At 28.4% G+C, this 72089-nt stretch overlaps 1 protein-coding gene and 1 long non-coding RNA gene across 4 annotated transcripts; one reads left to right on the top strand and one right to left on the bottom strand.

The window, feature by feature from the left end:
• Window positions 1-7383: 7383 nt before the first annotated feature.
• LOC129971948 (uncharacterized) lies at window positions 7384-45176 on the bottom strand. Its single transcript, XR_008784826.1, has 2 exons — window positions 44921-45176; window positions 7384-7941 (listed from the first exon to the last, which is right to left on the bottom strand). It is a non-coding gene; the product is annotated as an uncharacterized LOC129971948 (long non-coding RNA).
• Window positions 45177-45282: 106 nt separating this feature from the next.
• On the top strand, window positions 45283-57545 carry LOC129971946 (uncharacterized). Of its 3 annotated transcripts, none has more exons than XM_056085926.1 (3): window positions 45283-45636; window positions 53335-53436; window positions 54686-57545. In XM_056085926.1, the coding sequence occupies exons 1-3, from the start codon at window positions 45421-45423 to the stop codon at window positions 55262-55264; spliced, it is 897 nt and encodes a 298-aa protein (XP_055941901.1). In that variant the 5' UTR covers window positions 45283-45420; the 3' UTR covers window positions 55265-57545. The 3 variants fall into 3 exon arrangements, with proteins under 3 accessions (XP_055941901.1, XP_055941899.1, XP_055941900.1); XM_056085924.1 differs by lacking the exon at window positions 45283-45636 and adding an exon at window positions 45888-46252; XM_056085925.1 differs by lacking the exons at window positions 45283-45636; window positions 53335-53436 and adding an exon at window positions 45891-46252.
• Window positions 57546-72089: the final 14544 nt, after the last annotated feature.

The following is a 72089-nucleotide window of genomic DNA, read 5'->3' on the forward strand; positions in this document are numbered from 1 at the left end:
TTTCAAGACTATTTCTCCGAAATTGGTTGGCTATTGAGCCTTAATATTTTCATGAACGAACATTTTAAATGTATACTACCATTACACAAAATCTCATCCTGAACTCAATTTTAAACCTCGTGCCTTCTCCTTGTTAGTATCAGTTTTAAATTTTTCACTTCTGGTTTATAATTTTGCCGGTAACTTTGCTTCTAACTACCGCAGAAACAAAAGTAAATCATTTTTGGAATCTTAAATGTGTTGACTTTAATACAAAATAATAAAGAAATTCAAAATCTTTACAAAAATGGTGATTTTAGGGTATGTACACACCGCAAGTTATTAATATGTTTATATTCTGACAAAATTTTTATCTGTAAAGATAGCATTTCTTTCTTTAATAGTTTAGTTTAGTTTCTTATTTTTAATAGTTTCTTATCTTGTCCACTAGTTTCTTTTTAGATCTTAATTAAAATTTATAAAAACATGCAATTATTACTAGCATATTTATGAAATTCTACTATATAACATCTTCAATAAAACATACGTTTTAGTTTCACTGTTTCATTCACAATGATGATTTAACATCGTTCACGGTATAATACAATTCGAATATTTATGGTAAAAAAGGAACAACATATTGGAAATAATAAGGAACTTTATTTGCATTAAAATAAATACGCAATTATTAGTCGGTCAATAATGTTTATATATACACTTGTATTGGCGAGAAAAAAAATCATGCCAAGTTTGCAGCCAAGCGCTTGCAACACATTCGAGATTAAAATAAAGCGAGTAGCAAAATATAATGCAGTTATATCAGTTTAAATGAGGCTTAATAACAAGTTAACTAAATTAAATACAATAATTAAACCAAACTATAAAATATTATTCAGTTATAACATCAAAATCACTGAGTGATCCAAGTTACGAAATTTTAAACTGACTTAAAATGGATATAAATAGAATGTGTTTATTGTATATAGCTGTGAAATGATACAGGACTATCCTTAGAAGATTTTTCTTTGCATCCTATTTCACAGCAAGAGTTAATCATGGCTTAAATAAGCTTTAAAATTTAACAGTTAAAAGTGAGAAGTAATCTGCCATTGAAATATGATGGAGAATGCGGTTACAGCGAATACAAATTCTTTCCCGAAGTCACGTGATTTTATTTTGTTCTACACCAAAACAGGGTTGCAGTTCCTCTACACTATTTCAACTTTATGGTTTGAATTATTATTAAGTATGGAAAAATTCTTTTTAAATTTACTTAATCTAGAATTTTTACCACATTTTTTTTGCTGCCAAATATGGAAAATCTTTGAATAGCATTCTTAAGAATTTTGGAGAAGAGTACAAAAGTGATTATATTCACATGGGTTTTTTTAAAAATATGTTTGATAACAGAAAATTTTGGTATCATCACCAAATTGAGAAAGTTAAAAACCTTTTAGCGTTAAAATAAATTAAAAGATAAAATAATAAGGATAAAATAAATTATTTAAATAGATAGCACAAAAAAAATCCAAATCAGCTGAAATGAATTTCAAATTAATATTACAGAAAAATTCATATTTTTGCATATTAATTAAATGATAAATATGATTATGAGATTTTTTAATCATTTTGTGTACATCCATACAGAAACAAAAAAAATCACTATAGTATTATATAACTAAACAAAAAGTGATCAGCAAAATGACATTTACATACTGAAATTTTCAGTCTGTTGACAGATATCATTATATGATGATACATCATGAAATTTATAAATTATCAAAAGCTTCTTTTTTTTTGGACAATTACAAAGTGTTTCCGTTTTGAAAACTATAAATACCGTGAAATTGAATTTGGTAAATCAAATCTCCAAAACAAGAAGTATTTAAATAATGTTAATTTAATATATTTAATACATTATTTAATATATTTTAAAGAAAGAAATCGACAAAAAGTAGAAGATACAGTGCTTGATTAAAAAAAAAAGAAATTGGTTTTCGTAAGGTTCCATTCTTTAATAAATAAATCCCTCTTTAATGCACCATTCAAGAAACGATGTACCAACTGTCAAGATTTAACGCCGATACTGATTTTAAACATGATAAAAAAAAACTTAAGCATATAAATGATAAATAAAAAGTTATTCGCAGTATTAAAATCCAGACTTACTAACTGAATAATTTACAGAACTAAAACAGCGTTGGAATCATAACAAAAAATACGAAAAAAAAAAAAAAAGATTCTGTCGGAATATGATGGCAACAAGGATTATTTATTTTTACAAATATGGATATGAATATCATCAATTTCATTTTTAAAACATTATCGTGCTTGGACTTTATAAAGATTTTCTATTGTTTAAAATTAATTTCGTAAATATATAAAAGCTGTGCTTTTTTCATGATCGTGGAACAAATAGCGAAGATTCAACAATTTATATTTGCATATTTAGCCATATATAAAGTCACGCTTCTAGGACAGAAGATGACGAATTTTTATCACGATTAACAAACAACACGCAGTTTTTTTAGACTTAGCATATCTTTTGCCATCTGGTGGTTACGATCAAAACAGAAACGAATTACAATTCTTTTTATCCCAAAGAATGTGTAGACACATTATTTATGATGATAGCTGAAAAGCCATTAGATAGAATCACAAAAGGAATGTCATCATGTTATTTTTTTGCTTTATAAAAATAGCATATTAGAAGACCACTAATGATTGGTTCGATATATAAATACCATCTTCTGTCATTCCAGTCTTGCCACAAAGAAAAAATATTCTCCCTCTCTTTCTAAAGAATATTTCTTCATTATCCATTACGAATAAAAAGAACAACGATTTCGCTTACGGTTAAAGCTTTTGTCGATTTGTTCTTCGAATTTTGATCTCTGTTTTCCTTTTTTTTTTGGTGCTATTTATTTATTATTAGATGTTTTTGATATTCCAGTTGGAGAAATATCGTTTGCAGCTTTCGGTGAGAGAAATTATTTGTACTATTTCTTTCTTAGTACATTATCATTAGAAACGATAAAACTCTATTTGCATAAAATATGAAACACAAATAATTTACTGTTAATGTTTTGTAAAAATGTTAATAGAAATTCGGGTTTAAACTCCACAATTAATTAGCATTTAATTGGAAAATGTACTCAATTTATATTAATTCGTAGGTTTATTTTGTATTGTATTTCTAAAAATATCGAAATTTTGTATTCAGTTATGTAAGATGATTAGATTGAAAATAACATAATGGAAGCGATATATGAACATATAATATTTACCAAAAGATTTTCAGCAATTGAATTTTAAAATCTTTTGGGATTTTTTTTATTTGTTGACAGAAATATTACGTAACAAAAAATGCACAGTTAAATGTTGGATTCTACAGATTAATTTTTGATTTGACTACATTGTTACAGGACAAAGACATGAGTTGACATACATATTTAGTTCAAAGAAATGAAACCACTGCTTCATAAATTTAAAAAATACAATAGATAAATAAAACACATTTTATAAATAAATAAAACAAATTTTTTTAAAAATCATTTTTACTTTTTTATTTTTGACATTAAGTATTATATTTTCTAAAATTAACCTCTAAAATTAGATTTAAGAGCGACTTTAAAGGAATCTGTTTTTAGATAAAGAGTACTTCGATTTTGAATAATATTTTGAAATACACCAAAAAAATAAAAAGCAAGCTTTTCTTATAGCATATCTTAATTTCTGTTGATGTAAGTTTTGTTTTCATTTTACTTCACTTATAAAGATAAAAGGAATCCCCCTCCATTATATTTTTTATCCATATCTTTATCTTTATTAAATTTTATTGTTACATTAATTCATTGTAATCATTAATAATGTAATTGTTTTCTACAGGTAATTAAAAAACGAGAATGCCTCCTAAAATTGCATTAATTAATAAACTTGACATGGAAGTAACAAAAGAAAAATATATTCTGTTTATTTCAGAAGTTGGATCAAATATTTCTTCCGCTGACTCATGAAGAATATTCTTTCTTGAAAAATCTGTGGCATCAGCAAATTCCAGAGCCTTCGATATTTTTCCTGAAAAGTCTTACATAGCGAAATATATATATTCAGCTGGAATATTTTGCTGCATGTTTTAGAAAGCTTTAGAAAAACCACTCACTGCTACGAACGAACATTGCCTTCACCTTGGCTAAAATTCGAATCACGCGACGGACATTCCAAGGTGCATAAAGAAGCTCTTCCGCAAAAAAAATAAATCAAAGTGAACACCATTTTGATAATGGCAAGAAGGGCGAAAAAATGTGACTAAAATTCATGTGATACTACGAAAAAAAGGAAAAAACGATCTGCAGTATCAAATGGGCGTGTGACATGTTTAGAAACCCGAGCACGTGTTCTCGAACCTGCAATTCATTATTAAGAACTTTTTGAAAAACGTCAAATGAGAAACTTCAACGTCACGAACGTTCTTGTGCCTGAAATGCCATTTTTCTTTCTTTTTTCTTTTTATTCGTACGAATGGCAACAGACGTATCGGAACAATCGCAAAGTTCAAAAATAAGGTCTGTTGCCATATTTGGTCGGAAAACTTTCACATTGCGTTATGCACCAGGTTACAACTACAACTTCGATCGTTTACTTGCTTAGCCTATATTTCATTCGTTTCCGACGCAGAGAGTGAAAAAAAGAATTCCGATTCTTGACCTCAAAGTTCGGCACTTCATTATTTTCCAAACCTCGAAGCGAAATGGTGTTTTATTGACAAGACTTGCCTGTTCGAAAAAGATTTACACGAGCAGGAAATGTCTTCGCTGTAAAATAAAAAGCGTTTGATATCTTGATTGTTTTTACGTTTATGGTCTATTACGTTGTTGACAGTGAAAAACTGGCGTGGATTTTTAAGGCTTGGTCTTAAAACCAAAACAGAACCTCTTGAGTATTTATTCTCCGTTAAAGACTAATGGAAAGATAAGGCTTCCCACTCGCTGTGTTTGAATTGATATGGTGATGTCTTTAGCAATGATATTGATGCTATTTGAATAGGTAATTTAAATACAGTTGGATATGTTTATTCTATAAAGGTTATTTAGCGATAAACGACTTCATTACTTATGGAAATAAACAATTTTAGAATAAATATTTCAGTCGCATGTATATATATATATATGTGTGTCATCTTCTCGATTTTTGAAAACGATTTTAGTAATTCTTCGTCAGAATTCAAACTAAGATGACATTCTTAATGAGAAAAAAATATATTAAACAAGTTTGAAATGAAAATTAATCTGTTTTGTTACCGTAGGAATTCAAATATTGTTATTCAAGGCGTTTTTTCTTCTTCTTTTCGTTATATATTCTGGATTCATTTTTCTTTAGGTAAATAATAATAAAAAAAATGATACATTTAAATTTTGTTTGGGATTTATAAAATAAACATCAGCGCTTGTTTTTAATTTATTTCTACTATCCACAGATAGATATGCTTATTGGCCTATGTCTGCTAATTTGTCCTTAACTGGAGCAACGGTCAAAAGTTAAAAATCCGATTGCAGCTATGCAGAGTTTTAAAAAATAGATATAAAAGCAGGATTAAAAACCAGGAAAAAGTAGGTAACGTTATTATCAAAAATATTTGTATTTCATATAGAATTCTTTAAAGTAGAGTGTACATTAAAAAAAAAGAATTTTTTTTCCCCTCCGAAATTAGATAATAATTGTTTTATTCAACATTCTTAATTTCTAAATAATTTTCTTCATAAAACATTTGTTTCTAAATTCATTCTTAGGAAAATTATATTGATTTTTAAAATTACATAATACATGTTTTGATACTATTTTCCATGCTGTTATCTCTAATTCTAAATTTTGATAGAATTTTCTTACAAAAAAAATCTCTCATAAACTTGTAATCTAATGCAGATTTTTGTGTTATAATAATTTCTCAATATGTTCTGCCGCTGTTTATTTAGAAATATTCTGTAGTTGTTTTAATGCTTCACAATGTGAAAAACATAGAAAATTTCATGTTATTTATAGTTTGAAATTCAATATTTTAAAACTTGATAGAAATAAAGTTTATTTTTTTAATTCAGAAATTGGGTAATATATTTTTATAGCTATTTGAAAAGTTTTTATCAAATGATTTGATAAATTTTTGACCTAGAAGGTTTTTGCTTTCTTTTTAGCCAAAAAATACTCACATACATAATATTTTTCATTTCTTAAAAAAAAAATTGTATGTTTAGATGTCATAGATGTTTTTTTGATATATTTTATGCGAAAATTCGAAAATGTAACCATTTTACCGCGTTTTTCAATATACTCACTTGTCTTAAAGCCAAAATTTCTACGGAAAATACATATAAAAGAAAAAGAAAGGCGAGTATATAAAATATACAAGTTTCGAAGCATCCAGTTTTTTTAAAAAAATTTACTTTAGAAAAAAATGCAACTAACTTTTAAATGTATTTTAGCTGAAACAATTTAAATTTTTATTTCTAATTTTCTTTGCAACACAGTTTTCAAAAGATGAATTGCAATTAATCAGAATAATTAAGAATTTTTGATTTAATTTTACCCTTTTGGCGAGACTTTCAGATATAACCGAATTAATAATTCCATTTGTTAACATAGATTTTCTAGCAATCTTTAGTCATAAATAACCCAGCCAACAGTTTAAAGAAGCTTTATGAAAGAGTTCAAAATCTTTTGTATCGGATATCATTTGGCGATTCTAGAAATTTCTAGAAATGGACCCTTTAAATGATATTTGCTATGATTATAGAAACCCTGTGCACTTTTTCTATAATTTTTTATATGAATCTATCTTTTCTCTTAGTTCTAGTCTCTCTAGTTAAATTTAGTATATTTTGTACATGGGGAAGATCGATGACAAAGAGCAAAGTGGAAGTAATTTTTCTCTCAGTGATTTTATTAAGATATTCTTATAGGGATTTCTTTGGCACGTGTCGACTTTGGAAAGGGAATTTTTGTAATCTTTGAAAGGAATGCGTGGTTGTAGGGGTTTTTTATTCCTTCATTCGGAGCGTGAGAACCTGCAATAGTCATAATTTTTCTAGAATTTGTGTTAGAAATAATTAAATAAAAAAAGTGAGTTCAGATCAGGAAATAAGAGAACATTTTACAATAAAGCAATATGAGCTAATTTAAGATAAAAATTAAGAAATCAATTAAGATTTAAATTAGATTAAGAAATATCATTACATGTATATATATATATATATAATCATTTTCTTCTGTTTTGTAAAGTAACGGCAGTGTGAATTTCCTTCTCTTTTTGTAATGTAGAATAACTTCAATTGCATCAGAGGTCGGAACATTTAGAAAAGTTTTCAATTTACGTAATTTATATAAATGTTGTTCAAATGAAAACTGGACAAGTTGAATGGAAAGAGTATTTTTATTGAAAATCAAAAGAAATCGCCGTGGGTGTTATAACACAGGCCCCATTGTTTAGATAGCAGGTCTATGCCTTTGCTGTAGAAAAATGGTGGTTAATTCTTGAGGAAGTCCGTCCGAATGGAAAGGTGTCGCTAGTAATGTTCTCTTAAGTGGCCCAAAGATGTGGAAGTCACGAGGTGACAAATCCGGACTATACGCCTGGTGTTCCAACACTTCGTGGAGACGTTTGGCTGGGCATTGTCATGGAAAAGGATCACTTGTTGTGTGAGAAGGCCTGACCGTTTGTTTTTGATTGCTTTCCGTAGTTTCATCAGAGTATTGCAGTGTTGTGTTGAATTGATAGTACTCCCTTGGGGCAGGAAATCAGTCAAGAGTGGTCCACAGCAATCAAAGAATCATAAAACCGCACTGGACACATACGTCCAGACGTTCCGATCTAGATGCATCCATGTATGGCATGACTTTACTTCAGATCAATTTCCTCTATTACGAACAGCTTTCAGTTTTAAACGCCGCATATAGTGAACACCTCCTACGCTAAGAAAAATAGATAATAATAGGCAAACACATAGTACTGAATAGGGGCATTGAGAATGATGGATAAAATGTAATGAGGGGGTCTTCTTAAGATAAATAAGTAAAATAAAAAAAATGAAGATATACAAACCAATCCCGTGTTCTCCCGCTGAAAAAGAAATAGTCAATGACAGTCCATAATATAAATAATTACAATAACAGATAAAAAAAATGAACTAGTGTTACGCGATAACCGAACGGGCCTGCCTCCATCTCCACGGCCCAACCTTTTGTTTTTCATTTGAAATTTTATTTGACTGTCAGTTCTGCTTTATCACTTATTTTAGTTCTGCTATCCCCTGACGGGGCAGTAGTAATTTAACCCTCCCCATTGAAGTAGGTTGAACCATGCAACAATACCAAATACTGTATTCAAGCATTTATGTAAATAAATACTGTCCATGCAGGGCAATGTTTGTAAATTGATTTCTTTGAGGCATAATAAATCTGTCCGTTGGGCTGGTTTGGTCAGTGGAATCTTTGGCGTGCTGGGGTGGTTCTGCTTCCCAGTGTCCCATTTGTTGATTCTACACTCTCTCTGGGATGACTGGAGGATTCGAGGGTATCCGCGCATGAGAGTTGATTTGACCACCTCCTACCACCCTGTTCGGTGGCGCTGCTGTCATTCTGACGCAATCGCAAGTGTCCACTTTTCATTTGGGTAACCCTTATACCTGCCTCATGTATATTATGTATTTTTGTGGTTTCAATGCCATATTTTTATGAAACCACATTTTAATAAACTTCTTGATTAAAGTTTTTAAATAATTATATAGTAGAATGCTGTGTTCCATTACAGAATTAAATTGGCGTCACACTCTTCAAGTGTCTTCAACAAGCATGAACAGACCTTATATACATATTTAATTTTTATAATTCTTTGGGAAAGATAAGACAAAGGAATTCAGAACTTCCTTTCTGCGACTGCGATGGTCTGCGGAACGCCGCCCCTTATCACCTCACATACCCCTCCAGCGAATCGAAACCTCATTGGTTTCTTAGCGTACTCAGGAACGAGTCTTCGCTAAGGATGGTGGGGTTGTGAAGTCTCTAGGGATATTTGTGAGAAAATTCAGAGGAGGCTAGGATGACGGATCTGTGTCTTAGGCTGTTTGCAGTCTTGTTTTAATTGATTCTTTATTTATGTAATTATTCTGGCACAACTTCTAGTTTGTTTGTTCTTTTATGTAGGATTATAGCTATTAAAAACTACTCTTCTGCTCATATTCTTGATTTCCCTTCTAGTAATGCTTTTTTTTATGTGTTTTTCATTCTGGATCTGCTTTGTTGTTGTTGTTACTTATGGCACTTTACAAGCCAGCTGAAAGATCAGCGATTTAAGCCAAGTGAGCGTCTCTTGTTTTCTCAGTAGCGTCAAATAGGGCCAAGAGTACGACTTAACTACTTCATGCGTCACATTCGCTTGCACCACCCCTTTTTTACAGGGGCACATTCACACACCTCACAAATAGAACATAGAAGAACAACCATGCCCGAACTGGGACTCGAACCCGGGACGCCCAGATCACGGGGAAGGGATCTGATAATCTGCTTTATATTTTTACCTTGTATTTGTGTCATTCACCTATTCTTCATTTCATGTAATGGGATAGATATATGATTTTTGATATTGGTACATTGCTTGATATTGCTATATGTCTACATCTACTATACTACTATGTCTTCCATCCTTTGGACATTGTGATATTTTTTTTTATGCTTATGTGTGTTACTGCTTTCTATATGTACTTTTCAACTTAATTTCGTGAACTCAGAACTGTCTTGCTAATTATTTAATTTAAATATTTTATTTTAGTCAAATGAGCTATAATGTATAATTTATTTACCGCCCACATTCTAGCGATAACTGTAAGCCTTTCAATAAATAAATAATGGTTCTCTCTCTGGCGACTTTCAAGGTCTTACACCCTTTCGGGTCGTCGTGGGTAGATCAAGACCAAGAAATTCAGTGAAATCTAAGAACATTATATGCGCATGTCAAGTGAAGAGTGTTGATTTAATTTTGGAATTCTTTAAAAAGATTCTTCCATATGCTGTTCATAGCTCGTAGCAACACAGCATAACGCGATGAACAAGTGTGTTGTCTTTAACCACGATTTTGACGTCACATGAAAAGACACCATTTGAAGTCCGCTACACACTCTCGCAAGATTTTCACCACATGAATATAAATACAAATTACAAACAATCTATGATGACTGTCTCCAGATCGTTTCGTTATGCTTTATGCGCATATAATATCCAGAAATCACATTCGTGTATGAATAAAAGAGTCTTGTTAATGATAATGTATTCCAATGACTGTCATAAAAAACTCATAAAACCAGTATCTGTTGCAGCGCTTTGAATAATTTTTATTTTTATTTTACCTGATTAAATGAACAATAGCATTCATGATAACAATCTTTTATAAGAATTTTCCGGGCTTTTTTAAGAATTATTTGCATCGGTGCTGTTATATAATACATATTGCAACCTGTTTGAGAGTTGATACTGTTGCGAAGGTCAAGGCTTCTTCAACTTTTCTTGCGCAGTTACTTTTTATATTTACAGGCGTTTTGAAATTAATAATTGGAGAATTATTTCAAACTAACAATGGTGTTTATTGTAATACGTTAAAAAATAATATTCATTTATCTGTTACATAAAAAGCATGAGTTTAACACGATTTATGTATTTGAGTTAACCCTCCTTTTATTTTATTACTAGCCATCAAAGGCGGCTCACTGGTTTGCCAGGATTAATGTTGCTAAAAATTACAATTAGATAGTTTCTATAACTATGTCTTGATGGCTTTTCCAGGAAAACATTTTGAAACTTAATTAATTTTTTAAAAATTTTGCTAGAATACTATTTTAGAAGCCTTACACCGTCCTATTCATCGAGGTTTTACGCTTTTTTTCTTTTTTGTCAATATCTTTAGGCATCCAAATAAAGGGCATCCCAAAATTAATGCCAAGATTTGAATTTGCCACCATTCGTGCAGTAAAGTGTTGGCAACCCTATTAAAAAACCACTTGACAGCTGATAGTTTAGGGTTAGTAAAAATGGAGCGTTACACGATAGAACAACGTGTTAACGAAAGATTTGAAGTAAATAAAAAAACACAATTTTTTTCTTTAAATTGTTATATTTTTATTGAATTGTAAAGTACACAGGATAGGGTTAAGTATGGAATAGCACATAGAGCAAATAGCTTTGCTGGTACATACGCACTCTTTGTGAGAAATTTTCCATGACCATTTTGCATAAATGTGGCTGAATTTCATTGATGCAGCGTTGAATTTCCTTCTTCAATGTACGCTTGCTTGTTGGCGTAGACCTCTCACTTCAAATAACTCTATAAAAAGAAATCCAATGGTGTTAAATCACACGATCTAGAGGGCCAAATCGCAAATTTTCGAACTGTGGCCGCCAGACTCTCATTATTTTTTAAGTATTTGCTCAACAATTAAAATACATTGTTCTGTCGTGTAACGTTGCATTTTTACTAACTTAAACTATCAGTTGTCAAATGGCTTTTTTATAGGGTTGCCAACATTTTACTGTACGAATGGTGGCAAATTAAAATCTTGTATTAATTTTGGGATGCCCTTTAGTTCCCTAAGCGGCATCTAGATATTATTCAGTAATTGTTGTTCTCCAAGTTCCGGTTTTCTTTATTATAAAAGGAAATTCCACCGGGCCGGGGCACCTCAGATTTCGGAATGAGAAGCTTCCGGAATGGTGGTTGATTCTCGCCGCCCTGTGGGATACAGAAATGGTGTGGGGTCAATTACCTCCTGCCGATGACGGGACATGGCAACTACGGGAGGGATTATATTGTGCCAGGTGATGGTTCTTAGAACTCAGCCATAGTTCTCACTTGCGATATCGCAGAGTTCCAATTATTCAATACTTTCGGGTGAGTCGGAGCACCTGTTTATGATTATGCATCCAATTATATCATAGGAAAGAGCAGCAATATATGAAAAATGGAAGAACTTATAAAAACAACACGAATGCTTTATTCTAAAGTTAAACTTTAATTATAAAAATAACAAAATTTCTCAAAAATAAATTAATAAAATAAAATGAAAATAAAAATATACTTTATGTTGAAAACTTCTCAATATATATATATATATATATATATATATATATATAAACACCCCAAATATTCATATGTTAAGTATAAACGATGGAAAGAAAGCCAGAATGAAATACTAGTAGAAACAATAAAAACAATTGGAGCTTCACTTCAATGAGATGTATTGGTGCGAAACTGGAATAAATATTTTTTAAAAAATTGAATAAAAATAAGAAGAAAAAATAATATGCCATAAATAATTGGTATCATTGAAAAGAAATCGCTTTAAATTTTAAAATGATGTAAAAATCATTATTGCTCTGTTATTTTCTTGGAATTTATGGTGAGAAAACATCAAAATTTCACTCAATTTTTAATTAATTAAATTCTAATTCAAATTTCTAAAAAAGGATTCAAAACACTTATTCCTACCCTCGATAGTATATAGTATTTTCGAAATCTGATTGCTCTAGGTCTAACGGCATGTCCAGTAAAGCGTAAACATGCACACATAGATACATGCATTCATCTTTATTATTAATAAAGATTCAGAAACTTAATATAAATTAATCTATTAATTTAATTACAGTTTGTTTCCACACAAATAGTTGTACCTGGAAGGAAATTTGAGAAGAAATAGGTTCCCATAACCTTTATTATAAGGCATTACAAATTTAAGACCAAAATGTAGAAAATGAAATAATAATTTAAACCAGCGAGAGTGGTTTCTACAAAACTCTCTCACATACTCTATACTAAACTTGTCATGCCACAGAACGCCTTGCATGGCACTGGCGTACAACAGTTACGAAATATTAATTTTTGGGGTCAATTTAGCATTTTTACTGAATCTATCATGTCGTCCTTGGCGAGTTATTTGGCGATGAATTCCTGGCAGGCTTTGATAGTATCTAATAATCAAATGTGTGTTTTAGACACGTTTTTTCTTGACCGAGTGAAAGAAAAATTTGACACCAAACTGCACTTGTAGTCACAAAATCTTATATCTAATTTTATATATTCAAATCACTGCTTTTTTGAATCATCACGTTTACATGTTTCAGAAAGTACAGACCGACAGACAATCATAACTGGATATGGCACAAAATTTGATAAGTGTCTACATTACAGCTGTTCAATTTCTGTACCAAATTTCAATTATCTAGCTCTCTTCTTTTTGTAATTATCGTGTTAACTTTTGTTCGAACAGACGAATAAGTGGACTTCTTTTGAACAGATTTTATTAAAAATGTGATAGAAATGTGCAAATTTGTTGTAAAGACCGTATACTAAATTTCAACCGTCCAGTTAACATCATTTTTGAGTTATCTTTGTCACAGACAGACAGACGTACATTTTTTCGAATACGGATAAACATCAAAATTTCGAGATCAAATTTTTTGACGATTACTATACTTTATCTGTACTACGTAAACGGGGAAGTAAAAATCCACTTTTTTAGAACTCTAATAACAATATTTTTTTAAAAAGCAGGTCTAAAAAAATATCGATTATTTTAGAAGCTATTTTCTTGCTTTTTTAGATGTTATTGACTTTTTTTTCGTTCAGGTATATTACAAACATATTAAATGAGTGATAACTTTTATAACCTCTTATTTTAATAAACCTCTTATTTTTTTCAAAAGTTGTTTATTTCTGATTTTTCAGTTCTAGTTCCTGAAAATTCTGTTTCAACAAGAATGGTTATCTCAGCGATGCGTTCCATTTCTTGGAGCTAATAATGAGGAAATGAATGTAATTATTTCATTTTTAAACTTATTTTTTAAATTACATTACTCTTTTTTTCCTGAAAGGTGTATTTTTCGAATAGGTGACTTAAAAGTTATTAATGTATGTTGTATTTTTAGACGCTTTAATATAGACTATGTTTTCACACAATAAAAACAGTAAATGTTTTTTTTTTTTTTTTTTCATTCCTAGTCCTCAAATATATTTAAGATTCTAATTAAGACAGAAAATAATTTCAATTTTAGTGCATCTATAAAAATGTTGTTTTAAAAATTTATAAAAAAATTATCTTAAATATAACCAGCAAGAACTAAGCAAATTTGAAGATAATAATGAAAATTTAAATTTTAGACTTATTATTATTTTATTGAACAATTAGTCACCTTTTGCAACTAGCTACTTAACCGAAATTATTGGCTATTATTAATTTCAATTAAATCGCTTAGACGTAATATCATGTCCATGATTCCGTTAAATTATCAGATATTAAAACCATATTACTTTAATAGTTTTGTATGCATATTTTGATGGAGACCAGTCCAATGTCATCATGGCGCAGTTAAAAAGGTAAATGCCCGCCTTGTCTGTCTTCAAATTTCGCGGTTTGTGACCTGTTTATTCGTCTTGTAAACTACACAAGTATTAAACAAAATCCTTCATCTTCAGCTTTCAACAAGGGAAAAAAATCATGCGATTAAATATTCGATGAAACAATAGAAATGGTTTAAATTTTTGTTCAACGATAAAATCAGTCGAAAAAAATATTTAAAAAAATTGTCGAAATTCGGGAAAAATTAAAAAGACAATAAATTAGTATAATTAGAAAGAAGAATTTTTAAAAATGTTTTCTAAAGGTGTAAAATTAATTTTTGTGCAGTAATATTCTCGGAAGTTATTGCGGAAAAACATCAAAATTCAATTTGATTTTAAATCAATTAAAATACTAATTAAGATTTTAAAAAATTGTTTCGGGGGGCACCTTTCTTTCTTCAAGGACCCCCCGGGGGCACCTCGTAATGAGGATGAGATGCTTCCGGCATGGTGGTTGGATCTCGCCACCCTGGTGGGTACACTAATAGGTGGGGGATCTGACTCCTCCCATCGATGATGGGACGTAATTCCTTCGGGGAGGGTTGTTCCGTGGCCGATGATGGCCCTTAGGACTCAACCACAGTTCCCGCCAGTGTTGCTGTTGCGGCGGTCCGGTCATTCAGTTTTTATGGTTTAAATCCGTGTGCCTTCGTGGCGGGTCGGAGAGTTAGATGGCTGACTTCTTTCTTCAAGGTGCCAAAATTGGTAGCTCTAGGTCAAATATCTTGCTTGAAGAGCGCCAACATACACACACACACAGACACGCATACATACGCATGTACTTATGCACACACACACATCTTTATTATTAGTGCAGATATATATTGTGCGTTTTTAGGTCGCGAGCCTAGCACTTTCGACGATTATACTTCGGTAAGGAGTGAAACGCAGTTATTACACTTCCAGTTCTACCATAATCTGAGTTCTCTTCATCGCTAAATCTAAACATCTTCTCTTTTTATCTTTCCTCTCTCCCCTATTTTGACTAAATAAACACATCCTGATGCGTGCACAAAAGCACGGAAGGTTTTCGAATCCAAGAACAAACAGTATGTGTTCATTTGGTTGTAGTCACGTGGTTTTTGGACTAATCTGAGGCAAACTCAGGTGCTTGAATGTCATTATCACTGCAATGCTGTTTATTAGTTCTAGTCATAATCACAATTTCCTTTGAAAAATATGTGAAATTTATCTCGAACTTTGATGTCGAATTTTTTAAAAATATAATTCGAATAATATTCACAATGAAGATAATATTTTCAAATATTGCAAGGATTTAAGTACGACATTCTAAAATAATATTGATTGCCTTGATTTCTTTCACGAAATCAAAATTTGTCGTCCACGTTTTTTTCCCTTGGATCGCAGTGTTACTAATATTACAATATTTGTTTAAGAATAACTTGTTTGAATTTTATTTAAAATTTATTATTACTCTGAAAAATTAAATTGGGCTTAATAATTACCATCACATCTACTAAAGATCTTTTTCAAGCTTGAAAATAATTATAACAAAAAGTTAATTGAGATCAGTATTAGTCAAGAAAGATTACCGCTTCGACATTTTATCTATCGAGTCATAATTAGATATTTAAATTATGGTGACATTATTAATAAATTTGTAATAAAACATGTAACAAAATGAGAAAAAAAATCACATATTTTAATAATTCATATATCAAGTTTGTATTTTATATTAATACAACTTTATAATTAATTATTTAAAAATTATTTTATTTATTAACATTTTTTTGAATGTTAATAAATAAAAACTTGTAAAAACAATTTAATAATTTATAATTGTCGTGTATTCCTAAGTTCTCTTTATACTTATTTGTAAAGTGTAATAAATATCGCAACGCAGTAAATTATTATTTTATTGCGTGACATTTAATTCCGTACACCACATAAATTTGTAATAAAACATGTAACAAAATGAGAAAAAAAATCACATATTTTAATAATTCATATATCAAGTTTGTGTTTTATATTAATACAACTTTATAATTAATTATTTAAAAATTATTTTATTTATTAACATTTTTTGAATGTTAATAAATAAAAACTTGTAAAAACAATTTAATAATTTATAATTGTCGTGTATTCCTAAGTTCTCTTCATACTTATTTGTAAAGTGTAATAAATATCGCAACGCAGTAAATTATTATTTTATTGCGTGACATTTAATTCCGTACACCACATAAATTTGTAATAAAACATGTAACAAAATGAGAAAAAAAATCACATATTTTAATAATTCATATATCAAGTTTGTGTTTTATATTAATACAACTTTATAATTAATTATTTAAAAATTATTTTATTTATTAACATTTATTTGAATGTTAATAAATAAAAACTTGTAAAAACAATTTAATAATTTATAATTGTCGTGTATTCCTAAGTTCTCTTCATACTTATTTGTAAAGTGTAATAAATATCGCAACGCAGTAAATTATTATTTTATTGCGTGACATTTAATTCCGTACACCACATAAATTTGTAATAAAACATGTAACAAAATGAGAAAAAAATCACATATTTTAATAATTCATATATCAAGTTTGTGTTTTATATTAATACAACTTTATAATTAATTATTTAAAAATTATTTTATTTATTAACATTTTTTTGAATGTTAATAAATAAAAACTTGTAAAAACAATTTATAATTGTCGTATATTCCTAAGTTCTCTTTATACTTATTTGTAAAGTGTAATAAATATCGCAATGCAGTAAATTATTATTTTATTGCGTGACATTTAATTCCGTACACCACATAAATTTGCAATAAAACATGTAACAAAATGAGAAAAAAATCACATATTTTAATAATTCATATATCAAGTTTGTGTTTTATATTAATACAAATTTATAATTAATTATTTAAAAATTATTTTATTTATTAACATTTTTTTGAATGTTAATAAATAAAAACTTGTAAAAACAATTTAATAATTTATAATTGTCGTGTATTCCTAAGTTCTCTTCATACTTATTTGTAAAGTGTAATAAATATCGCAACGCAGTAAATTATTATTTTATTGCGTGACATTTAATTCCGTACACCACGAATCAAATTTGCATCAGGCTTAGCTTTTATTTAGGTCAGTTCTATACATACCAACTAATATAATACAAAATCTGTAATAATGTAAGTTTTTGCTGAAACAAATTTCCCAAATATAAACTGTTAAAAAGAAAGATTTCAGTTTTCTTAAAAAACATTCATAATTCTAGTAATTCGAATATCAAATTGTATTTTACAATTTATGAAAAATTGGTTTATTTATTAACGTTTTTTAATGTTAATCTTGTAAAAAAACAATCCCATAATTTATAATTTTTGTGCAAATTTGTACGTTTAAATTGTTATTATACCTATTTGTGTAATGCAATAAATAGTGCAATGTAATAAATTATTATTTTATTGCATGGAATTTAATTCAATGTTCTGCAAATCAAATCTGCATCAGACTTAACTTTTATTTGGGTCATCTCTGTATATATATCAACTAATATAATACAAAATCTGTAATAATGCAAGTTTTAGCTGAAACAAATTTCCCAAATAAAAACTGTTAAAAAGAAAGATTTCAGTTTTCTTAAAAAAAAACATTCATAATTCTAGTAATTCGAATATCAAATTGTATTTTACAATTTATGAAAAATTGCTTTATTTATTAACGTTTTTTAATGTTAATCTTGTAAAAAAACAATCCCATAATTTATAATTTTTGTGCAAATTCGTACGTTTAAATTGTTATTATACCTATTTGTGTAATGCAATAAATAGTGCAATGTAATAAATTATTATTTTATTGCATGGAATTTAATTCAATGTTCTGCAAATCAAATCTGCATCAGACTTAACTTTTATTTGGGTCATCTCTGTATATATATCAACTAATATAATACAAATCTGTAATAATGCAAGTTTTAGCTGAAACAAATTTCCCAAATAAAAACTGTTAAAAAGAAAGATTTCAGTTCTCTTAAAAAAAAACATTCATAATTCTAGTAATTCGAATATCAAATTGTATTTTACAATTTATGAAAAATTGCTTTATTTATTAACGTTTTTTAATGTTAATCTTGTAAAAAAACAATCCCATAATTTATAATTTTTGTGCAAATTCGTACGTTTAAATTGTTATTATACCTATTTGAGTAATGCAATAAATAGTGCAATGTAATAAATTATTATTTTATTGCATGGAATTTAATTCAATGTTCTGCAAATCAAATCTGCATCAGACTTAACTTTTATTTGGGTCATCTCTGTATATATATCAACTAATATAATACAAAATCTGTAATAATGCAAGTTTTAGCTGAAACAAATTTCCCAAATAAAAACTGTTAAAAAGAAAGATTTCAGTTTTCTTAAAAAAAAACATTCATAATTCTAGTAATTCGAATATCAAATTGTATTTTACAATTTATGAAAAATTGCTTTATTTATTAACGTTTTTTAATGTTAATCTTGTAAAAAAACAATCCCATAATTTATAATTTTTGTGCAAATTCGTACGTTTAAATTGTTATTATACCTATTTGTGTAATGCAATAAATAGTGCAATGTAATAAATTATTATTTTATTGCATGGAATTTAATTCAATGTTCTGCAAATCAAATCTGCATCAGACTTAACTTTTATTTGGGTCATCTCTGTATATATATCAACTAATATAATACAAAATCTGTAATAATGCAAGTTTTAGCTGAAACAAATTTCCCAAATAAAAACTGTTAAAAAGAAAGATTTCAGTTTTCTTAAAAAAAAAACATTCATAATTCTAGTAATTCGAATATCAAATTGTATTTTACAATTTATGAAAAATTGTTTCATTTATTAACGTTTTAAAGTGTTATTCTTGTCATAATGTATAATTTTTGTGCAAGTTCGTGTGTTTAAGTTCTTATTACACCTGTTTGTGTATTGTAATAAATTATTATTTTACCATATGAAATTTAATTCAATGTTCCGCAAATCAAATCTGCATCAGACTTAGCTTTTATTTGGGTCATCTCTGTATATATATCAACTAATATAATACAAAATCTGTAATAATGCAAGTTTTAGCTGAAACAAATTTACCAAATAAAAACTGTTAAAAAGAAAGATTTCAGTTTTCTTAAAAAAAAAACATTCAGAATTCTAGTAATTCGAATATCAAATTGTATTTTACAATTTATGAAAAATTGTTTCATTTATTAACGTTTTAAAGTGTTATTCTTGTCATAATGTATAATTTTTGTGCAAGTTCGTGTGTTTAAGTTCTTATTACACCTGTTTGTGTATTGTAATAAATTATTATTTTACCATATGAAATTTAATTCAATGTTCCGCAAATCAAATCTGCATCAGACTTAGCTTTTATTTGGGTCATCTCTGTATATATATCAACTAATATAATACAAAATCTGTAATAATGCAAGTTTTAGCTGAAACAAATTTACCAAATAAAAACTGTTAAAAAGAAAGATTTCAGTTTTCTTAAAAAAAAAACATTCAGAATTCTAGTAATTCGAATATCAAATTGTATTTTACAATTTATGAAAAATTGTTTCATTTATTAACGTTTTAAAGTGTTATTCTTGTCATAATGTATAATTTTTGTGCAAGTTCGTGTGTTTAAGTTCTTATTACACCTGTTTGTGTATTGTAATAAATTATTATTTTACCATATGAAATTTAATTCAATGTTCCGCAAATCAAATCTGCATCAGACTTAGCTTTTATTTGGGTCATCTCTGTATATATATCAACTAATATAATACAAAATCTGTAATAATGCAAGTTTTAGCTGAAACAAATTTACCAAATAAAAACTGTTAAAAAGAAAGATTTCAGTTTTCTTAAAAAAAAAACATTCATAATTCTAGTAATTCGAATATCAAATTGTATTTTACAATTTATGAAAAATTGTTTCATTTATTAACGTTTTAAAGTGTTATTCTTGTCATAATGTATAATTTTTGTGTAAGTTCGTGTGTTTAAGTTCTTATTACACCTGTTTGTGTATTGTAATAAATTATTATTTTACCATATGAAATTTAATTCAATGTTCCGCAAATCAAATCTGCATCAGACTTAGCTTTTATTTGGGTCATCTCTGTATATATATCAACTAATATAATACAAAATCTGTAATAATGCAAGTTTTAGCTGAAACAAATTTCCCAAATAAAAACTGTTAAAAAGAAAGATTTCAGTTTTCTTAAAAAAAAAAACATTCATAATTCTAGTAATTCGAATATCAAATTGTATTTTACAATTTATGAAAAATTGTTTCATTTATTAACGTTTTAAAGTGTTATTCTTGTCATAATGTATAATTTTTGTGCAAGTTCGTGTGTTTAAGTTCTTATTACACCTGTTTGTGTATTGTAATAAATTATTATTTTACCATATGAAATTTAATTCAATGTTCCGCAAATCAAATCTGCATCAGACTTAGCTTTTATTTGGGTCATCTCTGTATATATATCAACTAATACAATACAAAATCTGTAATAATGCAAGTTTTAGCTGAAACAAATTTCCCAAATAAAAACTGTTAAAAAGAAAGATTTCAGTTTTCTTAAAAAAAAAAAAACATTCATAATTCTAGTAATTCGAATATCAAATTGTATTTTACAATTTATGAAAAATTGTTTCATTTATTAACGTTTTAAAGTGTTATTCTTGTCATAATGTATAATTTTTGTGCAAGTTCGTGTGTTTAAGTTCTTATTACACCTGTTTGTGTATTGTAATAAATTATTATTTTACCATATGAAATTTAATTCAATGTTCCGCAAATCAAATCTGCATCAGACTTAGCTTTTATTTGGGTCATCTCTGTATATATATCAACTAATATAATACAAAATCTGTAATAATGCAAGTTTTAGCTGAAACAAATTTCCCAAATAAAAACTGTTAAAAAGAAAGATTTCAGTTTTCTTAAAAAAAAAACATTCATAATTCTAGTAATTCGAATATCAAATTGTATTTTACAATTTATGAAAAATTGTTTCATTTATTAACGTTTTAAAGTGTTATTCTTGTCATAATGTATAATTTTTGTGCAAGTTCGTGTGTTTAAGTTCTTATTACACCTGTTTGTGTATTGTAATAAATTATTATTTTACCATATGAAATTTAATTCAATGTTCCGCAAATCAAATCTGCATCAGACTTAGCTTTTATTTGGGTCATCTCTGTATATATATCAACTAATATAATACAAAATCTGTAATAATGCAAGTTTTAGCTGAAACAAATTTACCAAATAAAAACTGTTAAAAAGAAAGATTTCAGTTTTCTTAAAAAAAAAACATTCATAATTCTAGTAATTCGAATATCAAATTGTATTTTACAATTTATGAAAAATTGTTTCATTTATTAACGTTTTAAAGTGTTATTCTTGTCATAATGTATAATTTTTGTGCAAGTTCGTGTGTTTAAGTTCTTATTACACCTGTTTGTGTATTGTAATAAATTATTATTTTACCATATGAAATTTAATTCAATGTTCCGCAAATCAAATCTGCATCAGACTTAGCTTTTATTTGGGTCATCTCTGTATATATATCAACTAATATAATACAAAATCTGTAATAATGCAAGTTTTAGCTGAAACAAATTTCCCAAATAAAAACTGTTAAAAAGAAAGATTTCAGTTTTCTTAGAAAAAAAACATTCATAATTCTAGTAATTCGAATATCAAATTGTATTTTACAATTTATGAAAAATTGTTTCATTTATTAACGTTTTAAAGTGTTATTCTTGTCATAATGTATAATTTTTGTGCAAGTTCGTGTGTTTAAGTTCTTATTACACCTGTTTGTGTATTGTAATAAATTATTATTTTACCATATGAAATTTAATTCAATGTTCCGCAAATCAAATCTGCATCAGACTTAGCTTTTATTTGGGTCATCTCTGTATATATATCAACTAATACAATACAAAATCTGTAATAATGCAAGTTTTAGCTGAAACAAATTTCCCAAATAAAAACTGTTAAAAAGAAAGATTTCAGTTTTCTTAAAAAAAAAAAACATTCATAATTCTAGTAATTCGAATATCAAATTGTATTTTACAATTTATGAAAAATTGTTTCATTTATTAACGTTTTAAAGTGTTATTCTTGTCATAATGTATAATTTTTGTGCAAGTTCGTGTGTTTAAGTTCTTATTACACCTGTTTGTGTATTGTAATAAATTATTATTTTACCATATGAAATTTAATTCAATGTTCCGCAAATCAAATCTGCATCAGACTTAGCTTTTATTTGGGTCATCTCTGTATATATATCAACTAATATAATACAAAATCTGTAATAATGCAAGTTTTAGCTGAAACAAATTTCCCAAATAAAAACTGTTAAAAAGAAAGATTTCAGTTTTCTTAAAAAAAAAACATTCATAATTCTAGTAATTCGAATATCAAATTGTATTTTACAATTTATGAAAAATTGTTTCATTTATTAACGTTTTAAAGTGTTATTCTTGTCATAATGTATAATTTTTGTGCAAGTTCGTGTGTTTAAGTTCTTATTACACCTGTTTGTGTATTGTAATAAATTATTATTTTACCATATGAAATTTAATTCAATGTTCCGCAAATCAAATCTGCATCAGACTTAGCTTTTATTTGGGTCATCTCTGTATATATATCAACTAATATAATACAAAATCTGTAATAATGCAAGTTTTAGCTGAAACAAATTTCCCAAATAAAAACTGTTAAAAAGAAAGATTTCAGTTTTCTTAAAAAAAAAACATTCATAATTCTAGTAATTCGAATATCAAATTGTATTTTACAATTTATGAAAAATTGTTTCATTTATTAACGTTTTAAAGTGTTATTCTTGTCATAATGTATAATTTTTGTGCAAGTTCGTGTGTTTAAGTTCTTATTACACCTGTTTGTGTATTGTAATAAATTATTATTTTACCATATGAAATTTAATTCAATGTTCCGCAAATCAAATCTGCATCAGACTTAGCTTTTATTTGGGTCATCTCTGTATATATATCAACTAATACAATACAAAATCTGTAATAATGCAAGTTTTAGCTGAAACAAATTTCCCAAATAAAAACTGTTAAAAAGAAAGATTTCAGTTTTCTTAAAAAAAAAAAAACATTCATAATTCTAGTAATTCGAATATCAAATTGTATTTTACAATTTATGAAAAATTGTTTCATTTATTAACGTTTTAAAGTGTTATTCTTGTCATAATGTATAATTTTTGTGCAAGTTCGTGTGTTTAAGTTCTTATTACACCTGTTTGTGTATTGTAATAAATTATTATTTTACCATATGAAATTTAATTCAATGTTCCGCAAATCAAATCTGCATCAGACTTAGCTTTTATTTGGGTCATCTCTCTATATATATCAACTAATATAATACAAAATCTGTAATAATGCAAGTTTTAGCTGAAACAAATTTCCCAAATAAAAACTGTTAAAAAGAAAGATTTCAGTTTTCTTAAAAAAAAAACATTCATAATTCTAGTAATTCGAATATCAAATTGTATTTTACAATTTATGAAAAATTGCTTTATTTATTAACGTTTTTTAATGTTAATCTTGTAAAAAAACAATCCCATAATTTATAATTTTTGTGCGAATTCGTACGTTTAAATTGTTATTATACCTATTTGTGTAATGCAATAAATAGTGCAATGTAATAAATTATTATTTTATTGCATGGAATTTAATTCAATGTTCTGCAAATCAAATCTGCATCAGACTTAACTTTTATTTGGGTCATCTCTGTATATATATCAACTAATATAATACAAAATCTGTAATAATGCAAGTTTTAGCTGAAACAAATTTCCCAAATAAAAACTGTTAAAAAGAAAGATTTCAGTTTTCTTAAAAAAAAACATTCATAATTCTAGTAATTCGAATATCAAATTGTATTTTACAATTTATGAAAAATTGCTTTATTTATTAACGTTTTTTAATGTTAATCTTGTAAAAAAACAATCCCATAATTTATAATTTTTGTGCAAATTCGTACGTTTAAATTGTTATTATACCTATTTGTGTAATGCAATAAATAGTGCAATGTAATAAATTATTATTTTATTGCATGGAATTTAATTCAATGTTCTGCAAATCAAATCTGCATCAGACTTAACTTTTATTTGGGTCATCTCTGTATATATATCAACTAATATAATACAAAATCTGTAATAATGCAAGTTTTAGCTGAAACAAATTTCCCAAATAAAAACTGTTAAAAAGAAAGATTTCAGTTTTCTTAAAAAAAAAACATTCATAATTCTAGTAATTCGAATATCAAATTGTATTTTACAATTTATGAAAAATTGGTTTATTTATTAACGTTTTTTAATGTTAATCTTGTAAAAAAACAATCCCATAATTTATAATTTTTGTGCAAATTCGTACGTTTAAATTGTTATTATACCTATTTGTGTAATGCAATAAATAGTGCAATGTAATAAATTATTATTTTATTGCATGGAATTTAATTCAATGTTCTGCAAATCAAATCTGCATCAGACTTAACTTTTATTTGGGTCATCTCTGTATATATATCAACTAATATAATACAAAATCTGTAATAATGCAAGTTTTAGCTGAAACAAATTTCCCAAATAAAAACTGTTAAAAAGAAAGATTTCAGTTTTCTTAAAAAAAACATTCATAATTCTAGTAATTCGAATATCAAATTGTATTTTACAATTTATGAAAAATTGTTTCATTTATTAACGTTTTAAAGTGTTATTCTTGTCATAATGTATAATTTTTGTGCAAGTTCGTGTGTTTAAGTTCTTATTACACCTGTTTGTGTATTGTAATAAATTATTATTTTACCATATGAAATTTAATTCAATGTTCCGCAAATCAAATCTGCATCAGACTTAGCTTTTATTTGGGTCATCTCTTTATATATATCAACTAATATAATACAAAATCTGTAATAATGCAAGTTTTAGCTGAAACAAATTTCCCAAATAAAAACTGTTAAAAAGAAAGATTTCAGTTTTCTTAAAAAAAAAACATTCATAATTCTAGTAATTCGAATATCAAATTGTATTTTACAATTTATGAAAAATTGTTTCATTTATTAACGTTTTAAAGTGTTATTCTTGTCATAATGTATAATTTTTGTGCAAGTTCGTGTGTTTAAGTTCTTATTACACCTGTTTGTGTATTGTAATAAATTATTATTTTACCATATGAAATTTAATTCAATGTTCCGCAAATCAAATCTGCATCAGACTTAGCTTTTATTTGGGTCATCTCTGTATATATATCAACTAATATAATACAAAATCTGTAATAATGCAAGTTTTAGCTGAAACAAATTTCCCAAATAAAAACTGTTAAAAAGAAAGATTTCAGTTTTCTTAAAAAAAACAACATTCATAATTCTAGTAATTCGAATATCAAATTGTATTTTACAATTTATGAAAAATTGTTTCATTTATTAACGTTTTAAAGTGTTATTCTTGTCATAATGTATAATTTTTGTGCAAGTTCGTGTGTTTAAGTTCTTATTACACCTATTTGTGTATTGTAATAAATTATTATTTTACCATATGAAATTTAATTCAATGTTCCGCAAATCAAATCTGCATCAGACTTAGCTTTTATTTGGGTCATCTCTGTAAATGTAGCGTTCTCTATGTTTTCCTCTTCATGTTATTTTTAATTTTTGTAAGATGGCAACATTGGTTGCCCAGCAACAATGGAGATTATTGTTTTGATAAAAAAAATAAAACAGTTGTGTTCTTTTCCTTAAGTCATCATGTCATCTAATTTTGTTCATTTAAAGAGTTAAAACTTTATTACGGGAAAAAAAATTAACATAAAATATCCCCTTCATATATACCAACTAATATAATACAAAATCTGTAATAATGTAAGTTTTAGTTGAAACAAATTTCCCAAATAAAAACTGCTAAAAAAAGATTCCAGTTTCGTTAAGAAACATTCGTATTTCCACTAATTAAATATCCATTCTAGATTAAGCAAAAAACCAACAAAAAAAATCGTTTGGCGTTTCTTTTCCGCGGGAAAAATAAAAGCTCAAAGCTCACGAAACATTAACGAAAATCGGAACTAATTATCATATCGCCAATTTTATCAGCTGCCCTTCAACTTTAATTATTTTTGTTCGAGCTTAGGCAGTGCATGTTTTGCTTTCGGAGCGGAAAGAATAAGAATAGGGTTTTTAAGTCTCATTAAACAAAAAAAAAAAAAAAAAAAAAAAAGGAAAATAAATAAATAAAAAGTCGAACCTCGAGGTGGTAAGGCAAATCCGCTAAGATGATAAGAGGATAATAATAGGCTGTAGCAAAGTAATTGCTTGCGTCGTATCTTATCAGATCTTGTAGCTTTTTCCATTTAAATATCAGATGAGTTATTTATGTGAGATAGTTCTATTCAGTGTGCTAATGGTGAATTGTCATCGTATTGTTACAAATATAAGCAATATATTCACCGTGAAACATACAGGATGGAACCAGAAAATAGCCTTGGGATTCTCAAGATTTTTGACTATCGCTTTTTAAAATCAGTGCAAAACTTTTCGTATAAATCGTCTTAACGGCAGAATTTCTGCGAATATAAAATCATTAAAAACCTCCTTTTATAGAATATTAAATTTTACAAACAGAAGGCAGTATCTTTCATGCAGCGGTGGGTTATTGACTAGGCAGCAGCCTAGGACTGCAGAGCTAAAGGACACCGCAAGCACGTCGATTAAAAAACATTAGTAGCCGTGTTGTCAAATAAATAAATATGTAAAAAATACAAGTTCTTTAAATTATAAAATATTAAGATAATATTAAATCTTTTTCAATTATAATTGGTCAGGCTCTTAACTTTTCTTAACGTCGACTTTGTTGTCACAATATTTATAAACATAGCATATTTTCTTAAATAACATTATATATAAACATGAATACGAACCAATCATGAGTTACAATAGGTAATTAATAATAAAACATTTTGAAAAAATCAAAATAGGAAATTAATCTAAAATAAATGATTAATATGTTTATTAAGTTATTGACCTCTATATATATTAGTTCAAAAATGTCCTGATATAGCTATTCAAATTTAATTTCTATGGAGGCGCTACTTTGATATTTGCCTTGGGCGCTAATTTATATAGGTGCGTCTCTGATCAAACTGAATTTCGTTTTTCTCTCTCACTCTCTTCATATAGAGACCAGAAAATCTAATTTTATCATATTCTACTCGCAAAATACGTTTATATTATGGCGAAATATCTAATTTTGCTTTTAATAATCAAAAAAGTTTCTTCGAACGGTCATGACTCGATTGTCGATGGCAAAGACGGGGTTTTACCCAATAAATTGAATTTCGGAAATTTCCATATTTAATAAATATTTAGAAACATTAAAATGAGAGAAAACATACTTCATTTTAAATTTTGAAAATTTAGGAAATAAGAATTAAGTAAAAAATATATTTAGTAAATTATATTATATATATTAAGTAAAAAAATATTTTCTTATCGGTGAAATGTATTTATTCCTCAATTTTGTGGTAATTCCCTAATAAAGGCACCAGGGTTCTTGCCCTGTTTGTTCTTCCTTAGTTTCGTTCGGGTTTGATATAAACTCAAAAGTGCATATTTTTGTTAATGAAAGGTTATTTTTCAGCAAAAAAGCTATTAATGTTTTTTGGGTATAAATAGATTCTTTAGAATTTCTGTAAACTAAATTAAATATGTAGAAGAGGGTTTAAATTTCTTTAAAAATAAGCATAAGCATTTCTTTAAAATAAACATGGAAGTAATAAGCAATGAAAACTTTGCCGGGAAGAAAGAGTGCGCGTATAGAACGATTAAGCATTTATTAATTGGTTATTTTGACATTTTCTTGAAATTTGATTGTTTTTTGTTTTTTTTAAGTGACAGGATATCGAAGATATAAACTTTGAATTACAGAACAAAGAAATAAACTTTGATAGTTTTTTTAAATTTTTTATTTTAAAAAATATTAGTGAAAGCTGCTTTTAAAAAACAAATTCTTTGCTAGAGTGCACAGAACTGTCATATTAAATGGTCCATTTGGATAAATTCTCGTACCCCAAAATGATAAATTCATTTAATATGTTGTACAATTGCTGAACAGTATTTAACACTGAATAATCAATATAAGAAATTTTTTTACAGTGGCATCAGTTAAATAGAATTCCAGAAGAGAAATAAAAAGTATAAGTTTCATTGAAATTCAAAATAGTTTCATATATTGAAATTTAATGCCGAATTTTTACTTTTATTTTTAAATATGGTACATTCTAATCTCGTCTTTTTTATTTAATTTCAATATATTATTTTTGCATTCTTAAAAAAAATTGATTTTAATTACAGCAAATTTAAAAAAAAGAAAAGAAAAAACAGGCGATTTAAAGATACGATGAAATAATGAAATAAATTCGTCATAAATTTCAGCAACGAGAACTATTGTATAGCCAGTCATATTTAGAAATAATTTTTAAAGTTTCTTAAAATTGGAGAAAAATTACAAAGCAACCGAATATTTCACTATATAATACTTTTAAAAGGATGTAAAATTTATTTTTGAATGGCAAAAGTTCCAGTAATTATCACTACAGCGATTGACTTCACTTCATTTTTTATTAATAAAATTTATTATAGTTGCGAAAAAAAATTTCCGAACTGCATATTTCCATCGTCCAAAAATAAATTCACATGAAATATGATAACATTAAATCAGATGGTTTGGTCCATAATGCACAAACTAAGAGACAGACAACAATATATTTTCATTTTTAGTTTAGAAAGGATATTTGCACAATAAACTTTAAAAACAGACAGTTTTAATGGTATCACAAGGGCATATCATAAAATTTTTTGTTAAATCGTTTCCAAAGATTTTAGAGAAGTTTTTTTGCTAAACTTGTTCAAGAAGTTTTTGATAAATTAATATTTAAACCTATTAAAAAGAGTTTGAATAAAATTTAAACTCTTAAATTTTAAAAAATGTAATAGACATATATGTGAAAATACAACCTAGCATATAACATAATTGACAACAACATAATATATATATACTATATCTATCTATATCTTTACTTATAAATAAAGCTCAATGTGTGTGTGTGTTGGCGCTCCACAGGCCAGGTCATTTGACATACAGCTACCAAATTTGGTACAAGTATACCTTAGAGGTCGGGAATGTGCAACTGGGGTCCCTTTTTTTGAATTTTTAATTAGAATTTTAATTATTAATTAAAAACTAACTTTCCGGCCAAAAAAATCGTCCATTTTCCCACACCGCCAAATGAGTAAGACTTCAGTTTTTTTTTCTCCCAACAGTAATGAGGCTAGGGTTAAAATTTTTCGGCCGATTATTTCAAACGATTCTGTTTATTTTCCTAATGTTTTATGCATTTAAAATTAAACATTGTTAATTAATCCATGTTTCAGATTCATTCTGAAGTACTTTTGAATTAAAATAACACAGAATAAAGGAAATTAAAAATGTCTAATCTGCATAGCGTTACCCCAACTGACGTAGAAAAATTCACGTATTTGCGTTACCATAACTGGCGTTGAAAACTCACGCATGCGCATTGTGTTCTGATTGTTGACAACTATTTTCAACTTATGCGGACTTAATTAAAATTATTTTTAGGTTAGTTGTATACTTTTGTAATTAAATTGTATTTATGTTAGTTATATACTTTTTGTATATGCTTATAGTTTTAAGTACATCGTTTTTTAAGTAGTTTTTGTTTAAACCTGTTTTCGACCGATTATTTTAAACGATTCATTTTATTTTCTTAGTGTTTGATGCATTTAAAATTAAACATTGTTAATTAATCGATCTGTTCATGATGAATCTGAGAAAATTTTTTTGACAAATTCTTGAGATATGACATAAATTAAGAAAGATATTCTTTAGTGCCCATAAAGTTTAAACGCTCAGTGACTCTATTATCAGTAATCATATTATTAAAAAAATGCTTTGTTTCAGTAAAAAATATTATTATATTAATTGCAGATTAATCATTTACACTTTAATTTAAAGCATAAATTCTACGAGAGGTAACAGAAAATAAGAGAGATACATATTACGTTATGACTGAAGGCCTTTATAATATTATGAGTGAATTATATGACTATCAAAATTTGAAATTTTAAAATATTTTAATAAAGAAACTATTAAAGTAGGAATGCGCAAAATATTTAATTATTAAAATTTAAACGAACATTAAGATTGGCGAACCGGCTAGTCGTCAAAGGCGGCTGGTATATATATATATATATATATATATATATATATATATATATATATATATATATATATATATATATATATATATATATATATAATGAATATGCATTCCATTAATCGCCGGGGGGGGCGATAAAAATTTCGGCGCCGATAACTAACATCAATCATGAAAGTGCTAAAACTCCAGCAAACGATGTGTTTAGAATCCCTTTTAAAATATTAACCGTATATTGTAAATTCAGATTCGTCTATCATTAAGTTTTAAAATGCAATTTCTAATGCTTTTATACATATTAGTTATGTTTAATGATATTAATTGCCTTTATAATTGTTATACTATTTATTCTTTATATTTAATTTACTATATCTGATTGGAAAATTAACATGCATTGATTGGCAGCTAGATCATATTAGTTTAAAAGTGTTTTTATATAGTTATTTCAACTTAATTTCTATGGGAACATTATTTTGGAATTTGCTCTAGACGCTGCTTTATAAAAGTACGTTTCTGACTGTAATTGTACGTTGTCTTACCATTGAAAGTAATACCGCATCTGTTTTTTTTTTTTTTTGTCCTACAAAATGGGCAGTATAATTTTAGATTGAGATTTTTTAAAAAAAAAAAAAAAGAATTAAGGAAAAGGGGAAAAAACTTCTTCATTTACAATTTTAAGTAAATAAAATCGTTTAATAATGATTGGTGTTAGTTTAATAATGTTTGTAATAAAAAAAATGTTTTAAATGATTAAAAAACATGTTGTTTTTATTTATTCCTCATAATTTAAAACTTACATTGCAACTTATACTAATAAAGGAACGAGACTCCATTAAAAAGTGATAAAATATAAAAATTTGATTTCTATTAAAATCGCATTCAAAATCAAAACCAAAGGTTGATAAGTTTACTTAAGTTCATCTGAACAAGTTGATTCAGTGCAAGTTAATTGAAATTGCTTTAAAATATATCAGCCATTTAGAAAAGCAACTTTTTTGCTGTTTTTAATCTACAACTTTAAAGAATAAATATTATTCTTAGTTAGCATTTTATTTTTACAGCTGGAATATTCCTTTTTTTTTGTTCTTTTTTTTTGAACTCAATTAATTTTGGTTATTAAATTTCCCACAGCTGCTACATAAATCAAATAGCGTTTAAATAAATAACTTCTTCACAAAATGTAATGTTGCTCTTTCGCATTCACTGCAAGCAATTTATTATTTCTTAGAATAAAACTTAAAACGTCTTTTTATTAGAAACAAGCTTTAGAATACAGGTTTATATATTTTTTTCTTTGTAAAAATATCTTTCAGGAAACATACTATTGTAGTTGTTTATTAATATTCTAAAAATGTTCCATTTTCAAAACATTTGTGTTGAGTTCTTCACATGCTGAGAATCGCGGATAATAGATTCCGAAAAAAGATGCCCCACGCAAAGAAAAATAAATGTCTAGAATCGTGTAGAAACAAAAGAAAAAAATAATAATAATACAATTTTTAGTGCATTTCTGAAACTAAATTATCGTCTGACTGACACGGCGCGAAACACTTATCACGAAGCACAACAATGGCTTCCTTGATTGCGGTTACAGTTTTTGTAGCTATGTATTGTTCGTTAGAAACTAGTCAGAAAGGAAACTGAATAACTATGAGCTTCCACAGGTGTATGACCTTTAAGAGAGCAGACCAAACAGAACATTTTTTATTAATATTATTATTACTTTTATTTCCTCTGTGGTTCTTAATTCATTTTACAGAATATCGTTTGCTTCTAAAAATAAAAATAGAAAGCCATCTGTGGCAGCGGTTCAAAGTCAAGTCGATTCAAGTTTTTCTATGCTCGAATAGCGTCTTCATTTTTATTCTTTTGATACTAAAAATACGGAAATGGTTTTGAAGTCCAGACTCGATATATTCATATCTTATTTCGCGGACAATGGCAGTGCTCCGCGTCGGTTCATTATTTATTTCCTTCTTATAGTGTTACATATTATTTGAGTCTAAGTACAATGACATCAACTAAAATGAAACATTATAGAATCGAAACAACTTAAAACTGCTTCTACTTCTGGATAATTACAAGATCCAAAATCATTAATTATAACAATAAAAGTTATTAACTTAATCTTTTACTTCCTTATTCTTTTGCAATTTTTAAGGACAGATGTTAAAAAGTATCTTATGTTGTAATTTAAATTTACTTTTTATTAAAATCGCTTGTTATTTTGGACACGGATTTATTCGGAAGTTGCTGTTCAAGAATTTGAGTTTTATTTAAAAAGAATTGAATTACTTTTAGAAAAAAAGTTTTCGGCAATTTCTTTCAGTAATATGGATTTTTATGTTATCTTAAATGAAATATACTGAGAGAAATATTGCAACGATATATATATATAAATCGATTTGTTGATAAATCACCATATTTCAGATCTCTATGAGTTCAGAATAATAGTTTTTTGCAATTATTACACGTCATGCTGTCTGCAGCTCTATCTATTGTCTGTCTGTGAACATAACTGAAAAACGCATTGAGCTAGATGGATGAAAATTGGTAAGTTATCTTAACATCAAATTTATAGATTTCTATTAAAAGTTAAATGACATCTAGGAACGAAAACACGATAACTAGCAAACAAAAAACACAGATGAATAAAATTCGGTATATAATTTTAGCATCTTAAGATTAAATCCATATTAAATTTTGTGTCTATTTTTTCAAAAGATTTAGCAGTTGTTGGCAACAAAAATGCAACGCTTTAAATACTGAAAATTTGGCGTGTGGTCTTGTTTACATGATTCAGTACAAGATTTTATACATGTGTTTATTCTATGATAACATTTCATAAAATTGTAATATTCATAAGAAAAGAAAATTAAATTAAATTAACCCTCCAACTGCGTATCCCGCGATTGCCACGGGTTGGCAGTCAGTCCATTTTCTGTTGCATCCTGCGTTTTTCACAGTTTAGAGTGCTTATGTTTAGGATTACAGATTTTTATTATATTATATTTTTATCGTGTAACATATAGTATCAGTTCACTTTCTTTGAAAAATATTTGAATTTATTTGCAAACATAGCATCCAAATAATGATTTTAAAGAATTACTCAGCCAGAGGGTTAAGAAATACATAAGAAAATAAGATTAAGTTAAATTGAATAATTTTATATAAATAAAATATTGTTAAGCTAAATAAATTTTACTAGGATATAAATAAGTAAAAAGAAATTTGTCATCGATTCTCAAAAGAATACCTTCCAAATTAGTCATCTGGAATTTGCAGTGAAATTTATTTACTTCCATTTTTTTTATAACTACTACTTCAAAATATTTAAAAATGATTTCAATCATAAAGAAAGAAAAAAATGTTGCGTTGGGGCACATTTATTATTTCAAAGGTTTTTCGGTCTACGCATTCGAAACCAAAAATAATCAATACTGAAAATTTTGTTGACAATTATACAATATTATATAATATTTATTGACAGACGATTACGAATCTCGCCTTGTTAGAAATCAGTCATTATAAATTTAAAAAAAACAGTCTTCAAATAAAATTGTCTTAATTTTTGGAATTTTAAGTCTGAACAATGTAAATGAGTGACGATCCAAGTAAATTATTCCATGTATATTTCTGAATACCAATATTGTTTATAATACGTTTTTAAGATTCAAAATTTTCATATCAATTTGCCAACTCGAAAACTACACTGGTTGCATTAATTAATCTTTGATTTGAGTTCATATTTGCTTTATTACGTTATTTCACAAGCTTTATTAAAAAAAAACACTTCGATAATGAGCAGTTCTCTTTAATTACTCTTTCATCAACAGTACATCACATTATTCAACACAAAAAGACACTACTAATCATCTTTATTAATAAGAAAGGAAAATGTGAGTGTGTTGGCGCTGTACTGGCCAGTTTTTTTTCACCTAGAACTATCAAACTGATCAGATGTATACTTTACAGGATAGAAATATGCATATAAATAATTTTTATATCATCTTATAATTAAAATATATATATATCTTTTTAATGATATCAATTTTTTGCCATATATTTTTATGCTGTTCTTAACCAATTTAAAAAAAACAACAACATTTTAAATGTATTTTATAACAATATATTTTATTGCTGAAGTGAATTCAAAACGTTTTCATTTAAGGACAGACAGACAAATATTTTCATTTTTGGTTTAAGGAATGTCAGAAATATGAAGATTTATTAAAATCTCGAGGCCAAAATGTTTGAGATTTATAATACTTTCTTCTTGTATATTTTGAACATAAGGCAGTTAAAAAAATGACTAGGATCTTTTGATTATATTTTTCAATATTTTTGCAAAAATATATTAATTTTTTTAAAATTTTAAATTAATAATTCAAAATTACACGAATTATTACAAAAAAAATGAAATGGTAAAATTATTCCTGAAAAATTATTAAGAACACTTCTGAGCAGCTTCGAAAAACGAGTTCTTTAAAAATCAATTTAATACTTTTTTCCGAAATTCAAAATCTCGTGGAATTGTTTTAATTTTTTCAAAAACCAAACGATAAAAAAAAAAGAGAAAACTTCCAAGAGAACTCTTCTTTGTAACCATCAATTAAATTCGAAGATGCATCACCGTGGAAATAAAAAAGCAATGATTCGTGAATCGCAGACATTCACTTTCAAAGGCACAAAAGCAAACCAACACAAACTCGTCTCTGCCTTAAGCATCCTACCTGCCGTGTGAATACGAAAAAAACAAAATAAGAATAAAATCAGTTCTATGAAGGTCAGCCACATCGCCGTTATGACTCATACACGGAGGGGAAAAAAATCATAAGCGAAAACGAGCAGAATAGATTTTCGTTCGGTTGGCCACATTCCTTTTTTTATCGCCAATTTTTTGTCAAGTGTTTCCACCATCTTAGCGATCAAACGTAAATGTGATTGAATTGTGCTTTTTTTTTGGAACGATTAAGTACGGAACTGCTAAAAGTAATTAAAGCTCCAAGTGTTTTATTTTACATTTACAGACAGTTAAATTCTTTTCAAAGCTATTAAATTTTTTTTTTTTTTTTTATCAAAGGTGATTCCTTTTATTTCACTAACTGAAAAACAAAATAGTATTCTTTTTCTATTTAAAGTCTTCACTAGCTATTATCAGTTCATCCATTGTAAAAAAAAAAAAAAGTTAATATAAAAGCACGCATTTATAAATTCCTGAAATAATTTTAGGCAGTGATTCTCAGTTTGCTGAAACTGTTTAGCCAGACTAAATTTAATTTTAAAAAAAAGTCACATAAGAATAATTTTAAATGAAAATAAAGTGAATTCTCCTTCCCAGGGCCGGATTAAGTTCTCTAGGGGTATACTTAAGCAATGTAAGTGTCAGGAGTCTGCCTTGCCACTTCTCAGTTTCAATATTATATATATATATATATATATAACAAATTCGAATCCTGTCGGCTTTTTAATATGTAACATTATTTTATGTGGAGCAGGATGCAGTTTTGAAGACAGTGAAGAGACTTTTTATCTTTTTAAATTCTTTTTAATCCATCGGGAAAGCATAATTATTTAAAAGCAGAGACGCAGACATGGCAACATCCGCCACAGCGCGTAACAAAAGCAGAAGTGGGGAAAAAAGGCCGAAATAAATTATCCCTCGCCTTATATAATCTTAGATTTTGATAGGGAAAATATTTCTTCACAGTGCTAATATATTATTAAGATTCTCATAGGGATTTCTGACACATGTCAATCACATGTAAGGGAAACATAGGGATCTTTTAAGAAAGAATGTGCTTACTGGACATTTTTTACCCCTTCACGCCGAGCGTGTGAAAGTATCGGCGTTTAGCTGACTAAGCAATTTTATAAAGCTTCTCTTGAATTAATTAAGTAGAGAAAGTGGAATTGGATCACGAAATAAGAGAATATTTTAGAATGAAGTTACTATGGGCTAAATTAAGATAAAATCTTGGAAATTAATTAAATTGAAATTAAAAGTTTAAAATATCATTACACACACACACACACACATATATGTAAACATGTTTTAGCAGTTGTGTGACCGAAAAGAAGAAATTTTTGAAATTTTAATCTCGATTTATTTCATCAGGGAGGCCTATTATGTACAAAAAGCGATGATAAAACTGATGTTCGTTTACATCGCGATACAAGTGAAGTAGAGACAGAAATTTTCCCCTTCAGTGGTTTTACTATGAGATTTTGATAGAGATTTCTTTGATACGTGTCGATTTAGAAAAGGGAATCTTAGGTATCTTTAAAATAATGTTATTAAGCATTAAAGATTTTTATCCCTTCACTCTGAGTATGAGAAAATGCTGAGATCAGTCGTTTTACAGAGCGCGTGTAAAATTAATTAAATAAAAAAATGGGAATTAGGTCAGGAAATAAGATGTTGTTAATATGGCTATATTAAGATAAAAATTTAGAAATTAATTAGGTTTTAAATCAGATTTTAGAATATCATTACATATATATTTTTATTGATCTTAATTTAAATCTAATGCAAGGAGTTTTAAGTTAAATTTTTTTAAAGTTGGTTTTATTCTAATGAATTAATTTCGGGTTATTTTCAAGAAAGTTGGTTTTAATATCTAAATTACGGAAAAATTAAAAGTAATTTTTAACAAAATAATAATAATAAAAATGACAAAACTTTATTAACACAAACTAAACGGTATTTAATTATAGAATAGGATATTTAAAAAAATATATAAAGGAACATATTTTGCTAGAATTATAAAATAGCGCAATATATATAAAAAAAGTAATTAGTAAGTAACAAAAAGTAATTAATTGGGAATGCTGTCAAAATATTGATCCAAAGTTTAAAAAATAAATTATTTTATTTGAAAAAATTGAAACGCACAACTTCTGTAAATTAACTTTCTATCAAATTAATTTTTTTAAAAAAATTTGTAGGCCTCGAGTCTCTCTAGAATTCTAAGTAATTGTCTTCTTTATCTATTTACTTGCTAAGCCGAGCTCATTTCCGACTTTTGGGATGGAAAAAGAATTCCAAATTCGAATGAAATATTCCAGACTAACAATTTTTTCTATTTAAGAGAAAAATTTTCATTTCATATAAACTAGATTTAAACTTATATAACTTGTAAAAGAATTCTCTGCCCCAAATTTTGCTATTCGAAGAATAAGATCGTTAATGCTAACAAATCAGTCTGAAAAGGATATATACATATATATATAACGCTAACGTATGTGGCACAGAAATCCGTATTATTATTTATTACAGAATGGCAGCAATGAAATGTAAACAATCGATTCACGGAAGTTTCAGCAGCCTGCTTTATTCAGCGTTTTTACAGCTGCCTTTAATTCAACACTTCGCTAATTAAATAAAATGGTTATATTATAAATGCTGCTCGCTATGTCATACAGTTCATTCAATCAGAAGATGAAAAAGAAATTAAGAAATAAACTTTAATCGGAAAGATTAATAATAGAGAGTGAAAATAGGCTTAACCATCAATATGGATACTCGCTATGACTTACCTACTGGAAGTAGATGGCTTCCAAAACCATTAATTTCCCAAAAAGGTTTTTGCATTATCTTAAAACTCAAAAAAAAATATCTCTTTAATGATATCGATTTCATTTCTATACTGTTTTTTTCCTTACTTTTAATAAATTCTTCAAATTTAATTTACTTTATTCGATGCTTTTAATGTTAAATTTGGTTTAAAAAAAGCTTTTTAAGAGTGATGTTCACTGCAGTTGCCTTTTTAATATTATGAAATTCAAACTCATCCATCAAAATATTCAATCGTGTGCTTTTGCTAATGTTGAAATTAAGATTAAAAAAAATTACTTTTTTTTTATCATTAATTCTGAAATAGGATTTTCACTCATGTTTATATTTCATAATATATACACTTTTAAATTTGTACCCCCAATCATTTCTTGCAGAATGATTTAGCTCAAGTCCTATTTTTAAATCGCATCAAATAAACTGAAATTTTAAAAAATGCATTCCAAATGAATCGTTCAATAACTTTAAAAAAAAATCAATAATCTTGACGAGCAAGCTGGTTGCCAAAGACAGCTAATTTGCAAAAAATAAATTAATTATGTTTCTTTATTTATTTCTGTCTTTATTTTTCTATTATTAAGTTTTTTTATTGTTTTTGTAATTGTGTATTTTTTCTAGCAAAATGTCCTATGTTATCCGGTCATTTTCTTATCAAATTTCTTTCTCTTTCTGTCAGTGACAAAGATGACTCATAACTGTTTTGAGCTAGATGGTAGAAATTTGGTATAAGGTCTTTACACCAAATTTGTAGATTTCAATAATATTTTTATCCAAATACATTTGGAGGAAATCTATCTATCCGCTTGTCCGAATTGAAGTCAACAGAATAACTGCAAAAACAAGAAAGCTAGATGAGTAAAATTTGGTATACAAATTTAATATCTAATGTATAAATATCTAAGAAATTTGGAAAGTATTCTGACAAGGAATTGATCATATGTCTATCTGTACTTTTATAAACATACAAACACGATATATCAAAAGCGCAATGACTTTAATATAAGAATTTTTGGCATACGATTTTGTGACTGCAATTGTAATTTTGTGCCAAATTTTGGCTTCAATCGGCTGGAAACAAAGTGTAAAACACAAATTCGATTTTCGGATATCTTTTGATAATTATCAGTGAATAGTCGCCAAAAAAGGCAACAAGAATGACACGATAGATTCAATAAGAATGCTAAATTAACATCAGAGATCAGTAACTCGTAACTATTGTTCGTCTATGCCATGCAAAACATTAGCGATCTTATCCAAGATCCACAATTTTATGTGGAAAAATGGGAGGTAATACATTTATTAAAGAGTATGCAATAAAAATTTTGGAGGGAGTACTCTCGCTGGTTTAAAATGTAATCCTCGCTCCCTGTCTTCTCCAAATTCGATGTTGGGGGGGGGAGGGTAAGGTTAAATCTAAATAATTATACATAAAAAATTTTTGAATAATATGACATATTATAAGTTAATACATATATTATAAATCAATACATCTAAATTATTCAACAGTTTAATTAAACTTAAACTGTTGATAAGAATTAAATAATATAACAGAAAAAGAAATATGCACTAAAATATAATTAAAACGTGTAAAAGCAATTGAAATTTAGTTTTAAAACTTAATGGCTGATAAATCGAAAGATACGTTATATGCGATTCTTTCAAAAGGATCACGAGAATGTTAAAACAATTCAAATTTTCGCACAAATGACCATTCAAATTTCTCATTTAAGCCCCTAAAGCCCTTAATTGGATTAAAGAATCAATATATCAAACTTTTCCTCAGAAAGTTTAACAAAGGCCAGCGGGAGTGACTCCCAAAAACTTTCTCGCATACTCTCTAACAAACCTGTCATGCAAGAGAAAGCTTTGCATGGCACTGGCGTACAATAGTTACGAAATTTCACCTTTTGGCGTGAATATAGAATTTTTACTGGATCTAACGTGTCATTCTTGGCGAGTTATTAGGTGATTAATCTCTGGTATGCGGTTAATAATATCCGAAATACGAATTTGTGTTTAAGACGCGTTTCTCCCAACCGATTGAAATAAAAAATTGACACAGAATTACAATTGTAGTCAGAAAATCACATAACAAATTTGATATATTTGTGTCATTTCATCTTTGAGTTATCACGTTTATATGTTTCTGAAAGAACAGACCGACAGACGGCCAACTCGTAGTTGAATTTGGCTCAAAATTTGAAAGGCATCTAGACTATAGATGTTAAATCTGTGTATCGAATTTTACCTATATAGCTCTCTGCTTCGTTTTGTAATTATCGCGTTAAATTATATTCGAACAGATAGACTTCCTCAGAGCGGATTTTGCTCAAAATGTAATAGAAATCTACTAATTTTGTATAAAGACCGTGTATCAAATTTCATCCGTCTAGATCAAAGCGTTTTCGAGTTATCTTTATCACAGAGAGACAAACAGACAGATGGAAATTTTCCAAAAATATGTTTTTCGAACTAAAGGAGGTCTGAAACATGAAGATCCGTCAAAATCTCGAGTACGAATTTCTTGACGATTAATATACTTTCTTTATACTACGTAAAAGATAAAGTTAAAAATAAAATTTAAAAAAGTTTGGAAGAATAAAAAACGCAAACGATTTAATACATTTTTACGTTTATTACTGTAATTATAAAATAAAATTTTTCGAAGTGAGCTAACGATGTTTTTTAGTCGAAACAATTATTTTCAAGTACAAATGTAACAAAAAATAGTGTATAATTTTTATATTAATATAATTCAAAGTTTTTGAACAGAAATTCTCGTAATTATGAAGGTTAGGAAACATTATAAATGATTACACAAAAAACAAATAAAAATCTTCACGTTTGACAAAAAATAAATAAATAAAATAAAATAAATAGGTAGTTTCGTGAAAATAATTTTCAATAAAAAAAATGAATGCATATAAATAGCTACTTAAAGTTTATTATGATTAAAAAATTTTTGTTGAATAAAAAAATGTTATTTCACTACAAATATAAACAAATGAATGAGTAAAATAAATAAATAATATAAAGTGTAATTGTCTTTACATTTCCTAGCTCTATACTTAATTTTAAATGTAACGAAAAAATATCAATAGAAAATTATTAGGTTTGCAGATTAGAAATGTTGAAAGCAATTTATCATTACTCGATGACTCATTTACACAAATCATAGACGTTATTGACTGTCCTTTATTTAATAGAACATTTTTCGATTTTTATTTATCGATTTTTCATGGATATTCATTAATTAGTTCAGAATGTAAGAATACTTTTTTTTTTGGTCTAAATAAATGGAATTGTAAAATAAAATGGCAGAAATTCTACTGTAAATTGAATTACTTTTTCATTTACTTCCAATTTAAATTAAATTTGGCGCAGAGATTGTTGATCTAAATTTGATTTTATCATTTTATTTCTATTTTACACATTCTTTTTTAGAATTTTATTTTGTTGTGTATTTTGTGTTTAGAGGTAAAACGAAATTAGTATTATTTATTTTCCTCGATTTCTGTAAAATAAACGTAATGTATTTTATTAAAAAAAAATGTCAGATTTGATATTTGTTTTGGATGCAATAGCCTGTATTTTCCAACTTACATTTCCGTTTTGAAATGAATTTTTATTTTCTGCACCGTAAGTTCTTACACTATAATTAAAAGGTTATCAATCTGTAAAATAGGTCAATTGTATTATTATCTTAATATATATACAACTCGTTACGATTATGTATATGTATTTTACTAAACTATATACTAAACTTTTCACACATATTTAAGACAAGAGAAAGAAAATTGTCAGTTTTTCAAATTCAAAAGATTATTAAGTAGTCAATTAAATAGAAATTAGCTGAAATTTCATAATTTTTCTGTAGTAACTTGGGACCAAATTATCTCACAAGAAATATTTTTACACTATTTTAAAATTCAAAATTTTATCTTTTCAGTGGTATAAATTTCAGTATCGCGTAATTTTTTTCTTCCATTTTTCTTACTTTTTTAAAATTTAATAAATTATTCAGAAGATGCAAATAATTTTAACGAAAGGAAATTTATTGATATTCTTTACTGGACGATGGTGAAACTTTGAACTAATCTACCATTATTTTTTTTTATCTTTTCAGAACAACCATTGTAGTCACAAAATCGCATTCCAAATTTCATATACTCAAATTAATACGTTTTTCCGTTAACGCGCTCATACTTAGGAAAATATTGATAAGGTTCCTACAGCAGCGCCAAATTAAACTTTTTAGGAGCCCTAAAACAATGTAAATCTCAAGGCTTTTTTTCTTCTCCAAACTTTCGAAACCAAATATTTTTTTAATGATTTTAATTTAATCTTTATATTAGTTTTAAGTAGCAAATTGACGAATCGGAAATGGTTAATTGCAGATCACTTTCTAAAAACTTGGTTTTGGAATATCGTGCATAATGACAAAGTGACTATTCCGACCCGTCGGGAGGCACACGGAAAAATTTGAATGACCACACCGCCACGACAGCAACAATGGCGGGAACTGCGGTTGAGTCATAAGGATCATTACCGGCCATGGTACAACCCTTCCATAAAGAAGTACGTGCCATCATCGATGGGAGGAGCCAGACACCCACCTTTTCGTGTATCCACCAGGATGGCGAGAACCAACCACGATGCCAGACGCTTCTTATCCTCCATTACGAGGTGCCCATCCCCCATATGGGGCGAATATCGCTTATAAAAAAATCCATAATAGAAATTTAAAAGTAATTTTAAACAAAACGGTAAAGAAAATGACAAAAATTTTCTAACCGTAATCTAAATAGCATTTGATAATAGAATCAAACAATTTTTAAGTTTATAAATCCCTAAACATAGAAATACAAAATAACATGATATAAAATCGCAAACGATTACTAATTAGTAATTTTACTAGAATAATGTTTAAAAATTAATTAAAACAATACTTAACTTACGGTTTTAACAAGTCCGCTAATCAAGCATTTGCAATTAAATAAAAGCATAAGATTAAATAAATTACAAAATACTGCAAAAAATCTGGAGAATTCGGGGCCCCCTGTAATTGTGGGGCCCTTATGCAATTACATACTTTGTTTATTTAATAATCCGACTGACCGAGTGTGAAAGTTGGTTTGAAATTCGATACGTATCTACATTTTAGATGTTAAATCAGTGTACCAAATGTTATTCGTCTAGCTCTCTTCGTTTTGCAGTCATCGTGTTCGCTAGTACTCGGACAACCGGGTAGAATGGATTTCGTTCAAAATTTGATCAATATCTACAAATTTTGTGTAGATAACAACCAAATTTCATGCATCTAGCTCGAAGCGTTATTGTATGCAGACAGATAGATATAATCCTAAAAATTTGTTTTTCGAACTCAGGGAGACCTGAAATTTGAAAATTCGTAAAAAAAGAAAGAAGAATGAGAAGAAAGCTAGTTTAATTTTTTTTTAAAGATTACAATGTATATTTCGCAAACGGGAAAATAAAAATGTGTCAAGTATGTTTCTCCACAAGAACAAAATTTAAAAAAGATTCAAAACTCTTGACTAAACTTCATAGTAAGATTGTATTTTAGATTTTATTCACCTGTCTTAATTTTATATTTAAATTTTTGCTCTTAATTCTGAATGTCAGATGAAAATTATCATAAACGGCATTTACAGGACAGCCAAAACAGATTCCTATGCATAGCATACTATATTCTTTTGTCTGAGAGTGGTTATTCATTTATTTATATGATCTGCAACTGCCACACTTTACACATCCAAAAGTGCAGTCATGATAATGCGAATATAACAAAACCAGCAAGCAAAATTGGACTTAAAGCTATAGAACTATAGAAACGATATTGAATACATATACATACGCATGCACATAAGTGTATTACCCCCATAAGTTCAAGGCAAGCATTTGTATAAAAGGTATAAAATACAAAAAAAAAAAAAAAAAAAAAAAAAAAAAACAGTGAAAAATATTGTTATAAAATGCATTTACAAATAGTTAAAAATATGTATAATAGAGAATAAATTGTTCAAAAAGAAAACTGGTAGCTATCTATATTTTTTTATTTTTATTTTCGAAGTAATGGTTCTTAAATTCCAAAGATATTAAGGGAATAAGTTAATATTCCTAGTAATTTTTTTAATAAAAAATTTAATCTGACTTAACTCTTGATAAATGGTAAGATTAAAAAAAAAACAAAAAAAAAAAAACATCTCTTTCTAATTGAGTACATACTACCCAAGGAGTAACATTATGTCAAATTTATTAGCTCTAAATAGAATATTTTGCTTTGTAGAATGCTTTGAGTAATTTTTGCATCATGCATGTTGTAATTTGCAATTAGTACACAATCAATAGGCATATTATCATGTTAAGATTAAAATAAACAAAACAGCAGTAAGAAATATAAGACAATAAAGTCTCAGAATTTTCATAAATTTAATTTTTTAAATATAATATTTAAGAACTTTTAGGGATGAATTTCAGCATGGCTTATTTCTTAACTTATGTATCTAGTATTTGTTTCCATAAATTGTATTTGTTGAATGATCATGAGACATTTTAAAGCTACCATTTTACCCAAAATCTTATTATTAAAAATAAATAAGATATTAATTAATTTCTTATAATTATTAACTCAATTCTAACCTGTAGAATAAACTTAATAACATGAACTTTCAGATTCCTTTTGCTTATTATTTTTAACAAATGTAATCAAACCTTGACCTTGATATTCCATTGGCCTTGAAATGAATTATGTATCATTTCAATTTTTAAATTTTGCATTGAAGTAAAAGTTACAATGTTACACAATTTTCGGTAAAATGCATTTCAATGACTGTTGAAATCATTAAGAAGAACTGATATTACAAAGTATAATTTGCTTGCAGTGTAATACACAAATCTCACGATCGACCGCACGGGGTTTGGGATGGAGAAGTGAATGAACAAAATGAATGCGGGAGAACGTACGGTTGCCAACAGAATCGATTCCTGTGTGTTGTCATTCCCTCGCTGGCGGTTCTGCACTCTTTTGAAGTTCAGTTCATTTAGTTTGTTTACTAACGACTGGGTGCGTTTGATGCAAACATTGTACCTCATATCATTATTCTTAATATGTAATTAAGCGTTTTGTTTTGCTTAGCATCATGAAAAAGGATTCACAAACAAGTATATGCTGGGATTTTTTTGAAAAAGTGGGTGGCAGTGCAAGATGTAGAGAATGCAAAAGAGTTGTAACGTGCTTTGGAAATACTTCAAATCTTATGAAACATTTACGTAGGATACATAAAGATGTGTTCAATTCTTATCTTGCTAAGCGTCAAGAAAGCCACGAGGATTCTGCCGACGGCGTAGAAACAGAGGTTAGTAGAAGTGTTTATTTATTGTATTTACATCTATATCGTTAGGCTTACGTGCTTTGTCCATTACTGATTGAGATTGTTTAGATTCCTTTCACCGATCATGAAATATTAATATGAAAGTATGTATACCTGCGGGATATATTTTGGGATAAAACATGCTTTTTTTTAATATTTTGAAGTGTATTCGAATACAGTGTATATTATACAATTTCCGTTCAGTATTAGATAAGACTGTACGCATGCGCAGTATTTATTTTCTTCTTGCTAAATCACCTTCGTGCTTGTTATCTAACGTATGCGTTCGCCATTTTCGGATCTTTCTGTTCGTTCAGATTCATATTTTGAATTGAATCATTTGTTGATCAGAATGTCTGGCAATTCCGAATCAGAAAAAGAGCGAAAATGTAAAAGAAGCGCATGTTGGTTGTTCTATGATAAAACTCCAGGTGGAGGATTTTGTAGGGTCTGCCACAAAGAAATCTTAACTCAGGCGGGTGGCACGACAAATCTACGAAATCATTTGAGACGTAAACATGGCGAATTATGGACGGCTACTATGGAAAATCGGTTGGACCCATCGACATTAACTATAAATGATCGCAGATATGCCGGTCATGTAAGTTGTTAAATTTTCTTTGATTGCCAATTCCATATGCTTTGAATTTTGATTTCGTTGTTGTATAATCTCTGTATCATTTCTAATCAATGCTGATGCATGGTATAAGTTAAAGCAATAAAATACATTGTAGAGTATGTTTTTGAGTTAAAATGTATATAGTCATTTCAACTTTTAAAGTTAATTTTTAGAAATTCATTGAAGTATTAAATCTCTGGTGTCAAATCCACTTTTCCTCTAGTTAAATAGTTAAACAATTTTTTTAAGTAATTTTAATTTTGTAAATATGTTATTGTAAGAATAGAACTCATACCTTTCTAATTTATAATTTTTTTTGTTTAAAAGCTTATACATCATGTAATTATTCACTGAAAAGTATTTTTAAGCTGTCTTCAGTGTTTTCACTTACTAATTCAAATCATACCATTTTATAAATTCCATTGTAATGTAGCTGTAGGAGAAAATAGTTATTCTTAATTTATGACTAAAATAGTTAGTAATCACCAGAGTTTTAAATAATGCATTAAAGTATTTTTATCAGATGAGAATTGACAAGATATTCATTATGTTTTTACATCAAATTTTCATTAAAAATTACTTTTAATGTGTATGTTTTTAATTAGAATTTCTTGTATTTTAAAGTTTTAATTTTTGCCTTTCTGATATGGTATATAATCTCTTATGTTCAGGCTTTATTAAAATTAATCAAATTGATGAGGTAAGTTTATGGGGGAAATATCATTTTGCCTCCAATTCAAATGCATTTTTCTGTGATTTTATTATACAAGTGAATTCTTTTTAAATGCAAGTTGTACTAATGAAAAAAATTTGCATTTTGCTGTGATTTTGTTATGCAAGTGCTTTTTAAATGCAATTTTATGCAAGTGAATTCTTTCTAAATGGAAGATGCATAGAAGATTCATTTAAAAAATTGGTACTATTCCACATTGTGGTGACAGAAACATGCCTAGGTATCAAATTTTGAAATTTCTGTATTAACTGCATGCCATTGGTGAACTTTTAAAAGAAGTTTGACTATTTTTTTAATTAATTATTGTTACAATAAACATGACATGTTGGGCGATTAAATGTTGTCATGCAGATATTACACAAATTCCCACATTTCAGTAAGTTATTCATTACAGAGAACAAGTGATTATTTGTTGTCACAATGTAAAATTATTCTCATTTCCAAGTGTTGACTGGAACCCCATTAATAGGAAAAATAAAAGTTGGCTTTGCATGGCTCATATAGAATGGGGTATCAATTTTTAATTTACATGAGCTGGAATGAATTCCATTAGTATATAAAGGCAATCAAACTTAGTGAAAGTTGCTATCGGCTAAAGACTAGCTGTATTCTCATAACCAAATTGATGTTTTTTTCCTTATGGCTCAGTTCAGTTTTATCTAGAAATTTTGTATTTCATTCAAGCTTTTTCTGCAATCCCATTAGCAGCATTTTCTTCTGATTTTATCTAAACTGTCTACATCTTTCTCCTTTTTGTTTGATTTTTAATAGCATTTTTATACAATCTGATACATTTATAGTTACCATTCGCTATAGCTTTGAGATTGAATTTATTTTAAATAAAATATCATATAGAAGGGTTTTTCTGCATATAATTTTATAATTTTAATATTTTTTTGCTTATTCTCTTGTTCTAACTTTAGTTGCTGCATGTCTGTTGATTTTATTTTTATTATTTGTAATAAAGCATCATATATTTCACACAGTTGAAATCTTAAAAGTTTTAATGCATCGATTTTACTTGATGGCCTTATAGACTCTTTAGAGTCTTAATTGTGAAGCATATTTTCTTAGCACTTCCCAAAGCTTTGTCGAAGCAGAGGGAAAAAAAAGTTCTAGTTTCTGTTGAAGATGTTGTATTGTTCACAACTAGAATGTACAACGTCTTCATCATCTAATCCTTCAACACTTAAAGAATGACAGGGCACATAAAACATCCTTACTTATTTTTTAAAGTATTCTATTCTATATACATTCTTTTACTGGTTTCATATTAACTCCATTGTTTTAGCTTTATCCTCTAAACTAAAATCTAATTTGTTGGGAACCCTCTCTGGTAGAATCACTAGATTGGGAAAGGGGGAAAAAAATGAAATTCTTCAATTTCATATTTATTTTGACTGATGTTAAAATTGACGATTCTTATTGTTAATGAGAATTGTTCAATATGACTAACATATGAGCTGCATTCATTGATTATAGAAAAATATTTTACAATTTTTGTTATTTCAATAATTTTATTTAAAATTAAATTTTCAATTCATCTTGTACATTATTGTATAGATAAGACTTGGGCAATTTTTCAGACTCGTGTTGAACTCTCTGTTATGTTTATCCACATCAAGATGAAATTTGAATAGCAATTCTACCAACTTTAGGAAATTTCTGTTGGTATGTTGAAACCAACATTCACTAATGGTTATTCTACAAAAACTAAGTATTGTGAAGTCAGGAGCCCTAATTTTTGACAGAATTTCTATTAGAATTCTTCACCAGTGTTGAAATTTTTTATTCCTTGACTATCAATAGTTTCCACTTTACTTTAATGAATTCCAATTCTTTCCATACTTTATAAGCATTTCTGTAATTTACAGAGTTTTCTTGCTTTATGAGAGCTCTTGCAAGATTTTTTCAGTCAGAATAACTTTTTTTTAAAACAAATTGTCAAAAACAGAAAAACAGTCTCATTTGTAACAGAGTAAATCAATCAATTTTTTCTTAAAAATTTGATTTATTGTTCAATTTTTTCAATTAATGTGAGGGCAAAAATCGAAAGCCTTTCTTTATTAATAAGAAATTCAAATTCCTTAATTTGATGTAGACCTCTCTTATTTATAAATTATGGGTTTAAAGTGAAATCTAGAAAGTATTCCATAGGATCGGATTCATTACAACATCTATTAACTGCCCCTGCACTTATTAAACCATTCTTGATATATATATATATTTTTAGTCTTTTCAACTTTTGGAAATCACTAAATTTTTATTTGTCAAATTCAAATTAGTTACTGTTGGTATAAACTTTTCATCAAAGCAGGACTTTTGTACTACGAATTCCTATTTAAAATAAAAATATTGACACATGACATATGCAGTTTAATTGTCTTTTTAGATAATGGCCGCTTCAGCTTTTAGAAGCCGCTTCTATTGTGTCATCTAGTATATTACAAAAAAAAAAAAAAAAAAAAACTTTTTGCACTATCAAATCAAAAGTCTTTTAGCGAATTTAGCAGAAACCAAAATCAAATGTAGCAAAAGAGCTTACTTAGAGGCATACAATGAATCATAAAATTATGCATTGACATTGGAAAAAACATAGACTAATACAGAAGCGTGTGTACTAATATTGAATGGTTCAGATTACATTTTGATTCTCTGCTTGTGCCATCTGATGGAACTTCTTTTCTTCAGCATAGCATAAAATGGCTTGATTCTTGGTTTATTTTGCTGTTTAATTTGATATTTAAGGATATATTTCGAACAAATATCTTTTCATTTCATTGCTTTTACAAATTAACTTGGCATAAAAAATTTAAAAAAAATAGATAATTTTTAAAAATTTGGAAATCGGTACAATTAATTTTAGGATTAAATATTCCACACTTGATGTATTGTAACCTGTGCTTAAATTAACCAGATTTGTTTAGAAATAGTTCCAGGAAATCTTTGATATGAATTGATTACAGATGGCAAAATAAGTGAAAAGTGATCAATTGGAGGAAGAAAGAGAATCTTTTTTAAAAAATTTATTTATTTATTTTTTATTTGAAATTACCTTACAATATATTGAACTTAAATATTTACATGACTGGTGTTTCAAAGTAAAAAAAAAAAAAGTTTTAATGACTAGTAAAGTCATTATCTAGATATATTTTAATAATAATAATAAAAAAAATTAACAGTGTTAAAAGCAATTTATAAAAAAAAGAGGAAGAATGCATGAAAAAAATATAATTCTTTGCTTTTCTGCAAACTGATGTTTTTTATTACCATATCACACTATCATGTAGCACATCTTTGCAAATGACATATTGCTCGTATCATTTCAGAAATAAGCAACAATGTTGTATTTTTTTTAAAGTTTGAAATACACACTTTAAAAAAAAATATTTTAATCGTTTATTAGTCTATAAGACTATATATTTGTCTACTATAACAATATATTGAATAAGCAGTATTTTTAATTATTCAAACTGGTTATGTTAATTATTATCTTGAGTTTGGAAAGTTTTTTAAGTCTATTAATATGTTGGTTTTTATTAATTAAAAGTAAAAAAGTCAAAACTCGCAAAATGTAGCTCCAAATTGACATTGCAATCCAATGACTGTATTTCTAACTTACAAGAAGAAAATATGATCTGTTTATGCTGTTTTTACAAAGTCTGTTTCTGCCAATGAATCTTAAATCCTTCACAATTAATAAATACCATTGTGTTTGTGTGTTACCGTAAGAATCCTCTTTTGATATTTTAAATAAAATATTATGATAAAACAATCATGAACCGGATTTCCTTTTTTGGTATTGTTAATTTATTGGTATTGTATTCTGTTGTCTGCTTCAGGAGTGCAATAATTAATAACTTACATTTTAGAAATGTTCTTATTCTATTATGTAATTCATTGCAGACAATCATGTCATTTTAATTAATTTTCATTCCTTAAAGACTTTATCATTCATCTTTCTTTCTGATTTATTTGAATTTTAAGACCTTTTGTGTACTATATAGATTTGCAATTTTGATGGTTTTATGTTTACTGAATTATAATGTAACTGCCCCAAACGGAGATTAAAAATTTTTTTTTATTTTATTATTTTTTTTATGTGAAGGGAAACTTCTAACTGAATGATAATGATGATAATAATTTAGATTATTATGCTAAGAACTTGTGACTGTGCCAGAAAAAAAATTAATACTTGGAGCAAAATGGGTAAAAAACTCGGCTAGCTAGATTTTATATATTATATTCAAATGTAATGTAATCTTGGTACTTAATTCTTTTGTGAAATTAATTTATTTCGTCCATACTATGTTTTTTCTCACAGAAAATAATGTATAATGGATTTGATGTTTTGTGTCCCAGATTAATTTTAATTAATATAATTATTTAATCTGTTTAAATTCTTGTATCTGAGGCATACAAGACTAATAAATATTGCCCAAATACATACACAAGCATGTATATATTACACTATTAACATATTTATGATTCATAAAAAAAACAACAACACTGTATTTGATGACTTGGTTCTTAATGTTATATATCAGTTGTGAAATTCTAACTTCTTCTTCTCTTTCTGTTTTCTAATGCTGATGTTCTAAAACCTGTTGTGAATGATATCTAATCAGTGTGACAGAAGGAAGGATTATGTAACAGCTGGAACAATTATACTTTTATAATATTATTTCGTTCATGTTCTAAGCATAAAGTCAATGAAAACCATTAAATTAAATGCAAAGGGAGTAAACAAATATATTTAATTTGATTTCACTATACCTAGATAGAAGAGAGTTGTTGTGTAGCAAGAAGATGATATATCTTTTTTAAAGGGGTTCATTTTCTTTCTGTTTTTTTAGAACCATTTGTATTTATTATGGATCCATTGACTTCTAACTTACTGAAAAGTTATCACTTTGATTTGCTTTTAGCTATATTTTAGAATGTTTTTAAAGTTACTTACAGTTATAGAATTACAAATGTTTGGCTGGGAAGTGCTTTGATAAGATTTGCTCATAAGGTTTAAATAGGGGAAAAAAAAAGAAAAAAAACTGTAATTGTTTTCAGTTTGTGTGTATCTTAAGGATTTTGTAAAAATCAATTTTGACTGTCTTAAAATAATTCATTTTTATGGTTGGTCATATATTTGGGGGGGGGGGTCATATTAATGTTTACTTTCAAGAGCTTTCATGTTCAGAACTTGAAAGACAACAGGGTCAACAATCCTTTGTGTTAAGAAAATTTGTTCGTTAACTGAATAATATTTCATGATTTGAGACCCTGGATATTTTAAATTCTTGAAAATTGAACATGTTCTCATGGTGAATTGTAACTTTTTTTGAAAATCTCATTACTGAAGTCTTGAATCAACTGTTCTTATTTTTATATCTGAAAAATAGATATATAAAGTAACCTTTAAAATTTTAAAAATATATTATTATGTATTATATTATATGTATGTATTATATTTAGGAATAATTGTATAAATATTATTATGTATGTATTATATTTAGGAATAATCTTCATAATGTAATTGGTATATTTATATTTAATATAATTATAATATTTATACAATTATATATATATATATAATTTATTATAATATGTAATATTTATATGTTTATGTATAATGATTATATATTTTATGATCCACATTTAAAGAATTTTTACTTATTTTTATATTAATATTGTTTTAAAATTAAATTTCTTACGATTATATTTTCATTATTCTAGAAAATATTTATATTATAATTATACATTTGTATTATAAATACATATATATTTTGAAAGGAAACCTTTTTATTTTCCTCGCCTTTTTTTATTATTTAAAAATCTTTTTTTTTATTATGAAATTTTCATTATTTTTTCCTTATTTTTGCTTCAATAATATTATATATGTTTTGTCACAAAGAAAAGGAACTTCATAATATTGAGTTGCTGCAGTTCATCATTTCATTGGTTTATACTTATACCAATGTGATACATAAGTTTATACTTATGTGATGAATGTTAAATTTTCTGCATTAATATATGTGCAGTGTAGTTTTGTATCATTTGTGCATCTTGCATTATACCAGCACATTGATGACATCATAGCACTGTGCATTTTAAATATCATGCATAATTGTGACTGAAGGCACATGGATTGAATCCATCAGTTCAGTCCAAGATGGTGATATTTCTTTCTTTCTTTCAATCCTACAACCATTATTTGCATCTCAAAGCTCTGTTTCTAAGCACTGTCATGCAGAGCTAGTGGCTAAAAATCAAAATTCTGTAAAAGTACATGAAAAAATTATGAATTCTAATTTACTCTCACCTGCTTTGTTTATAGATTGTTACTGAAACTGTAGGAAATGAAATCACTTTAAATATTGTGAAGGCTCCACAGGAACCAGCACAAGATAAGCCTGTTGATTTCAGCTTTATAACTAATGTACGTAAGTGGTAAACAGGCATTCTCGTCCTACTTATGTTTATTTTTTCTGTTTGTATTATTGATTATAATTTTTTTTTGTTATTATTTATAAAGTTACGGGCAACACCAGTTTAACCTTGGAAAGTCACAGTTAATATCGATACATTGTGAGGTTGAATTAAATATCTTATTTTACATGATTTCTTTATTTGTAAATATTATAGTGTATCTTAATAATAGATGAATACTTTAATTTTATATTTCTTTAATAATAGATGAATATTTTAATCTTGTATTTATTTATAATAAGTTAAGTAAGTTTGATTTTTAAGAAAGCTAGCATCTAGAGAATTGCTCTTTTCAAATTTTACTATATCTAGAGTAATAGTCACCCAAATTATGATTAAGTTAGATGATTCCAGAATTGGCTATACCAATTTAATCTTGGGAAGTCCCAGTTAATATCTTTATATTGTAAGATTAGATTAAATATTTTGTATTATCCCTTATCCCATTTTTTTATTTGTAAATATTATATTTAATAATAGATGAATATTTTAATTTTATATTTATTTAATAATAAGTGAATATTTTAATCTTGTATTTATTTAATAATAAGTGAAGTAAGTTGGGTTTTTAAGAAAGTTAACATCTAGAGACATGATTTTCTCAACTGTTACTATATCTAGAGTTATATTCATCTAAATTGTGATAAATTTAGATGATTTCTGGATTGGCTATGCCACTTATCCTTAAGAGTTCCAGTTTTTTTTTAAAAAAATATATATTATGAGATTAGATTAAATATTTTGTATTATCCCATTTTTTATTTGTAAATATTATAGCTTAATAATAGATTAATATAATATTATATTTATTTAATAATAGATGAATATTTTAATCTTGTATTTATTTAATAATAAGTGACGTAAGTTTGGTTTCTTAAGAAAGCTAGCTTCTAAAAAATTGTTTTTCTCAACTTTTACTAAATATTAAGAGTAGTATTCACTCAAAGTATGAATAATTTAGATGATTCGGTTTAAAGGAAAAATTGGTAAAAATCATGGGAAATCCTATTATTTATTTTATTTTTTCTTAAAATTAATACAACAGCCTATGATTCTATTTATTTAGTACCCTCCTCTCCTCTGGAAGTTCAGGAATTTAGTCACTTGCAATATTAGTGAAATTATTTAAAAAGATATTTTATGTATAGAGCTAATAGTTGACTTTTTTTTTTCCTCTCTCTCTCTCTCTCTTCCCGCAGGCGGATGGAGCTGCACCTTCCGAAGAAGAAACCAGTGAACATGTTCCTGAACCCAGTACAGCAGTTCACACCATTCAAGCATATAGAGATGTGAATGGGACCACATTTCTTTATTTGCAACCAGCTACTGACGGTGAAACGAGTGTACAAATTCAAAATGCACAATTTCAACCTGTTGTTGCTAGTTCAGAATCTATTACTACCAATGGCGAGATAGTTTCGGTAGCTATCCAAAAGGAACCTTCTGCCCCTGAAGTTCAAGCTGCTGACAGTGAAGCCCAGACTCAAGAAGAAGCTACTCCTAGGAGAGTAGTTCATGCACCTGTGAAAAATTATCAAGGATCTTCGGCTCCTGCCAGGGCTGCTGTTCGACAAGCCCACCGTCCTTCTCCTGTCAAAACTTCACCCGCTTCCAACTCCTATAACAATAATTATAATAGTTACAAAGAGGACTCGTATGAAGCCTTTGGAAAATACATTGCCTCAATGTTAAGGAATCTTCCTGCCAAATCTGCTTGTAAATTGCAAGGTGAAATTGTGAACTGGATTTTAAAAGAACAGATAAAAAATAATAGTTGAATTGTTAATGCAGAGACACTTTTTGATGCATACCATTCTTCATTCTTTCATTTTTGGCATTTTCAAACAAATGATGCAGTTTGTTATTCCATTAAATTCATCACACAATGATGTCATTGACAATCATTGCATAAGAATTTTGCCTTATTAAAATGAATCTAACTTTTAATAATCTCTCCAATTTAATTTTATTTGGAACATTATCAGTGTGGCAGCAACCGCTGGAGTATAAAACGATGCTTCTAATAGTACTATCAGAATTGAAATACGGGTTTTATGTACAAAGAAATAGAGGGTTTATGAAGTCAATTTTATTTATGTGCAAATCATTGAATTGATCATTGAATCATTTTAAATATAACAAAAGATACTTGATTATTTTTTTTCTGTTCTTTTAACTAACAATTTGATATGTTTTATAAATTCTTTCTGCGCTTTTACTATTTATTGTTCATTGAAAATCATTATTTCCCCAAGCTGCATTGCAAGCAAGAAAAATATATTACAATATCTCAAAATCCCCATTGGATTAAAACTCCTTCAATTCTGTACTTATAAGATTAAATACCTATTTTAAAAATACCTCTTAATAAAAAGTAATTGAAGTTTTTTCTGTTTTATTTTAAAAAATTATATGCATTAGAACTTCTTCCATGAATTGAAATGCAGAATTGCAAGAGTAAGGCAAAAATTATTCACACTTTATCTTAATTATTGGGAATAAAGCTTATAAGGATAAGAATAAAGCCATTTCTGGAAATATTTTCCTACTTGTACTAGTCTAACAACTTTGAAAATAAAGATTTCTTTGGGATAGCCAACCATTGATGTACAACATCTTAGACATCCCTTATTATAGAAATGTCTATCTACCTGTGCATCTTTGAGGGATATAAAAAGATGGATAGCATGAGATTTGGAAACATAATCATATGCAAGAAGGATGTTCTTAAACTTCAGAATTTAACTGGTGGTTAGCTGATGGTTGGAAATGCTTGCATTGTAATGCAACAGAGCTACCTTTTGTAGCTGTAGACCTTGGAGTTTGGTTGTGATTACAGATTTCACAATCCTTATACTGTATGTGGGAAACTTTGATTAATATAGTTGCTGGAACATCTGATGGAAAAAAAAATGAATGAGAGTATTTTCTGCTTTTTCTTGATGCCTACTGCTAGCATACACGCAATAAAACTTTGTTTGTATGTCCACAATATCATTAACTATGCTTGCATTTAGAACAGCAGATCTTCTCATAAAATTATTTTTCAGGCTAATGTGTGGATAATTTTTGACTTGCCTATATACTTGTTGTTTATAATGGACAAAATCGTCAATACATATTGAACGCTAAATGAAATTATATTTATTATGAAATATTTTAATATAAAAATAATGATGACAATACATTCTATAAGTTTGTATTTTTAAATCGGGTATTAATTTCCCCAACAGCAGTTCAATAATTTTCCTGAATAACATTTAATTTCATTGTTTATGTTTGTTTCATAATATTAATATCTCAAGAAGCATTTTGTTCTTGACAATTTTATTTGTTTCTTTGTTTTCTACATATGCAGTTCTTAAACAAAACTATTTTTTTAATGTGTTTTAATTTGTTTCCATGCTGGAATATCTTTTCTGTTAATAAAGCATCAAATATTATTTTGTTTTTAAATCAGCAAACCAAATGTGTATCTATACACATGTTAGTGTGGATATTTTTGAAATAAACAGTATTCATTCCAAAATTCTTTATTGTAATCTTCATAATATTTTTTAAATGATGAAAGAAATGAAGTATTATTTTCTTAACAAGGAAATTAAAAATTTTAATTAGTATTTTGGGTTATTCGAGTCCACTGTGGAATGTAGAATTGTATGTATCATCTTTGAATGTCTAATCAAAGGATTGTTCTCATAATAGGTACAAGGCTCATAACCAGGTAATTACGAAATCAGTACATAAATGATTTATTTAGCATTTTGTAGAATCTCATGAAAATCATTGGAAACAGATAACAAAGCTTGGAGAGTGAAAGTTAGACTGATTTTACTCTGAAGGATATGAATATAAATTTTCATTGTATTATATAAATGATGTTTTCATTGTTTTATGTAAATGAAAATAATTTTTACATTTGATTATTGTAAATACAATACTACCTAGTGCCTGAATACAATACTGCCTAGCACATGTTCACATCCCTTATTCTTTTTTCTTGTATGCTATTAATTTGGAGAAAATTTATTGTTACTAAAATAAATTTTATCTCTCATATTTTTTATTTGAAGCAGAATTTTTTTTTCCAGTTGAATAATTACATTTTCAGAAAAGGGGGGGGGGAGGGTAAACTTATATTGTTATATCTTTTTACTCTCTGCTCAACTTTGGTTGAATGATTTAATATTGTTCTGATAGGAATAAATCAGAAAGCAGAAAAATAGAAAAGAATAAAATTTAAACAAATTAGAATAATTAAAAAAATGTTAAATATTCACATTCTTTTCTTTTTTCTTGTATGATATTAATTTGGAGAAATTTTATTGTTACTAAAATAAATTTTATCTTTTCTATTTTTTACTTGAAGAAGAACTCTGCACAACTTTGGTTCAGTAATAATTTAATATTGTTCTGATAGGAATAAGCCAAGAAGCAGAGAAACAGAATTTAGTTAGAATAAAGGAATAGAATAAAATTTAGACATATTGGAATAATTAAAAAAATAGTACATGTTCACATCCTTTATTTTTTTCGGGTATGATATTAATTTGGAGAAATTTTTTGTTACTAAAATAAATTTTATCTCTTCTATTTTTTACTTAAAGCAGGACTGTGCACAAATTTGGTTGAATAATAATTTAATATTGTTCTGATAGGAATAAGCCAGGAAGCAGAGAAACAGAATTTATTTAGAATAAAGGAATGGAATAAAATTTAGACATATTAGAATAATTAAAAAAAAAAATAGTACATGTTCACATCCCTTATTTTTTTTCGGGTATGATATTAATTTGGAGAAATTTTATTGCTACTAAAATAAATTTTATCTTTTCTATTTTTTACTTGAAGCAGAACTCCTCACAACTTTGGTTGAATAATAATTTAATATTGTTCTGATAGGAATATATCAGAAAACAGACAAGCAGAATAGAATAAAATTTAAACAAATTAGAATAATTTAAAAAAAAGGTTAAATATTCACATTCCTTATTTTTTTTTTAATTTTTTTTTTCTTGTATAATATTATTTTTTGGAAATTTATTGTTCCTAAAATAAATTTTGTCTCCCCTATTTATTACTTAAAGTAGAACTCTGCACAAATTTGGTTGAATAATAATTTAATATTGTTCTGATGGGAATAAATCAGGAAGCAGACAAAGAGAATAGAATAAAATTTAAACAAATTAGAATAATTAAAAAAAAAGGTTAAATATTCACATTCCTTACTTTTATCTTGTATGATATTAATTTAGGGAAATTTATTGTTCCTAAAATAAATTTTATCTCCTATTTTTTACTTGAAGTACTGAACTACTTTACTATTTTTTACTCACAACTTTGGTTGAATAATAATTTAATATTGTTCTGATAGGAATATATCAGGAAACAGACAAGCAGAATAGAATAAAATTTAAACAAATTAGAATAATTAAAAAAATATTCACATTCCTTAGAAAAATTTAATTAAAATTTATTGTTATTGGAGAAATTTATTGTTATTAAAATAAATTTTATCTTCCATATTTTTTACTTGAACCAGAAGAGGTGTTTTTTTTTTTCTTTTTTTTCCAATATTTAATACATTAAATATTGGAAATATTTAAATATTTTCCAATATTTAATTTATAATAATTACATTTAAAAAAAAGGCGAGGATTTAAAGTTACATTCTTTTACTTTTTGCACAACTTCAGTTGTATAATAATTTAATATTGTTCTGGTAGGAATAAGTCAGGAAGTGGAAAAAAACAGAATAGAATAAAATTTAAACATTAAGGAAGAGTTTAGCTAAAACCTTTTTGTCAGCTTATATTGTATACCGAGATATTAGAGATAATCATTACTATAAATTTACATATTATAAAGGGTCAACTCACAAATTATAACTGTAAACTTATAAAGTGAAACAAGCAACATGTGAAATAAAACGTAAAACTTAAATGCTTTTGTTCGATCAAGACACGATTATATTCAGGGCCGGCCATCTGGGGGGGGGGGGGGGTGCGGCGGATGCTATGCACCTGAAATTTAATAGGAATAATAGATGAGTTTTGAAATGTACGAAGTTTACGTACATATTACAGTTTAGTGCAAGTGTACAACTTATCATAAACATAAAGTACGGTCATTTACCTCACCTACTAGGTTAAATTGCATATATTACTTTGATAATTCATACTATAAAAATGTTTAATATTGTTAGATCTAATCATGTTCATGCCAAGAAAGTATCACCCTGGGTGTCAACACTCAATTTCAAAAAAGAAAATTAGCAGGAAAAAAAGAAGAAAAGCCACATTTCAAAAAGTAATGAGTATGTCTATTTTCTTGTCTATGATGTAATTCTGGCAATGAAATTGCTTCGACTTCAGAAGTTACTATTCAAGCTTCAACTGGCGAAGAAAGTTCTGCATAAACTACACAATCTTGCAATGAAAGTGTAGAAGAAAAAAAATTTGTGAAGAACCATATGTTTATACAAATATGATTGAATCAGAAAATGACAATAACAAATGTGATAAAATGCATATAAGTAATTCAGGTTTATGACCAAGCATTATAACAGATAAGTTAAAAAATGTTTGTGTTAGAAACTGACCTGTTCAACACAAAGGAATTTTTGTTAAGAATGCTGATGGTAGATCATTTCCCACTAATTACTTTAAAAAAAAAAAGTGCCAAATAGTGAAATGCAACTTTGCAGCTGGTTGATTGATTTGAAACGCATGACTCCGTATTTTATTTTTGTTGTACATTATTTTCCAGAAGAAATGAAGAATCTACACGATTTATAGGTGGATATAATAACTGAAGAAAGTTATCAATTGTAATTCAAGATCATTAGCGTTCTATCTGTCACTTAATTCATTTATTGCTTGAAAAGAATTACTGAAACGACTAAATTTATGCTCTATTAATATAAACAAAGAAACTTAACGACATAAATTACTATTTCAAAGAATTGTAGATGTGATTCTATTTTTAGCATATAATAATCTTCCACTTCGAAGAAACCATAAAGTAATAGGAACGCCTAATAATGGAAATTTTTAAAGTTTAATCGAATTATTTAATAAATACGATTCTGTGCTAATAGATCACATGTACTGAAAAGAAATTCCAAAAAATTGAATTAATTATGCATGATCTAGCACGTACTCACAAGAACAAATTTTTCCTGCTTTAGGAAGTGAAGTTGAACGAAATTAAAGACGCTTCAAAAGTATCCACGTATTATAATATCCAAATGGATTCTACTTCTGATATTTCCCATAAAAAAGCAAACTTCAGTCTTTATTAGGTGCGTCAATTTTGAAGAGAAAAAGTTAAATATAAATGAATCATTAATATATAGGGTTTATTGAAATAACTAACTGATGTGACTGGAGATGGACTAGCAAAATCTCTATTGGAAATATTAAGTGGACTTGATTTAGATATTATGGCTTGTAGTGGACAGGCATACGACAACGGTAGCAACATGAAAGGGAAATATAATGGTGTACGATTTAGAATAATTGCTCTAAATCCTCATACAATTTATGTGCCTTGCCTATGACACTCTTTCAATTTATTAATTTGTGATGCCGCATCTAGCAGTATATATTGTAAATTGTTTTTGGATATTGCAACGTTATTATACTAATTTTCTGCAAAAAGATGGAAATTTATACAAAAGCATTTAAACATTACTCTTAAACCATTATCCGACATTTGTTTGGTAGCCAAAATAGATACTGTGAAAGCAGTGTATACACAATTTGAACAAACTTGTAATGCTCTAGAAGAATTTATTGATACAAATAACAATAATACAGTGGTATCCGAAGCTAAAAATCTATTGGATTCCATGCAAGAAATGACATTCATTTTATGTTTATAGTATGGTTTGCAATATTGTCTAAAACTAGCACTATCAATAAAATATTTCAAGTAAAAGCAATTGTTCACGACTGAGCTTTTCATTTAGTCCATAAAATTAAAGTTGAAATAAAAAAATTTAAGGGAAAAATTTAACTCATTTTTAGACGAAGCAAAAGCGATACCACGCAATTGGAATCTCTCAGAACATTTTCCTGAAAAACGAATTCGAAATAAAAAGAAAAATTATATTTTGAAACAGCAAAAGATGAAATTGTAGAAATCCCAGTTGAAGAATTTAGATGTTATTTTTTAACTCTGTAACTGATACTGTTATTGTACAGATAGAAGATAGTTTTAATACAGATAGAAGATAGTTTAAAAGTATTTCAAATTAATCACTGATACAAAAACTTTAGTAAAACAAATGACCTAAAAACATTGTAACGTTTTATAATAACGATGTAGAGGAAAACCTAATTCAAATAATTGTTTTTATACGGGATTTGATTTTGAATGAAAGGGATGTAAATAACGCTCAACACATATTGCAATGCATACTAAATAATAATTATAATGATTTCTAAATGTATTAACTGTATTAAAACTTTTTTTATATTGCCAGTTACTTTAATAAATGCTTAGCTGTCTTTCAGCAAATTAAAACTAATAAAGAATTGTCTTCGGTCAAACATGTGTGCATAATGCTTAAATGTATTTGCTATACTAAGCTTGAAAAAGAAATTGCAAAAAATTGTAATTTTCCTTAAGTAATTAATAGCAAAAACATGCATTAAGCTTCATATAAATATGCAATAGTAATATATTTTCGTATTTATATTTATTTATTTTACTTTTCAAAAACTTTAGAGTCCCTAATGTTTACTTGCACCCGTACTCCTTCATAGAGAAGGCCGGCTCTGGTTATATTAAAGTATCTAGTAAAACTGGCATAAGATTTCAAAAGAAAAACAAAATGTACCCAACTGAAGAAGACAAAACATCGAAAGCAAAATTAAAATACGTTAGTATACATAAGTAAAAAAAAAAAAAAAAAGACTATTAGTTTTTCAAAAAATTAAAAGTATTTGAGTGGTGTTTTTTCACCCTACAAGTTCTGTAAGGTTATGGATGATGAATTAAAAAAGTGATCACGATAGAAATTAAAAGTAAGGCATTCTATTAGAATGTGTTCGACAGTAAAATCAGTATGACATGTTTTACATTTGGGAGTCCTCTCCGCAAGAAGAGGCTGCTTATGGGTTAAACATGTGTGTCCTACCAGTTTGACATTCATGTCTTGTGTAGGAAGTATAGGCCATGTGTATAGAAGAATGTCCGACTTGAGTGTAAGGGATACAGAGCATTGTCCGGCTATGTGTGTAGAGGAGTGTCCGGCCAGTCTGTTAGTTATTATTAGTTAAGGCATTATCCGACCATATGTATAGGAGAGTATCCGGCTTGAATGTGAGGGATTCAAAGCATTGCCCCGCCATGTGTATAGAAGAGTATCCGGCCAGTCTGTCTGTTAGTTATTATTAGTTAAATAAGGCATTAACCGTTCACGTGTATAGAAGAGTGTCCGGCTTGAGTGTAAGTAATACAGAGAATTGTCCGGCCACGTGTGTAGAAGAGTTTCCGGCCAGTCTATCTGTTAGTTATTATTAGTTAATCATTATCCGGCCATTTATATAGGAGAGTATCCGGCTTGAATGTAAGGGATTCAAAGCATTGCCCCGACATGTGTATAGAAGAGTGTCCGGCCAGTCTGTCTGTTAGTTATTATTAGTTAAATAAGGCATTATCCGTCCACGTGTATAGGAGAGTATCCGGTTTGAGTGTAAGTGATTCAAAGCATTGCCCCGCCATGTGTATAGAAGAGTGTCCGGCCAGTCTGTCTGTTAGTTATTATTAGTTAAATAAGGCATTATCCGTCAACGTGTATAGAAGAGTGTCCGGCTTGAGGGTAAGTGATACAGAGCATTGTCCGGCTATGTGTGTAGAGGAGTGTCCGGCCAGTCTATCTATTAGTTATTATTAGTTAGTTAAGGCAGAAGGTTTGGTTTGAAGGTAAAAGGTTTGGTTGTGTGCAGTTTATTATGAATTTCCTCACTCCACATTTCTTGCCAAATAATATTAAGATGGAAAACAATGAATTTCTTCACATCACAATACGGAAGATCGTACGTAAAGAATGATGCAGAAGAATCTGCAACCTCATTACCAAAAATACCCTCATGACCCGGAACCCAACAGAAAAAGGATATTAAAGGTCATATTCTAAAGTCGGTGTAAACTTAGCAACATTTCTAAGGCGACCGAATGCATTCGATTGTTGCCGTGGGAGAGTGTTTTCAAAATACTCATGCTATCTTTTGGGATTTCTAGGCCCCAAATTCGAATTTATTGAAATGTAAGAAAAATTCACTCTTACCTTATCATTCTGGAATCTTCTAAATGAAATAGAATCGAGGTATTCCAAGGGTAAATTAGATCACATAAACATCGAAATCATTAATCCAAGTGTTCTCATTTTTGTCATCTTTTTTATTTGCAGGACGAGGACACAGGCACAGATAATTATATACAAATATTTACATATATTTCATTTTACGTGCAGGAATTCTTTACATAGCACAAAACCATCTTTGGTTCCATCAGATACACTTCATCAACCCCAAACTTAAATCTAAATTTACTTCTGTTACTTTGTGGGATCATGGGAAATTTTTTCTTGACGTCACCAGCGCGCATGCGCTAAAAGGTTACATGTAATTAGGGTTACGCCAGGAATCCCAACATCCTCCCACCTTTGAGTTTTTATTACAGAAAACTCAAACACAATTATCAAATTAATACAAAAAATTCAAAAATATCAAATTTAACTATAAAGCTGGAAAAAGCATTTCAAATATTAAAATATATCAAAGTTACAAAAGTATTTCATATATCAAAATAAATCAAATCATTATTTATTTATCAAAATATATCATAGGTACAAAACTTTTAACTAAATTTTCCAATTCTCAATTAAAGTTCTTAAGATATGAAGTAGATAATAAGTTCCAAGGATAAGAGTTCTTGTAATAAAGAGAAGTTCAATTTTCACATTAAGAGTCTCTTTACCTTTCTTAACCTCCTGCCATACCTAGAGGTTGGTTCATCAGGCATAGTTTTGTCCAGCGAATCACCTTCAGCTGTACTGGAATCATCACAGGTAGATTTTACAGGTGGTTCACACTTTTGGAAAAGTTTCTGGTTTTGCTCACAAACTTCCAAAAGATACAGTCTCAAAGTTGGACACAAGATTTCTCCACTTTTGGTTTTCAGTTTCACAAGTCTGATGTTTCCATCTGGCGATGTGAAGACTTCGATGACTTTGCCCAAAGGCTAGTTCATTCTTTTCATATTGTCACTGGATATCAGAACAATGTCTCCGATCTTGATGGATAGTGAGCTTCTTATCTTTCTTTCAAATTGTCTGAGTTGTCCCAAATACTCAGAGCGAAAGCGCTTTCTTAAGTCTTGTCATAATCTTTGGCGATAAGCAAACCTTTTATTTAGAGATTTACTATCTAGGAGATCAAGATCGGGTATTCCAACCTCTCTGACTTCTTGCAAGAACATATTGGGAGTAAGAGGTTTTAGGTCACTTGAATCATCACTTACATAAGTTAGAGGCCGTCCATTGATGACACTTTCACAGTCACATAAGACAGTGTTTAATTCCTCAAAATTTAGAGATGTTTGTCCTAGCACTTTACGAAGGATTTGTTTAAGAATACCAATTAAACGTTTCCAAAAGCCACCCCACCAAGGTGCAGACGGGAGAATGAACTTCCAGTCAATTTTGTTCACAGTACTGTATTTTTTTACGGTCTCCCAGTTGATCTTTTTGATGAGGTTGTTCGCTCCGACTAAGTTTGTTTCATTGTCCGAATAGACGACAGCTGGTCTGCCTCGACAAGCCACGTATCTACGGAATGACTGTAGGAAGCGTTCTGTTGATAATGAAGTGGTCAGCTCTAGGTGTACTGTTCTAAATACTGTACAAGTATAAATGGCAATCCAGGACTTCTGATTTCCCTTTAGATAGAGAGGTCCAGCAAAATCGACTCCTATAATTTCAAACACAGAGGCCGCTCTAAGCCGATCGACTGGCAGTGAAGCTGTTGGAGTTTCTATTGCTCGTTCATCATATCTTTCACAAGTCACACAGTTCTTAACAACTTTACGATATTTCAGCATCCAGAATTCTTCTCTGAGGTTGGTCATCACTATTTGAACACCTGCATGACCTAGAGAGCAGTGTTTCCAGTGTATAAGTTTTTCAACTATCGAATATTCACTTGGTAACACTATAGGAAATTTAAAATTCTTTAAATTTCCTATAGTACTAAATTTCCTTAAATTTCCGTCCTTCAATGATAGTCTTGTCTTAATTCGGAAGAGTCCATTCTCATCTGTAAATATTTGGAGTTTCTGAAGCCGCTTATCTTGCGGCCCTGTGAAAGATTCATTTTCTTCAAAAGGGGTATGCTCCCACCCTCGTAAGTTGAACTTCGCAGGTTTAAGAATCTCTTGCGATTCATGAATGAATTTCATTAATTCTTTTTCATTTTGAACACTATGGAGACAGTTGTCCACATAAAAAGCCTTCGAAAGTTTTCGAGCCGTTTCGTTGTAGTCAGGGGGAGCATTATTCAGATGATAATCAAGAGTTGCTCCCAGTAAGAAAGGGCTGGAAGTTATTCCAAAAACTACTCTTCGTTGCTGAAAATTTTTTAAGTTTTCTTTCTGCCCACCCTGCCACCACAAAAATTTCAAATAAATTCATCTTCATGGAGTTCTATTTGAAAAAATGCCTTTTCAATATCGGCTGTAACTCCATATTTTCCTATTCAAAACCTGTTTAAGACAAAAGAAATCAGTTCAACCAAATTGGGCCCTTTTTCTAAGCAATCATTTATTGATGGGGAATTTTTGTCTCGGGCAGATCCATCGAAGACGGGCCTATTCTTCGTTGTGGAGTTTTCTTTGAAAACAGGAGCGATGAGGTAAGTAGTGTTCAGGTTCTGAAGTATCTACCTTCTCAATAATACCCTGATCCAACAAGTCCTTAAAAATGTTTCCGTATTCCTTTATTTTTCCTAATTTCTTCAGAGATTTAACGGAATGTGTAAGTCTTTTTTTCAGAAATACCTTTGCAATTTGTTAAGGGGAGATGTTCTTCCACCCAAGGTAATCTTATTTGGTACCTCCCGTCTTCATTTATAGTCGCAGTTCGAAAAAAATGCAACTTTGCTGATTGTTTCAATTTTTCCCTAGTTTTCTTTTCACTTGAATCACAAATGCCAAGTGTGTCTAATCGCCATAAATCCTAGATGACTGCATTATTAATGTGACAGGATAGAACAGTAGACGTACTGTCACTCTTTTCTATTTCATTTGTCTTTCCCATCAGCGTCCAGCCTAATTTAGTTCCTACACATACTACTCCTGAACTAAGTTGCCTGACCTCTCCTGTGAGCAGTTTACCAGTGACGTCAGCCCCCATCAACAAATGAATTTCTAATGGGGAAGACTGATACAATAATTGGTCATCATAAGCATGCACTACATCAATTAAAAATATTCTGTTAGATTTAAGTTCTCTTATATAGGGAGACAATTTTACTCTAGAAATATCGGAATAAATCTTTTTTTGATCTAACACCTCAAAATTACAGTGGTAGCTATTATCCACATTACTTAAGCTTACCCGATACTTTTTATGGTTTTCTGTTTTTTCAACCCCGCTAAATAAAGAATGCAAAATAGGTTCCTTACTGATAACTTCATAATTCATTTTTTCTGCTGCGTATTTTGATATGTAGGATCTTTGAGACCCTGTGTCATAGAGACAACGAATTAATTTAGTTTCAGCGTTCCCACGAATTTTGTGTTTGCAAATAAAGGATGTTTTATTAGTTAAAGAGCTGTCTGTAACAATTCTTTCTTCCGAACTTTTTTCATCATTTTTATTACTTGTGCATTCATCATTAGCATTACACATGATAGGCAAATGTTTCGCATTGCATTTAGAACAATTAATTGTTTGTTTACAGAAACGCGCAAAAAGTTTGGGTTTAGAATTTAAGCATCGAAAACAAATTCCGCGATTTAAAAGAATTTCCTTCTTTTTTTCATATGTTAAACCCTTCGCAAACCTACAATCTTGAGTCATATGCGATTTATCACAGAAAGCGCATTCCTTATTTTTTAAATACGTATTTCTTTTCGAATTATTAAGTAGATCAAAACCAGATGGCCTATTTACTTTTTCACGAATATGATGATGCAGCGTTTTTTTATTATGTTTTTCTAAATCAAAAAAAGAACGCGCAGTAACCAATTTTTGTTCCAATTGGATTTTCTTTTTAAGAAAGTTTAAGAGATGAGTCAACCTATCACTCCCTGAACATTCTGCTGTAATTAATTCAGTTTGATTTCGTTCGTTAATTCTCAATAAATCTTTTGGTCAACATGATTCAACAAGTGGATATAGCAATATAATCGAGAAGTTATCTTCTGCAACTCCTAATGATTTTAATGCTCTGAGCTGCCCTTCTAAAGTATCATACAGTTTTTAACTAGAGAATACTTCTGACCTTGAGGATTCGCGTATTTATGACCACCGAAAGAAGCTGTCTAATGTAAACTTCGATCAGCAAATAAATCATCTCTACCGAAGCGCTGTTTTAAACATTTGACTGCTTCCTCATAATTTTTTCCTTTTGGCGGGAAAGATTCTACTAATTGCCTAGCTGGCGAACCATTTTGTCTTGATTGAAACAAATAATGAAATTTGTCTTCATCCACAATATCTACATCGTGAATCTTTTTAAACTGTCCCCACCACTGAAACCATTCTTTAATGTTACCACTAAATTGTTTTAATTCCAGCTCCGGAAGTTTAAATTTACGATTAGTATTATCGACAGATTCTTTCATTACAGTAACATCTGCTTTAGGTTTTTATAAAGCGTTTAATCTTCTCACTAGTTTCGTTTTCGTTTCTAAAAATCTATCTGAATAAGCAGTAATTGCGTCATATTCTAGATCAAAATTTTCTTGAGTGTACATTGCATCGCTTTGCAAAATAGCTAAAACCTTTGTATCTAAATCATTTAATTCTTTATATTTTTGTTCTAACAGAACTATCTGTGCCCCCAATATATCTGCGTCCTCTACTTTGTTTTCTAAAATTTCACAAACTTTATTTAATGATCTCGTAGAATTACTCCTCGTAGGAGTTCTTAACTTTTTAATGATTACAACATCCATTTCTAATAAATTCATAAATTCTAATTCCAAATACCTCTAATTCTATATATATTTTCGTAGTTTCTATATCACGTAGTTCTAACCCCGGCAGGGATGCCAGATTTTGGGATTTCTAGGACCCAAATTCAAATTTATCGAAATGTAAGAAAAATTTATCTCTTATCTTGCCATTCCCGGATCTTCTAAATGAGATAGAATCGAGGTATTCCAAGGTGAATTAGATCACATAAACATCGAAATCATTAATCCAAGTATTCTCAATTTTATCATCACTTTTATTTTCAGGACGAAGACACAGGCACAGATAATTATATGCAAATATTTACATATTTCCTTTTTAGTGCACTCATTCTTTATAACACACACAACTAGGGATTGCAATACCGAATACCGGTATTTTGAGCCATTTGTACAATTTTGTAATACCGGTATTCACAAATTTAAATACCGGTTTTTCGGTATTTACTAGAAATTTTTAAAATTGTCTCTGCTATATGTTCAGGGATCGCGAACATAGCAAAATAGTATACGTTTTTGTTTTTATGTCTCACTAACGGGCGAAATTAATTAGCTAATTAATGGCTTAATTAATTGCTTAAATCTAAATTAGCGAAACATGGATTACCCCTGAAAGAAAATATTGTATCCATAACGACTGATAGAGCAACAATTATGAAAAAAAATTGGAAAGTTGATTGGTGCAAATCAGCAGTTGTGCTATGCACATGGAATTCAATTAGGAGTAATAGATGTATTATACCAAACAAATAAAGAACAGAAGAATCCAAATACTGTGGATATAGAAACTTCGGATTCCAACATTGAAGAGAGTAAGAGTGAGAGTGATAATGACAATGAAGATAATGACAATGTAATTGTTGAAGAAGATAATGCTAATGACGATGAAATATTAACCTATCAAGAATTGCTTCCTATAATTTATAAAGTTCGAAAAATTATTAAGATATTTAAACGTTCCCTTATAAAAAAAGGATATATTACTAAATTATATACTAACTGAAAATAAAACAGAATATATGTTAATATTAGATTCTAAAACGCGTTGGAACAGTTTACTCCTAATGATGGAATGATTTTTGAAACTGAGAAATCCAACCCAAAAAGCAATAATCGACTTAAACCTGTAAATTAATTTTTCAGATAGTGAATTCGACTTAATATCCAGAACTGTATCAGCTCTACTTCCAATAAAACTGACTATTGAGGCATTATGTCGGAGAGATTCTAATTTATTAACAGCTAATGCAACAATAAATTTCATGTTGCAGTCACTGAAAGAACAGCAGACATCACTATCTGAAGAATTAGTATATATTACATTGAAAAAAATCACACAGAAGAAAGATATACCGAAATAGAAAATGTCTTATGGTATTTACATAATTATAATAATTTTAAAAATGAAAATGAAAAAGAAGAAAAGAAAATAACCAATTGAAATCTGATTAAGTTTAGAATAAATTTTCTAAAACATTTTTTTACCAACAAACCTATCCACATTCAGAAGAATTCGGTTCAGTTATCGAAGATTATGATGACACTAATGTCGATAGTGAAAAGGAATTGTCTCTTGAACAAAAATTAGAATTAGCGATAAATAAAAAAAATCTTAACGAACCAAAATACAATACAGAAATCAGATATATCCAAAACCATCCGACGAGAAATCGATTTATTTGAAGATGAAGGATTTAGAGGTAAATACTTGAAAAAAATATATCGCGCATTGCTAAAAGTACCACCAGCTAGCGTAAATGCCGAAAGAGCGTTTTCGACAGCTGGTCATTTTTACACAAAATTACGCCGGCGTCCTGGCATAGGGGTTGCGCGTCTTCCCCGTGATCTGGGCGTCCCGGGTTCGAGTCCCGGTTTGGGCATGGTTGTTCGTCTGTTGTTCTATCTGTGAGATGTGTGAATGTGCCCTCCTGTAAAAAGGCGCTGTGCAAGCGAATGAGTGATGCGTGAGTGGCAAAGTCGTACTCTTGGCCCTAGTTGGCGCTGCTATAAAAAATAAGAGACGTTCCCCCTCAGGCTTAAATCGCTGTCTTCGTAACAGTGGGCTTGTCAGTGGCAAGTGCCATAAGAAACAAACAAACAGAAAATTACTTTTCAGCTTTAATGACAGTACAATTGATGCATTATGTTTTTTTTAAGATCACATTTCAAAAATTTGTAATAGTACCACAGACTGAATAGTGATATTTACACTTTTTTTGTGATTTAAATAAATAAGATGTCCCTTTACTTTTTTTGAGATTATATACTGTTATAATTTATAAGTTACAAATTATATTTTGTGATATTTACACTCCCTAACAAAACTGCAAATAAAACAAAGAAACACCTGAGTTTTCTCTCTTTTTCTAAAATTTCTAATACCGGTATTAAAACCGGTATCACAGTATTAAGATTTAAAAAATACCGAATACCGGTATTGAAATTTTGGTCCGGTATTGCAATACCTACATACAACCATCTTTGGTTCCATCATACACGCTTCATCAACCCAAACTCAAACCTCAACTTACATCTGTTACTTTATGGGATATTTTTTTCTGACGTCAGCAGCGCGCATGCGCTAAAGGGTTACATGTAATTAGGGTTACGGAATCCCAACACCAGGTTTGGGTGTTTGAGCTAAAACTCTTTCTCTTGCTTCAGGAGAGATAGAGTCTTTGTATTTAAGGGAGGTTATTTGTCTTTCAATTTTACAGCTTTCACAGGATCGAGGAAACGATGCATGGTTGTCACCGCAGTTCATGCATTTTTTTTTTTTTTTTGCGGTGAATTGCTGGCTATTGTTGCCTTTTTCTGCACAGGGGACGCATGTAACCTCCAATGTAATTGTGCATGTAATCACGGCAGTTAACCTTCGAGTGGTCAAAGAGTTGGCATTGAAAACATCTCAAAGGGGTTGAAATATACTGGCTGATAGGTAAATGCAGCATATATGAATCCTGGGATAGTTGGTCTATGAAATGTAAGGATATAATGTTTTGTGGGAAAGAATTGTTCACCCTGTTGAATAGTAACTTGATGTACATGGGTTACTTCTTGGAGTTCCAATTCCTCAGTGATCTCCTCAAGGGGAGCATTGAACAGTTCACCACATGTGAACACTTCCTTTGAAAAAATTCAACGATGTATGAGAGATAGCGATAACAAGGATGTTAGCTGAAGTCTTCAATTTCATTATTTGCTGGGCTTGCTTTTTTCTGGAGACTTCGACCAGCAAGTCACCAGAACTCTTTTTACGTGTGGCAGCGACTTCACCAATGGTTTTAGTGACAGTCTTCTGCACAAGAAAATACGATGCGGAATCAAAAGATTCGTTTTTTTCAGAAACTCGTTTAAGTATAAAGAATCGATGAAACTATGGAAGATTAACGATTG

Source organism: Argiope bruennichi, chromosome 6 (assembly GCF_947563725.1).
Source record: "Argiope bruennichi chromosome 6, qqArgBrue1.1, whole genome shotgun sequence".
NCBI lineage: Eukaryota > Metazoa > Arthropoda > Arachnida > Araneae > Araneidae > Argiope > Argiope bruennichi.

Bases quoted from the DNA above. Each gene is read 5' to 3' on its own strand.
- LOC129971946 (XM_056085924.1), top strand. From the start codon at position 45,932: ATGCGTTCGCCATTTTCGGATCTTTCTGTTCGTTCAGATTCATATTTT. The intron at 46,253-53,334 runs GTAAGTTGTTAA...CTTTGTTTATAG, and splicing joins ATCGCAGATATGCCGGTCAT to ATTGTTACTGAAACTGTAGG. The intron at 53,437-54,685 runs GTACGTAAGTGG...CTCTTCCCGCAG, and splicing joins ATTTCAGCTTTATAACTAAT to GCGGATGGAGCTGCACCTTC.